Below are 72,089 nucleotides of genomic sequence, written 5' to 3'. Positions count from 1 at the left end.
AAGGCGCTTGGGGAAGGGGTATGCTACTGCTCGAACAGCCAGGTCTTGAGTTGTTTCCTGAAGGCGAGATGGTCCTGGGTCAGCCGAAGGTGGATGGGGAGGGAGTTCCATGTCTTGGCAGCCAGGTAAGAGAAGGATCTTCCTCCGGCGGTGGCTCTTCGGATGCGTGGTACGGCTGCGAGGGCGAGGCTGGTGGACCGTAGCTGGCGGGTGGGCGTGTAGAAGGTCAGGCGGTCGTTGAGGTACTTGGGGCCCAGGTCGTGGAGAGACTTGTGTGCGTGGGTGAGGAGCCGGAACGTGATCCTCTTGTCGACGGGGAGCCAGTGCAGGTTCCTCAGGTGGCTGGAGATGTGGCTGCGTCGGGGGACATCCAGGATGAGTCGGGCGGAGGCGTTCTGGATGCGCTGGAGTCTTTTCTGTAGCTTGGCTGTGGTTCCGGCGTAGAGGGCGTTTCCGTAGTCCAGTCGGCTGGTGGCGAGTGCTTGGGTGACAGTCTTCCTGGTCTCGGTCGGGATCCAGCGGAAGATCTTGCGAAGCATACGCAGGGTGTTGAAGCACGATGAGGAGACGGCGTTGACTTGTCTGGTCATCGAGAGGGAGGAGTCCAGGATGAAGCCCAGGTTACGTGCGTGGTCGGTTGGCTTGGGTGTGGTGCCCAGGGCTGGGGGCCACCAGGAGTCGTCCCAGGCGGAGGGCGAAGATCCCAGGATGAGGACTTCCGTCTTGTCCGAGTTCAGTTTCAGGCGGCTGTCCTTCATCCACTCGGCGGCGTCTTTCATCCCTTCGTGTAGGCAGGTTCTGGCGGTGTCGGGGTCTCTGGTGAGGGAGAGGATCAGCTGGGTGTCGTCGGCGTAAGAGATGATGTTGAGGTTGTGCTGGCGTGCGATGGCTGCAAGAGGTCTCATGTAGACGTTGAAGAGGGTGGGGCTGAGTGAGGATCCTTGCGGGACGCCGCAGATGACTTCGGTGGCCTCGGAGCGAAACGGGGGGAGGCGGACTCTTTGTGTTTTCGTTATTATCGTTGAAAGAGGTGTCTTCAGTGGGCAAAATATTTGGCGACTGGCTTGTATCAGAGTCTCTGAAAATAAGCACAGGTTTGGTGCCGCCAATGTTCATCAAACATTTCTCTGTAGCTAATTTCAAATCAACAGGATGTTCTGATTGATCAGAGACCATGAATTTAAGGTGCTCTTGACTTCATTTTGTTTTTGTAACAATCATGGGTAAGTCCGACAATTGCTTTTCCTCAGAGAGACGTTCTGTGCTTGGGTTCGTTGCTCTCCAAGCCAACAGTTTTGATGATCTCTCTTCAGACACTTTCAGAATTCCATCAGATATGTTAGCTAATGGACTATGAAGTGCAAAGTTCACAAATGTGGTTGATGATTGAAATTTGCTATGGACGTATTCACTCTTGCACCATACTCTGTCCTTTCACCCTGAGCTTGAAGTCCAAATGATTATTGTTAGACCTGACAGCCATAGGATGGGCTTCCCCCCAGCTTTTTCCCTTCCTCCTCCACTTTTTCTAAGATTGTTGTTGCTGATATTAGGACCCTGCCCCCTTTACCACTGCTAACTAGTGTTAAAGTGCTTGTGATGTCTCCCCTAAACACCTTAATATTGGCTTATTCCCATTTTGTATATTTAACGTACTTATAAGTTCCTACTAAAATGCACTACATGTGCCCAGGGCCTGTCCATTAAATGCTACTAGTGGGCCTGCAGCAATGATTGTGCCACCCACTTAACTTGTCCCTCTAACCATGTTACAAGGCTGCGTTGCAGAGACTGTGTGTGCAATTTACACTGCCATGTCAATAGGGTAAAATAAAACTTTTGTCAGGCCCAAACCTTGGACAAACCAGAGGCAGGGCAGGGTGCAATGAATTTAAAAGGAAGGGTATGTACTTTTAAGTTTTATACGTTCTGGTAGTGAAAAACTCTCAAAATCATTTTTCCCTACTGCAGGGCCTATCTCTCCCATTGGATAACATTGGGATTACCTTATTACATTTTATAAATGTAATTTCCAATTGGGAAGAGATGAACCCTTTCAGCCTGGTGTCTCTCAAATTGCTATTTAAAATCCAAACTGATGGTAAAATCGAATTTTAAATTGCAATTCTTAAAATGCCGCTTTAAGAAAGTTGCCATTTTTTTGCCTTAGCCGTTAGGTGCCCGCAGCCCATATTAGATCACATGACTGGGTGTAGTTGGCAGTTGGGCTTTGTGTATTCCACCTAGACAGTCACACACAATGGGAGCTTAGGTGTGACTGAGTGGGCCATCCTGGAAGAATGGGAGGGAGGAGCTGGACCCAGCCTCACTTACGCCTGAATAGGCTGTGTCCTATCCCACACAAAGGGCTGCAGAACCCCTGTAGTTAGTCTGGAGGTATGGCTGATAGGGCAGGGCATCTGTGCACTTCATATGCATGTCTTTGAAGTCCCCCCGACTTCAAAGGCACCACTGGGTACAAGTAGTGGACCTCAGACACCACCAAGTCAGTACAGTTCTGGACCTGTGGTCACTCTACAACAAAGAAGGACTGCTGTGCTGCTGAAGGACTGCCCCTATCCTGGACTGCTGCTCTGTTGGACTCTTGCCTTGCTGTGCTGACCTGCTGTCCTCCTGCCTGGATGAGAAGGAGTGACCTGCATCACCTGACCCAAGAACCAGAGTGTCTCCAAGGGCTAGTTGGCTGGCTTCCTGATCTGAAGCCTCATGGACATCACAGGCATCCAACCTCTGCACCTGAACTCTGCCATCTGTCAGTCTACCTTGTCAAGTGGTGCCACCCCAGTCCTGAACCCTCGGAAGTGGGCCTAAGGTACTTGATAGTGGAACCAATGCATCACCTCTGCTGAGCGCCGTATCCCCTAGCAGAACCAACGCATCTCAGCTGGGCGGAGCATCCCCAAGTAGAACTAACCCATCTCTGCTGGTGCGTGAATTGGACCTGTTGCAAAAGACTTGCATCACCACTGCCTCCAACATCTTGGGATCGATGCATCGCCTTAGGAAACACCACTGCACAACCCTTTTTCCTGCACAAGCTCCTCATATTCTTCGTTGATGGCAGCCACTATGCTGAAGTCAATGATCCGCTTTGCAGTTTCACCGTTCATGGGAACTGACGCAACTACTTCGGCTGCGCCTCTCATCCTTGACAAAAGACTTCACATCGCAAGCCCGGCATCCGGACCCTTCATGTTGAAGCATAAGGACCTCGTACCGCAGCCTCATTGCATCTTGGAACTGACACATCACCTCTGCTGCACAACGCATCTTTGACGTGGATCCACGCAATGCTCCACAACCAGCGTTTAACCTCTTCCATGCTCATGACGAGCTGAGCTCGTCATGAGGCACGGTTGAGCTGCACTCATGACGAGCTGAGCTCGTCATGACCGTTGGAACGTTCACACGCGGGGATAATTTCCCCGCTGTGCTGAACGTTCCAAAACAGGTGTGGCTGTGACGAGCTCTGCTCGTCACAAGCACAGCGGCGCCTCGCGCGGCCCCCCTTCCATCCGCACAGCGGGGGGAAAACACCTCGCAGCGAAGGGGTTAAGGTACTTTGTTCAGCGGACCTAACTAGGTCCCTGTAGCTGGCCCACGCTCCACTGTGGTGTGCCTGAACTTGTGACTTTGTACCAGTGCAGAGCAACCAAATAACGACTAATCGTTTAGTCTTGTTTTATTTATTATAACTTACTCTCGTTTTTCTAAACCCGCAGCTGGATCTTTTTGTATGTTGTTTTCACTGTTGTGCTGTTTGATGTGTTTAACAAATACCTTACACACTGTCATTAATTTTAGCCTCATTGCTTTGTGCCAAGCAACCAGAGGGTGAGCAAGGGTTCATTTAGATTTTCCCTGCCGCTTACCCTGACAAGGATTGTGGCTGCTACTTGACCAGGGCTCATACAGAGTCAACAAACAACCCAATATCTAACACTTAGCAAAATATGGATTACCCCAAAGATCCTCTTTTGCGAACACACAGCCTTCAATAGATCCGCTCTTCACACACTAAGAGCTGGCTAGAGATGAAGACATTATGCACCCAGTTGATAGAGTGAGACCGGTGCTAAATGAGCTGAGTACTGTGCCTTGTTCCATCTCATGCAAAATACATTGCCGAATGTGAACAAAGGCATTGCCAGGTGGAATCCTACAAGAGTATAGTTTTTAGGAAGCAAATCCCTCACCAGGATTCCTCTGATCTAGGTTTGGTACATGAGTGTACAAAAAAGAGAGGCTTTGGAGTATCAGGCCACCTGCATAGTAAAACATAAGTGAACCCAGTCTGTCACTGTCGCTCTCAAATATAATTAAGGTGTGATAAATGTATACTAAATGTATACTAATTGATCTTCCTCTGTCAATTATTTAATGTAAGCGTCTGTTTGTGGCCACCCAATACTTAAGGTCTTCATCTTCTTCTTATGCAGTAGGTTTGTAAAATGGGATTCTTAGTCTTTCACTTCTACATTTTTTAAATTAGAAGTTCTAATTAAATGCATTTTATTGTTTTTGTATCTCTTCAAGTGTGGGAATTACCATATATGTGTCACCCTTCTAACTTCAACTCAGCCTGTCTAGAAAATTAGACCTTTCCTGGGACTGACCAGTACATAGATGTAGTGAGTCAGTTAGTCAATCACAAGCCTGTCAGGAGCTGAGTGTAACTAAATGGTGTATACATTTAGTGGTGTTGTGTGTTGCATAGCCCTTAAAAACGTTTATACAGCGGAACAGCACAGCACAGATTCCCGAAACGTACATCAGAGTAGGGATCATACTACAGTTAGCTTGTGTAGCTCCTAAATGTGTGATATGTTTCATAAGGACATTTAAAAAATCTCTACTTGAATAGGTATGTGCCCACTCATGGTGAGAGCCACAATCCAAATGGTCATTCAAAAAGGTCTCATGAATGCTCCATTTAAAGTTATAAACTTCTAACTTTTCTAATGTATGCTTGTGTCACTAAACCGCATGAATGTGGATTGTCCCCAGTGTGGAATTTCAGTTGTTGCATGGTTAAGGTGTTTGTAAAATGTACAAATATATTATTCTTTTTTTCCAACATGGAAAATGTTCTCAAGAGAATGTGAGGGATAGAACATCCCCAACCATGATTCTACTAGAAGTATTCAAACAATTATTTGCATGGTAAGCCGAAATCCTGGCAGAAGCCTTTGTAGAGATATCAATCACTGCAGCATGGCCCTGTTCCTGGTGCAACCGCATAATTATTATAGTCTACAAAAAAGGCCTCAAAGACGATCCATAATCATAAAGGCCTATCAGTCCTGTCGATATTAATTGAAAATATAATCAAAAGTGTTGCCAAGTTCCACAGAGGAGTGACTGGCACGGGAAAATGTCATAAACCCTATACACGTAGGGCTTATCCATGCTGTATTTGTCTTCTTAGCCATCATCTACGTACAATATAGCAAACTACAGAAGATGCCGGTTTATGTTGTCTTTCTAGACTTCAGATCTGCTTTCGACCTCATACTAAGACAGAAACTGTGGGAAAACTTGCAAATATGAACCTGGCCCCAGCCCTACTTTTGCCATTATAAATGTTGTATGGTATGGTACGACAACACAAATCATGCTAAACAATAACTGGCTTTTAAGCAGACGGGTGGGGTTAAACATGGTTGCCTCATTGCCCCCCTACTGTCGTTGATCTAATCATTCTGTATGCTGATGACCTGATTCACTGCATGTGCACTTGGCAAGAGAAGGGGCAGAGAGAAGTCTGATTTTAAAGGGGGTGTCTTTAAAGGGTCTTCCCCCACCCACCAATTGAATTGACCCTGACACTCTGAGGTGGTAGGAACACTGAAGCTCCGCATCTCAACTAGTTAATATTAGAGGGTGTAGCGTTTTCCCTAACCAGGTTTATGAAGAAATGAAACAAGGGCAACAGTTGGGTGATGAAGGGAATCTTGGTGGAGTACTCATGCCATGTTTCTCTCATTCTCAGGCAGATGGGGCCTGGAAGGGAAGTGGAAGATGGGGAGGAAACCTTATTGTATAAGGTGAGCAAGGGAGATGCAGGCAACCCTGGAGGAGTACTTGTGACAGGTTTTGCGATTCTTCTGAAGCCAGAACCATATACCGAGGAACACTGAACAGAAGCTCCCTCACCAACGGAATGCATCATCCCTGGGACATAAAGTACACAAACGTCTTTGATAACTGAACATGGCCACTGTGAAAGACTAATAAGGAGTCTATACCAAACTTTGAGCTTAATTTAAAAGTTGGCGGGCAACCTGTTTCTCCACCAGGGCAATAGAATCAATAACTCCGTCGCTCTGACTGAGGTGCCACCAGCCTAATTGAAAAATGACCGCCAACCAGGTTGCAGGAACTGCTGTTGGGTGGTTTCCGTCAGTTCTTTTTTAAGTTTGGTCAACCTGACGGAGCCCTGCACCAAACTGTTTTTTTTTTTCAAAAAGAAATTCCAGAAGCAGACTTTTCTTCTTGAAAATAAAAAATCAAATGCTCCCCTCACCTTGGGAGTCCTCTCCTGTAGCGAAGGGAACATTTAGCTGTTTTCAGTGACCCTTAATGCCAGGGTTTTCCTGGCAGTGAAAATGGACCTCTAATTCCATCCATCTAAATCAGGTGGGCATAATCAGAGGTCTACCCCCAACAGCCCTTACTCCGCAGGGCCGTCACAGGGGTTTAATCATAGCAGAAATGGAGTAGTTTCCACTGTGATTAAACTTATGGGGCCTTATTTATGAAGGCCTTGCGCTACCGGTGCGTCACTTTTTCCCAGTTTAAAAGTGACGCACCGGCGGCGCAAGGCCTTCATAAATAAGGCCCATGGTCTGCCCGCATCTAAATCACAATCCTTACTATTTTAATGTTGTTCTCTTAAAGACTTTTCATATTACCAACCCATTATAAAGGTCACAGATTTTCAATTTTTACTGATTGAATACAGATAACGTTTACCTGTCTGTATTCATGTATAAATATGGATAAGCGTGTACAATGTATTTTTTTTGGAGCGATTATCAATGTGGTGTCATGACTGTGAAGCAACAGCTGTGGAGATTGGCAGGCATGGGGTTAAAAAGAAAAAAGGTTTTCCTCATGCAGCTCCATCAGTTGCAGATGTGTTGACGTGTTTGTACTAAAAAACTCCTGTTTTCGTATATGGGTAGTTATATCATAAAACGCACCAGGTATTCAATTAAGAGTGTATGTTTGTTGGTTCAAGGAAAAATACTATCATAAGCTTTAACAAAACATTACAACCCTAAAATAATTGTAAACAATACGAGATAAAGGAATGACATAATAAATTAATACACAGACAAATATTCGGAAATGTAAAAAAGAAAATACAATACAACTAGTTGCACTACTTATAAAACCCCTAAACAATGTGTACAAATAGAAAATACCAAAAAGCAATCACCCCGCAACACCTGATTTAATGTAGTCGTCATATTTAGAGGCAAGTACAGCAGCGAGTAGGTATAGCATGGCAATTTTGTCAGTTTCCCCAGAGTGAATTAAAAGTAATTTAATTAAAGAAAATGCTTTGTTTCCCTTGCTTGGTTATTGTGCTGCGCAGCAGAGAACAGGAGGAACGTTCACTTTGTAGTGCTGAAAAGAAGTCAAGGTGGAAATAGAAATAAGAATCCGCCTGCCTTCAACTTTTGAAACTGCTGAATAACTCATATTTGTGGTTGTCAGTCATTCTTTGGGGAAAATTACTCTATGTTCGTGAGAAAACACAATGTTCTGACTTCGCCCTCCCTCTCTCTGCTCTAGAACTTTTGCATTGTTCTTGTATTTCTCCTGTTCTGCTCTTCTGGTTCCCTGCCAGCCGATTTGCTCTCGACAGGTTGGACTGGGCACAGGAAGTCAGTCTCGTGACAAAGTAATTACTGGCCCTTAGCGACTTTGACAGGCTAGTAAGAGGTTAGCCCTTAGATGCATGCACCAAGCATGTGTTACATGTAACACATTCTGCAATGGTGGCACTACTCATGGACTACTCATGGATTAACTCATACAATGGTCAATAACATGTTGACCTGCTGCAAAGAGGCCGGGAAAAAGTGGAGGAGCCAAAGCTCCCATCCCGGCACTCCTTTTTAGGTCGAGGACCTAAAGGCTGCGCTTGCGCAGTCTTTGGTCGGAGATTTAATGTTTTTTAGTACGGGGCTTGAACCCGCCTCTCTCCTCCATCTCTCCTCCATTGGCTGGCTTCCTAAACGGAGGCCAGCCAATTGGAGGAGAGAGGCATCACTTCAATCAAGCCCCATCTCTTTCAGATTCGGGGGCGTGTTTTTGCGTTCTTTCCACCTGTGACATCATCCGTCACTCAGAACGCCAAAACACGCCCCCGAATCCAAAAATGTTCGTAGCTTGCGGCCGCTATTTTTTTTTTGTTGTTGTTGTCTTCGGTTGGCTCCTTTCCCGCACTGCCGTTCAGGCCCTCACTTTTGTGTACACTTGTATCACTCCGGGCTCTTATCTGACAACTGCCTCCCTCACACCCCCCTGGGACACACCTGTCATCAGCTCAGGCTCCCCACACCCTCACTCGGGTGTCCCTGTCACCCCTTCGCTCCTGTGCTCAGCTGACCCCTGCAGCCCCTTCGGCCCAGCTAGGATTCCCAACTATACCCAGCTGAGTCCTTCAGCGTCCTCTCTCCGGTGCTCAACTGTCTCGCGCACCCTTCACCCCACTGGCTCAGGATATTACACGGTCGCTGTCGATGGCTCTCACCTTCGGCTTCCATCGGGGAGCCCTGGTACTTAGGTGACATGCGGGCTAGCACTGCAGCCCGCGTGCGCGCCCTGACTCTGCTCGGTTGTTGGGGGTCCGATGCCTTGATGTGTCCGAGCCCAGGTTGTCAGCCCTGCACTCTGTGCGCCTGGGGATGGGCACTGCCGGGCTGTGCTCAAGGCTATGGCAGCTTCCACCGGCCATCCAGCTAGGATTCCCAACAATACCCAGCTGAGTCCTTTAGCGTCCTCTCTCCGGCGCTCAACTGTCTTGCGCACCCTTCACCCCACTGGCTCAGGATATTACGTGGTCGCTGTCGATGGCTCTCACCTTCGGCTTCCATCTGGGAGCCCTGGTGCTTAGGTGACATGGGGGCTGGCACTGAAGCCCGCGTGCGCGCCCTGACTCTGCTCGGTTGTTGGGGGCCCGATGCCTTGATGTGTCCGAGCCTGGGTTGTCAGCCCTGCACTCTGTGCGCCCGGGGATGGGCACTGCCGGGCTATGCTCAAGGCTATGGCAGCTTCCACCGGCCATACATGGTGGAAGGTTATTCATCCGATTAACAGTACTATTACCAAAGTACATATATGCCCATGCATTCCAGAATCTGGGAATAAGGCCTGTAAAAATTGATTCTGTAGAGAGCCGAAATCGGAAATGTACACATTGACTTGCACTAGGGAAGTCCCAGGGTAGAGAAAGTTGTAGAGGGAGAGCAATGGTTCCTGGAAGACCTAGGCATAGGGAACATTCGGCTTGCCAACGAGGGATTTTGGGCACTACTTGAGGCCCAGACAGCAGGACTTGACTGAGTTGAATGTTTATATTAGGGATTCAGAAAGCGCCAATAATTATTAGTAATCACAATGGCACAAAACAAAACATTCTAGGATTTGTTCAGTCAAGATCCTTTATTACTGAACACTAACACTACTGATGAATTAATTTAAAATCGGGGGGCTGAAATTGATATATTAATTCAAAATATTTTCGATTGTACCAATGCTTCAAATATAACACATGGGGCTGTATTATACATATGGTGCATTTTCCTTGATTGCTCTGGGTGCACCTTTTAAAACGTGCGCCTGGTGAAATCAAGTTAAAAGCAACATATTAAGGTGAATGCGCTGCCCCGGGGTAGCGGTGAACTCATGCTGCCCTGGGGGCAGCACATTCATGTTTTTTCACAGTGCAGGCAGCAACCAGCCTGTAGTTTGAAGGGGGGGATCGAGATCTCCATGCCGGTGGGTGCAGTGAGTGACTACAAGGTGATGTCTGGCCTTGCTTGGCTTGATAAATCTAGAGTAACGCATTACATTACTCTGCCCCAGGGAGGCGTTCCATGGTTGGAGCGTGGGTGTTTCCACACATCCACCCATGGATTTTGGTGCATTCTCAGATTTACAATTGCTGGTATGCCTGGGTATGCGTCAAAATGATACGCATGCCCAGGGGAGGCGTAACAAGAAAGAGGAAAATGCCTATAGAGATTGGTTTTTTGCAGGAAGGTGTACCTTCTTGCACAAAAACAATCTTGCTTACAATGAAGGCACCTGGTGCAAGGGTGCCTGAGTTGGCATTACGCAGCACACAAGACAGGAATGCGCCGTATGATGTTAAATACAGTGCATTCGCATCACGCAGCACAGCAAGGTGACTTGCTGCGCAGCGGGATTTCATTATAAATATGACCCCTGGTTCTTAGTTTAGTCCTTGTTAAATTAACGCATGTGGTTACGACATTCTGTACTAGCTTTGTTCCACGACGTTTTGCAACAGCTTTATTGCAACTAGTACCAACCCAAGGATGCTGATACAGTCTATCACAGAAGGTATATTACATATTTTTTAATGTCACTTGCTCCCAAAATGCTTAAAATATAACACAGTGCACAAAAGTGAGAAAATTAAATTTTGGGAAAGTTGCTGCTGGAAATCTAAAGGACAGACGTTATGTAAAGTACAGTGCATAAGATTTAACAGCACTCTGATTTGTCCATGAGGAGTCATTGCGTAGGTATATTAGGGGGGCGGAAGTAGAGAGCATACTGCAAATCTTCGTGGGCGTGTGAAGAAGGGATGTTGAGGGTTGGCATTTTATCGGCGGAAGCACCGAGTTCTCGTTTTGTGTGGTTACAAAATAAACCCATGACTCGGTTATAGAAGTGGTGGCTTTCAGGTTGCTTTTGATCTTCTTGATGGCAGCGATTCGTTGTTCTCTTTTGGCCTCTTTGCTTGGTTCTGTGATGCCTGCAGATGGTCCTCCTGGAGCTTTGCTTATATTACCAACCAGTGCTGCCCCAGAACAGGTCTTTTTCCTAATCAATGCATTACCAAAACAAACATACTCTGCACGACGTTTTCAAATATGTGAAATCAGCTAAGTACTTCAACAAACTGTCCAAAACAGGCACCTGGTGGCATTCTTTAGAGAAAATCACAATTCACGTTCAGTCATCTGTTGCACGGTTCCTCCTTTACTTTTTCATTGAAATTCCTCGTCTGGGTACTTTGTGTTTTTCAGTGCTGCAAGAAGAGGGCGGATAGTGTCATCATTTTAATATTTTAATTTGGACACAAAATCAGTTTCAACTAAACTTATAAGCAGCTCAGCAAAGCCATAAACTTGGGAATATTGTAGATCATTTATTCCAGGATTAAACGACAGTAAAAAAAATAAATGAAAGGCAAAAAAATACACATTGTCACCCTGTTATAGCCTTTTTGATGTCCGGGTTGCTTGCTGTTTCTGCGAAAGCTAGTACACCATTGGCAATACCTGGCTCATAGTTGTAGAGTCGCCGCTCTAGTTGTTCACGCTTCGTAAGGACGTAGCGTCAACGGCGGCCATCTTAGGATTGCGTTTTCCGATCGCGATCAGTCGGGCGCCTGAGCAGTGTGCTGACAACACGCTCGGCGCTCTGTGTGCCATATATTATAAATAAATACGCTATTTACAACCCTAAGGTCTCTGTCATATATATATGTAAGGAGCATCTTTACAATGGCGACGAGGTGTACCAGAGAAACGACGAGGACCCACCAGGAAGACGAATATTGAACCCTGGCCATCCCCTACAGTGCTAACACGGTCCAGAGTGGCCCACACGACGAGCTGCACCACTGGAAAAGAGGAGAGCACGCAGGGAAGCACACAGAGCGTGGCAGAAGCAGTTGTAACCCCTGCAGCCACATTGGACCGCAAACTGAGGTACAAAGGGCATCAAGGAGACCTACCACGTGCTAGACGGGTGGCAGGGCAGCTCAGGAACCACACCCTGTAGAGATACCCGGCTGGACAGTAGCACTGGCGGACCCGGGAGTCACAGATAGTGGTGAGAAGAGAGACACCCTACCCTGCCCAGACGATAGTGAGGACAACAGCGCACCAGGAAGCCCCAAAACCCAGAGTGTTGCGCCGCAAAGGCGGGAAACCATTTGCGCCCAATCATCCTCGGCGACAGCGCCGGTCCCGTTTCTACCAAAGCCTGGAGAGCCCCTAATGAAGTGCGAGGACTGGAAGGAATATATCACAAATTACATTGAAGTCCTGGAGGATGAGAATGAAGAGGCCTTCACAAGCGTCAGAAAAAGAAGAATCTTACTACACAACTTGGGCCCGCAGGGACTCAGAGTGTTCAAAAACCTGGTACCCAAGCAGAGGCAAACGTGTGATGATGATGTATATGCGCACGCCCTAGAAGAGCTTGATGAACATTATCGACCGGCAGTTTGTGTATCGATAGACCGATATAACTTCCAACAGCGGAAACAAGAGCAGGGCGAATCCATCGATGAGTATGTGGTGGCATTAAAAAAGTTGGCGTCCACGTGTCAGTTTGGCGGACTCCATGATGATTTCATCAAGGATCAAATAGTGATGCACACAACAATGAAATCAGTACAGGACAAGCTATGGTCGTGCGGCGAGATCACGTTGAAAGAGGCGATTGCAATGGTGAAGAAGGCAGAATTAGCATGACGATGTGCGGACGCAGCTAAAAGAAAAATGGTGGCAAAGCCCATGATCAACAGAATAGAGGATGAAGAGCCAAAAGGCGGGAACAGGTACACGGGTTCGACCAACAAAGGACCCAACAAGTGGCAGGGAAAGCCGGGACCGCCAGGGAGACAGATGAAAGGAAGTAAGTCTTCATGCTACCGGTGCGGCAGCTGGGCTTACGAGGCGAACGACAAAAGGTGCCCGGCCTTCCGGGCCAAGTGCATGTTCTGTGGAGTGATGGGACATTATGAAAAGGTTTGTCGGAAGGAAATAGCCCACCACACGGTGAAATTCGTGGACACGGACCAGGAAGAGGGGAATGGACGAAGTCAAGTGGAAGAGGATGAAGTACTCTGCATCGAGGAACAAGTCTTGAGTGTAGGCACCAGGAGAACAAACAAACCCGTGCTGGACATGCTAATAGGTGGCGTGATGATAAGCATCATGGCGGACTCAGGTTCACCGTATACCTTAGTACAAAGGGCAATGTGGACAGAGAAATTCATGCCCCATTTAGGCCCACATCTGGAACCACCAGACATTAGACCGGTCACGTACTTGGGAGATCGCATCCCCATAGCAGGTTATCGACCACTCACATTTGAATTCAGAGGACGCAGTGCGGACTGCAAACTATATGTGACGGAGAAAGGCCCATCGGTATTAGGCTGGATGGATCAGGGAGATTTAGGCATCAATCTGGATCCTGGTGGAGCAGTACAGGTACTATTGACGGAAACTGAGACGTGGCCGGACATGGAGAAATGGAAAAGAGACTTCCCCAAGGTATTCGGTGGAAGAGTTGGGAAATTGGAGAAGTTTGCGCACAAAATCATCCTCAAGATGAATGCCACACCAGTGTCACATAAAGTAAGGAATGTACCAATAGCAGTGAGGGAGGCGGTGCAGCAAGAGCTGCACGATTTGGAAAGAAATGGCATTATTGAACCCATTACATGTGCGGAGTGGCTGGCCCCCCTGGTGGTGGTGATGAAACCAAACGGCAAGGTCCGGCTATGTGTGGACCTGCTCGAACTTAACAAAAACATTGTAGTGGAGAAGGTCCCGCTGCCCCCTATTGAGGAAATGCTGGCAAAGACCAAAGGAAAGAAATGGTACTCCACCATCGACTTGACGTCGGCGTACCATCAGATAGCGGTACACCCTGAGAGCAGGAGGCTGACATGGTTCATCACCCCCTTCGGCTGTTACCAATTCTGCAGGATGCCCTTTGGCTTAGCATCGGCAGCGGCGGTCTTTCAAAAGCTTATGCATCGTCTCTTCAAGGACATGGAAGGGGTCCAATACTTCCAGGATGACATTTTGGTCATGGGAGGTGATCAACGGGACCACGATGCCAAGTTGGCCAAGGTGTTGAGAGTGCTGGAAGACAAGGGACTGACAGCTGAATGGGAGAAATGCCACCTAGGCATGGCATCAGTCACATACCTGGGGCACGAAATTGGTGAACTAGGGATCACACCGAAGAAGGAGAACGTAAGGGCAATATGCGACGCTCCACCGTCTGCTAGCAAAGAGGAAGCAAGGTCCTTCCTAGGCATGGCTGAGTATTATAGCAAATTCATACAGCATTTTGCTTCCAAGACACACCACATGCGGCTGTTGACTAGGGAGAAAACGACGTTTGCATGGACGGACGAAACTCAGAGGGAGTTCGAAAGCGTCAAGAAGGATGTCACCCAAGCTATACCCCTCCAAGGGTACGACCCGCAGGGCGGACGGTGGTAACAACAGATGCCAGTGACAAAGGACTCGGCGCAGTCCTTATGCAAGATAGAGGTGGAGGAACAATGGAGACCCTCAGTTTTGCGTCCAGGACCCTGACGGACACTTAAAAGAAGTTCAGTGTTATTGAAAAAGAGATGCTGGCAGTGGTTTGGGCCATGAGAAGATTCCGCCAGTTCCTGTGGGGCACAAGATTCCAGCTCAGAACAGACCACAAGCCATTGGTGCGGGTCCTCACGTCCAGTGGGCATGCGAGTGCCACCCCGAGGATAGCGAAAATGACTCTAAAATTACTGGAGTATCGCTATGACGTAGAATACATCCCGAGCAGCAGAAACAAAGTTGCTGACTATTTGAGCAGGGCTGCAGCTATGGAGTTAGCGGAAGAAGAGAAGGAAGAAGGAGAAGAAATGGTGGCATTGATGGAAGACCTTGAGAAGGTGATAAGCAACCAAGAATGGAATGCGGCATATCAGGCAGACAAGAACCTCCAAGAAGTGAAAGGGTACATCACTGGAGGATGGCCAGAAAAGAGACGTCTGAGTGGGGACAGGAGGAAGTACTTTGAAGTGAGAGAGGAGCTCTCGCTCGGCGACAAGGGAGTCTTTATGTACCGAGGGGACAAAGTAGTACCTCCAGAAGGACTCGTCCCTAGACTGTTAACTATACTGCACGAAGGCCATTTAGGAATTGGAAAAATCAAACTGAGAGCCAAACAAGGTTACTGGTGGCCAGGCATGGACACACAAACAGAACGATATGTAAGAGAGTGTAACCAATGCCAACAAGCTGATAAGACTATGACACCATTGAGGCCGTCCATAGCAAAATTCGACACACCGAGGAATCCATGGGAAGAACTCTCCATTGACATATTGGGACCAATCCTGGATGAGCAAGGGACCCCGAAATATCTATGTGTCCTGGTGGACAAATACTCTAGGTGGCCAGAAGTGCATGTCAACGAAGAGATGGACACAGACACCATACTAAAGTTCCTCACCACCATTTTCCTCAGGGAAGGCATCCCCAAATCTATTCTAAGTGACAACGGCCCACAATTCACCTCAGACAAATGGCTAAAATACATGGAAAGGAATGGAATCTGCTCCAAACACACGGCCATATACCACCTGGCAGGAAATGGACAAGTTGAACGTTTTAATAGGGTCCTGATGGGCTCCATTCAAGCAGCCATCATGATGGGGAAGGATTGGGAGAAGGAACTGTTTCACATGATCTGGGCGTATCGCATCACCCCCCCTGGAACAGAGTACAGTCCTTTCCAGATTCTCAGAGGAAGAGACCCATTTACCAAGGACAACTTGGCGTGGAAAGAGAAAACGGTGACCAGCAAGTGGTCTCCAGCGGTAGTGCAAGCGAATTTAGAAAGGGCGCAGAGAATATATTCAGAGCACTACAATAAGAGAAGGAATGTAAAGGACACGCAGTTGGAAGAAGGAGAATGGGTGAGAGTCAAACTGGCCACACTGCAATGTATAGGAGACAGTAAATACAGCAGGCCGCTCCAAGTCAAAGAGGTTTTCGGTCGAGCTGCTAGGTTGAGTGATGGGAATGTGTGGTCCCAGGATCGCATGGCTCGATGCAACAAGATAGTACGATGGACCCCAGGGGGACAAGAACCTGAAATATTGGACCAGTGCACATCGGGAAATGAAACAGACAATCAGGAAGGAGAAAGGGAAGGCACAGAACCAAGAGCGGAACAAGAAGGCGGAGGAACTCCATGTGCAGGCATGACAAGACGAGAAGGGAAAGAGCCAGCGGACCAGGGAGAGACTGGTTGTCCACAAAGGCAAGGAGGCGGAGGCCCTAACCAAGGGGGAGAAGGAGGCAACTTCCACCCCGGTAAGGTGCACCAGAGGGGGGCGATTGGTGGTGAGACCCTCCAGATTCCGGGACTATGATATGGGTGATGAACCCTGAACCCGTTTTAGACTAAGTTACTTGGTTGGACAAAAAAGGGGAGATATGTAGAGTCGCCGCTCTAGTTGTTCACGCTACGTAAGGACGTAGCGTGAACGGCGGCCATCTTAGGATGATGTTTTCCGAGCGCGATCAGTCGGGCGCCTGAGCAGTGTGCTGACAACACGCTCGGCACTCTGTGTGCCATATATTATAAATAAATACGCTATTTACAACCCTAAGATCTGTGTCATATATATATGTAAGGAGCATCTTTACAATAGTAACAACGTCTCGCAAGAACTGAACCTCATTTTTAGAGATTATGGGTCAGATGTACGTAAAAAATGTAAGTTTCACAAACACCTAAACCTGGAGTTTGCAACCGCAAAAACGTTTTTACAAATGTACTAAACCCATGTTAAGAGTCAATAAATTATCCAGACTCCTAAGGTGGGTTTAGAAATGCATAAACAATCACTATTTGGAAGGTGCATGTTGAAGGCGGCAGTCACAAATAGTGATTCCTCGCCATATGTATCAAGGCGTTAGTACCAAAACAGCTCGTGAACCTCTGAAATGTTACCAAGCCCCCAAATTCAGGTTATAACCAAAAGGAAAGGGACCCCTTTTAGGGCCAGAGGTACAAAGCTTTTTTTAGCTCATCGACCTGAATTTTTTTTTTTTAAGTACAAAGCACTATTTGCGATTCTGTAAGCTATTTCTGAATAGCAAATAGATTTTGCGAGTTGCTATTAGGAAGGGGCGTGTAAAAGGCGTCCCTTACTAATAACGAGTTACAGGGGCATGTATTAATGTTTTGGGACTGGAATGCGGTTGCAGAACATTCATACTTTACCGACTCCGTGAAGCAGGTGGTAACCCATTCGCAAATGTGAAGGGATCCCCAAGGGACCCCTTCCGCTTTGTGAATGTGGGCGCCAATGTTCAGTGGTACCAGGGATCACTGCCTACTCTTACAAAATAAAAAGGACACCTTTCTTTTTTAAATGCATCCCATTTTTCATTAAGGAGAAAGGGCTGTATGTAAAAAAAACTGCTTTATTTAAAAAGTCTGCTGACCCAAGCAGGCCACCATCCCTGTGAGTGCCGGCCATTCCCAATGGGGCGCAAAAATGAAACTTGCCTCCTAAATATTATTAAAGCAGGTCCCTTGCGACTCATTCCAAATTCCAAACAGTGTAAAGCACACTGTTGTACATAGCTGTTTGCGATTTCCTAATAGCAAATCACAACAACTCGCTATTATGAAATTGCAAACGGGAGTCAATGCACATTTGGGCTTTAGATCCTTTCTCTTTTGTGAATGTTGAAAAGCGTTTGAGGGGAGCAGGTTGTGGTCCAGGGGACCACTGCCAACTCTCAAAGAAAGAAAACTTTTCTAAAGCATCCTCATTTCTTTATTTAAAAAAAAATCACAGACAGAGGGGTCTGCTGACCCTTGGTGGTCACCGGCCCTGTGATAGCCACAAATCAGAATGAGCAATCTGAAACCCATTACCAGGGCCACAGGAATTATGTAATTCTGAGGCTGTGGTGTATTTTTCAAAATGATAGATTTGCTGCATAAACCACATAATCCCTCATCTGCTGCATAATTGATTTCTAATTCAAATGGGTCAAAAGTGACTAAAATTGGAGCGACCTATGTTTCTGCACATTGGAAGGCCTTATGTAAAGGTTTTCTGGTAATTTTTTTAATATCTTATTGCTGTATTTGGATGTTAAGCTAGTACTAATGAGGTGAAACCTTTCCCCAGTGTTAATGTGAAAAATGCCAACATTATGAAGCAATGCTATCACACAATATGCCTCACTAGGCTGCATAATTTGCCTTTTCTTGATGCATAATTTAGTCAAACCTGCCTCATAATTTGGCCCTAGCCGCCTTCATAATTTCAGTAGCCATGCCTATTACTCATGATTAATAAGAGTGGTCGGAGTGCATTCCACTCTGAATCAGATTTGTGAAAATGATCTAGTGCTATATAGGTGGGTTGCACAATTCTCCACAATTGTGGCCAGTCTCTTAGTACATCTGCCCTAGCTTCTTAGTTCATTCTCCTGACAAATCAATGATGGCTAAATACTAACTGCACAAGAGAACCAGACTACTCCGACCTTCATCTCTTTTCAGAGCAAACTCTTGAGGTAAAGCCTTAAAACAGTAATAGACATCATTACCACCAGATTGATCCATTAGAAGTTTGTTATGAGATCTTTCGAGAAGATCATTTACATATTAAAAACAAACCTTATTCAAAAACACAGCCACAAATGATTCTTGCTTATGAAAAATATAAATCAAGTATTTGCTTCATTCATTTCTCTAACAATGTCCGTCAATATAATCAGTTCCAGATAATGCCAGGAACCGGTCCTGGGAAGCTTGATTCCGGTCCAGGGAAGACATGGCTTGGCAGTTCGGGCTGGACTGTTCCCATGAGGCACAGGGTCAGACTGATTTGCATATGGCCATGTCTGAACTGGGGTGGCGGAGTGAGCTAAAGAACGGTGATGGATTAAACCCAGATCAGTTGACTGGGGGTGAGTGTTTGTATTGTCAACGCTCCGTCCATCAAAACCTTTGGTTTTCCTTTGTTCGCCCTAAGTTGGCAGGGTATGCTCAGACGTGAGTCCCTTGCTCACTTTGCCACTGGAGTCAAGCAAGCCTGGCTAAAGATGGCTGTAATGCCAGAAACCGGTCCTGGGAAGCTTGATTCCGGTCCAGGGAAGACATGGCTTGGCAGTTCGGGCTGGACTGTTCCCATGAGGCACAGGGTCAGACTGATTTGCATATGGCCATGTCTGAACTGGGGTGGCGGAGTGAGCTAAAGAACAGTGATGGATTAAACCCAGATCAGTTGACTGGGGGTGAGTGTTTGTATTGTCAACGCTACGTCCATCACCACCTTTGGTTTTCCTTTGTTCGCCCTAAGTTGGCAGGGTATGCTCAGACGTGAGTCCCTTGCTCACTTTGCCACTGGAGTCAAGCAAGCCCGGCTGAAGACGGCTGTAATGCCAGAAATCGGTCCTGGGAAGATTGATTCCGGTCCAGGGAAGACATGGCTTGGCAGTTCGGGCTGGACTGTTCCCATGAGGCACAGGGTCAGACTGATTTGCATATGGCCATGTCTGAACTGGGGTGGCGGAGTGAGCTAAAGAACGGTGATGGATTAAACCCAGATCAGTTGACTGGGGGTGAGTGTTTGTATTGTCAACGCTCCGTCCATCACCACCTTTGGTTTTTCTTCATAATTTGGCCCTAGCCGCCTTCATAATTTCAGTAGCCATGCCTATTACTCATGATTAATAAGAGTGGTCGGAGTGCATTCCACTCTGAATCAGATTTGTGCAAATGATCTAGTGCTATATAGGTGGGTTGCACAATTCTACACAATTGTGGCCAGTCTCTTAGTACATCTGCCCTAGCTTCTTAGTTCATTCTCCTGACAAATCAATGATGGCTAACTACTAACTGCACAAGAGAGCCAGACTACCACGACCTTCATCTCTTTTCAGAGCAAACTCTTGAGGTAAAGCCTTAAAACAGTAATAGACATCATTACCACCAGATTGATCCATTAGAAGTTTGTTATGAGATCTTTCGAGAAGATCATTTACATATTAAAAACAAACCTTATTCAAAAACACAGCCACAAATGATTCTTGCTTATGAAAAATATAAATCAAGTATTTGCTTCATTCATTTCTCTAACAATGTCCGTCAATATAATCAGTTCCAGATAACTCATGGTTATGTCTTTCAGCTTTGAACACACAAAAAATACATGGCCATGTCTTATATACCATTTGACTACAGAATTAATGTAATCATTTGTTGCATAGCCAACTGGCTCACTTCTCTCTCCACTACAAATAAGCAACAAGCCCATTCTGAAATTCGGAAACGTGTTATAAACGCTCCACAATGTAACCCTCTATACATTTGCTGGTGGTGCTCTGTTTCATTTCTAATAATGTGCTATTGACAACCTAGCAGCCAAAAGCATGTGTGTCAAGAGTTTGCCCATCTGTGTCATGAGTAGGCAGGGTCCTCCATCTTCGGTATAACCCATTAAGAGGATCAAAGGATCAAGTGATGAGAGAATGGCTGTTATTCAGTTATAGGAGCATTTTCCAGAAAGTGTGGCATGGAGGGCATTGTCACCACATTGCACTTGTCCCTTCAGCTTGGCAGCCTCTCCATCATTGTTTTGGGCTTCCAAACATATATCCCAGTCTTAACCAAACCACTGTACCTCGGCACTCTTCAAATATCTAACAAATGTCATAAAGTGTGACACAATTATAATTCACAAATAATGTGATTACTCACAGGAAACCAATCTGTACCAATAGACTGCTGCACAATATCATTTAATGTCAAATAATAACATTTTACATAAATGTACACAACCAATAACCAAAGTGTAAACCAAAACACACAAATACAATTCTTCACAAAGATGTTGTTATCATTAGTAAGGTAAGTCCACGGAGGTCAAGATCATTCCTCCTCTCTTTTGTCAATGATGGAAACAGCCGAAACGTGTTTCGTTAGAAAGTAATTTCTTCAAGGCTTTTCATGTAATTTGATGTAGGTCCATATAAATTTGGATTTATCCGAAATGCTAATAATCTATTCTTTGGAAAATTAAAGGACCTTTAAAAATCGTGTTATTCTTTGGCCAATCATGTCAAGTAGCCCCAGATACAGAGAAATTTAGACGAGGGAAGTGTCCAATGTTAGGCTTCCCAACAGTATAGCCAAGCGCCTGTAAATGTCCCCAAAGTAAGGAAAGTTCCCCAATGGCGGAGTTCAGTTAAGGATCGGGTTCATCTAGCATAGATGCGTGCTATTTAATATATTATTCTCCCACTTGGGTTTATCCCGAATATGATAAAAAAGGTGCAGTTGCGTTAGTGTAGTATTCTTGTACGCTATGGGCCTCCCAGTAAACGGCGTGTCCGCCGAATTCCAGCGTCGTATCTCCAAATGGGTGGAGAGATATATCCCAGTCTGGCTGGGGTGAGGTACAATCTTAGCAAGATTTTATATGAGTTTTCTATATGGTGGGAATATAGTGAAGATTTTGCAGCTCTTCACTAAATGAGCACCCATGTATCTTCAGGTATCTCTGTGTTGAATTCTGTTTTCTATTTGGTCATATATATAGGTTTGTGGTTTGTGAATTGACCTTGAAGAATCCTGTGGCGTTTAGAAATCCCTTACTTCCCTTGCTGATGTGTAAATGCTGCTTCCCTGTTCGTTTTCTCCCTAACTTCCTTCTCTGCGTGCTTCCCTTTCCGCCCAAGGTAGAAGGTGGATTAATCAATAATTTGGGTTTCCAGTTTTCAGTTGAAACTGAATTTAACCCCTTCCAGGCTGATGACGAGCTCAGCTCGTCATGAGCGTAACCTGCCGTGCGCTCATGACGAGCTGAGCTCCTCATGTAACGCGGTATTTTTAAAATTACCGCGCACAGCGGGAAAAGCGCCGCAGCGATGCGGTTAACTGATAAAATACTAAGGAAGAATATATTTGTTTTTTCATAGAAACTAGAAAACACTGACTTTAGCTTCCCTTCTATTGGCTGGGTGCACTCTGGGCCTGTATAAATGCAGACCCTACTGCTAAGCACTATTTTATGATTGATGCTCCCAATATGACCCACTTGGGCCATGCTAAGCCATTTAATATGCTGTTGTGGTCATTTGCAAGGTCCCCGGACCCCAGGACCTACTCCCACTCCTGTTCTTGGAGCATGGCTTACATCATATGGCTTCAGCCCACTGTTCAACTCATGTTGCTGGAAATGGTCCGCATGTTTGCATCTGAACTCTCAACAGTGTCTCTGTCCAGAGTAGTCAGTAGCGTTATATTTATTGGGGGTGAGGGTATTGCCCCCTGCCCCCAAGCCCCATATTATTAGTCATTTTAACAATTGCATTGTTTATCAGCTTCAGCACTGCGCGGCATGGCCAAGGCAAAGTTTGCCGTTTTGCAGGAATACAGTCAGGTGAGGGTGGGCAGAGTCAAATGTTGGTAGGGTGGAGCTTGCTTTAATTGTTGAATGTAACACTCACAGCTGGGCCTCCTTAGTGTAAAGTTTGCATGTCAGGTTGGATGGATGCCTTGCTCTAACCAGCCCGACATGCGCACTTGAACCCTCACCTATGTGCAATGCTAGGAGCCTGGGGGGGGGCTTGGGGGAGGGTGTTCCATCACAAGCCCGCAAGGCTCCAAAGGAGTGTTGGCAGCCTCGACCGAGCCAATCATTGCGCTGCTCTCATGGTGTTTACAGCCAGGGCGCAGCATCCAGATTGGCTCAGGAGTCGCGGGTGGGCCTGAAAGGCTGAGCTGGTGAACGCCCATGCACGCCTGGAGGCAATCAAGAGTGCTCTCTCCTCAGATGGGTTGGACGACATTGAGTATTAGTTTTTTTTATGTTAAAAACATCTGACTGTTCTGTGTGGGATTGATAAATCAGTATGTGAACGGTTGTCTGTCCGTCGATCACTTTGCAACTGCAAGAATGAACCCCAGCCATTATTATGCGACGTACGGTCAGTTCATTTTGGGGCCAGGCCTGGATTGACTGCACTACTGTACTGTGTGCCACAGAGGTGCTCTTGGACTTTTTATAACACAAAGAGAGGTTGATAAAGTGGGATCGGTTTAAGTTACCAATAGGATTGTTTAACATTTACTTTAACATGAAAATAGCTCATACTTTTTCTATAGGGAGGGATGAAGCTTTACTTTAATTTGAAGCTGTCTGATTTCTTACACGGGTAGGGGCCATGCTTCACATTTTTCAATAAGGATGGATACAGTTAAACTTTACCGCGAGTCACGTCAAGCTTTGTGTATAAGTAAAGTGGGGCAGCTGTTACTAAGAAATGGCGGGCAAGCTCTGAAGGAACATTACGAGAGGCGATGCCATCAGCAGCGGCCGGCACAGTTAAGTGCGGTGGGGCGGGGCAGGATGCAGCAGGGGGAAGCCAACAGACGACGGAATAGGTGTTATTTATTTATTTAATGATACCTATTCCGTCGTCTGTCGACAGAGTGACACTAACTTGCAAAAATGTTGCATGGACCATATCACTATATATATTGCATGTCCTTGGTAGAACATTTTTATTCAACAAATCTTTGACATTTGACAGAAGAGCAGATCAACAGAAAGTTGTATTAAATGCCAATGGCGATTGGGGGATACATACATTATGAGAGCTATCATTATAACCAACTAATATATTCAATACGTTTTTGAAGTTCGGTGCATGCGACAAAGGGGTCAATTACCACTCACACCTCACAGAAGATAGCAGAATTGCTATTTCCTTACAAACTACAAAGAGCCAAGCTCAGCATCGTCGTAACAGTGACAATTCCTAGACATTCAAAAGTATTGGCTAATTAATTCCAATTAAGGCAGATTATGAAAAAGTTCAGGGTTTCCAAGGTTTGCAGTTTTGAAACAGCAACTTCTTTTATTGTTCTCAATACTTTTTATCAATTGATTATTGTTTGTGGTACAAAAACGTTTGGCTGAGCATTGTCTTTTGGTCAGGGCCGGACTGGGAACCAAAACCAGCCCTGGCAAAGTGCTTGGTGCTCTTTGCCAGGGCCGGTATGCTGCAAAAACGCCCCTGTAACAAAATCGGCCCCCAGGGGCCCAAAACCGGCCCTACCCGTGCGGCGCGCCGGGGGATTGCCCGGTGCCCGCTACTGCCAGTCCGGCAGGTGCATTAAATAGGCTCCATTAAGCTTGTTTCTGCTTCAATCAAATCTTAATGATGTTCACACATTTCTTCATTCATGCATATCCTTGACATGGGTGGAACTGAACTGCTGGAAAGAGGGATTTGAGCACTGGGAAATTAGGGAGCTGAGGAATAATGAAAAGTTACTTTAAAGAGTACCTTCAATGAAATGGTACAAAGAACGGTGTTAGAATCAGGAAAGAAAAAGGAAAGGAAGGAAAATAAAACGCAATTCATTATAAGCACTCAAAAAACACAATCTCTTTGATTATTTATGGAGCAAAAAGAATAAACACTGATAACTGATTTCTTAAAAATTTTAAAACATTGGAAAACACTGAAAAAGCCCCACCAGAATTCACAACAAATAGAAACTGAAAACAGGAAAGCCTATCAATAATTTCCTCTTGGGCATAAGTCAAAGGTTTCTATGCATGTTTCTCTATTAAGTAACTCTTTGGCAAAATGTACTTCTCCTAATCTGAGGGTAGGCGTCAAGATTTCTCCAGGTTTTGAACATGGGATCTCTCATGTCCAATGTTAAGTCAGGGTTTGCTACTATGGGAGTCAGTGGGAAAGTTTTACAAATGAATCACACTCATTTATTGTATCCTAATACTCCAGTGGTGTGATTACTGACGAATGTCGTCTTTGTCGGTTGCCGATATCTGACTTGAATCCAGAGTATATGTTGTAGAAGAATGTGTTTTCTGCCTTGTTCAACCTCATGTGGGGGTGGCAGTACCATTCTAACGCTAGACTTAGCTTGACTTCTCTGATATAGTTTCACACTAGGAGCATACCACTGTCTCCCTTGGCTAGCGAACTGTATAAATTCTTCTTAGTGACTGGTGATTTGCCCTCCAAAACATAATCCGGATGCTTCTATTGTGTCAAATTGAAGGTTGTTTCTGAAATGTATAGAGGGACTGTTTGAAGGATGTACAGGAGACAAGGGATACAATGCATCAGGATACAATCCATGGGGTTTCTAGTCTATACAGAGCTTTAACAGTGTGTCTAAAATGTGGGGGAGCATTTATCACATAGAGTAAGGACATTGTATTAGGGAGGAATATTCCCAAATAATTGATAGGATCGCCAATAAAATTCACGCCTTTTTTCCTGAGTAAGGTTTCTGTAGTTTCTAAGTAGTCAAAGACTCCCATACCTCGTGATGTGGATACATTGATGCTGAAGCTACAGGCCTCAGAGTACCGCTGGATTTCTTAATGAGATGGGGTGTGAGTAGTTTCGTTTTTGTTAGGAAGCAAAAGATTTCATCTGCAAACACTGCAAGTTTCTTAGTAATATCTGCTAGTTGTTTTGTATACTTCTTTTCTACAGATTACTGTCTAGTCTCAAATTCGGTTTAAATATTGTTACTTCTAAGATTGAGACTATAAACTTAATTTTTTCTTCGTGACACACACAACTTCAATCAACGTAACTACTTTTAAGGCTCCTTAATCAATAGAGGCTACGTCATGCATTATGTACAAGTATGTAGAGTCACAGTCCCGAACTTTTAGTTTTAAAACTTCACTTAACTTGGTCCAGTTTTCTCCATCTGCGTTCTTTTGCTCCTAATCAAGTTTGTAAGTATTGTATTTGTTCCTTCAAGAACAGCAATACCTGCTTTCCATTTTTTATATGCCACGTTGTATCATTTTATCATGCTTAAATTAACTTCTTTCTTGTTCCAGGATTTCAGGACACCACCAATTTGAGTCATCCATTATCCCCAAAGTAACTATTGGTGCCCACTTTCTTTTTAAACTGTGTACCTTTCTATTACACCTTTTATTCTGATGATATATCCACAGTTTCAAGCTATCAATTAAAATATGTCATTCCCTTTCATTCCAAATTATCATATGCTGTTTCATGGTAGTAGAAGGACTGGCCTCCAGAGGATATTCCTCTTGCATAATCCCATATTCAAATGAACTACAATTGTGAGTTATGATTTGAAAAAAATATTGATTAAACAAGATGGGTGGCATTGTTATTTAAGAAGTCAAAAGTAGCAGCTCATTTAAACTAAACGTGTAAAGTACAGTCAGCCAAGGCTCTTGTTTTCTCCTATTTAAAATGCATAAATTCATCAAGCCACTTGAGCAGTTCTGCCCCTCTTAATTACATTAGACCTGGAAATTTCAGCATTGGTACCCCACACATTATTAAGTTTTGCATTTTTTATATAGAGGTTTGCATTTTCTGGGATTTTCTGCTTTAAAAGTACAGACTACAGCTACTACAGCTACATGATTTTTTAGTTATAACTTTTGTAAATTGCACATTATATAAATTACCACCTCACATATGCTAACCAATAAGAAAATGTATTCCCTTAGAAGTACCATCATTTCCTATAGAGTTGATTATCTCAGCTTGTACACATGAATGACTACCGTGAACTTCCACTGGACTAAGTTGGTGGGGTGTGCGGCCAATGGCTCTGAAGGTGTACCAGGACTGTGCCTCTTCTCACCCATGAGTGCACAAGCACTGACCCTCACCCTCTAATGGTTGGGTCAGCTTCAGCGGCGTGTGAGAGCTCGATGGAGTCAGGGACAAGAGCGGGCACCAGAAAAAGAAACAGTATCAGAAGGAGCTCACTTTATTATCTGCGACAGAGGGGTGATGGGACATGTGCAGGTGGCAAATAGAAAGGGCAAGGGGTGCTCTGCCGGTGCCTTGCGGGCACAACCACTGCCCAGATCGCTCTAACTACTTGGTCTTGTGAAGCAACGTGTGAGAGTTTGCTCTAGGCAGCATTAAATGCAGGAAGTAAAAGCATATACCATTGATAGTGGTAGACCACTTCGTAAAGTGTAGGTTGATGAGGCCAAAGCGAATGGTAGCAATCAAGACACTCTCTGTCAATTCTCATGTCCTGGTTAGAACAGGCACAGTCCCTGTCCCTCTCATAGTCTGCCCTTGTTCAGTAATGTGTGAGAATTTCTTGTAGCCAGCGGTAACAGGAAGCCGGTACGCAGTCGTTAGCATTCAGTATTTATATAATTGGGTATATCGCTGGGACTTTACATGAGCCTACTTTTAGGAATGCTAATACAGTTGTGTGCTAGACTGGACAAATATTTAACCTATTCACTCACTTACAAGGAAACAGAATTGCTAGACAGATATGGCAAATAATATGAAAGAAAACTAAAACAGAAAAAATGAACAGTGAGTGTACTAATCTGTGCAAAATAATTTCTTAATCATAATGTGAGACACACAATGCATAGAAATCAAATTTAATAAAGAACATTTAAATAGATGTAGGCTTGTTTATTGGGTTTTCTCACCGGTAGGGTCCCGCTGTTGTTTTCTATCCCCGCCTGAGCCATCAGATCAGTAACATCGATCTGCAGATCCTCGATGCTGGTGCCCATTTCTTCCAGTATCAAGTTAAGGGGCATACAAGCGAATCATACACAGTCCTTCCAGTCTGCGGAGATACTCAATTACACAGGAATACAAAAAGGGCAGTCTCAAAAAAGCAGCTGCTTCTTGTTTACACAGCTTTAGATATATATTTTGTGAAAGAGCACAAAATATTATAAAACCATTACCCTAAATCTCTTATCCCACCAAATCTTTTTTTAATCTATGTAGGTTCTTGGTTTCTTTTAACACCCCATGAATGAAGGAAGGCATATTAGAATTTGCTATATACAGTGTTTGTATTTGTTTGTACCTCATCTGTTTATTTGATAGTGTTTCAACAAGAACCGCTGTACATTGAATTGTAATATAGCAGAATTGTTCTGTGTTTTGGAATACCTCTTAGAGCTAGTCCATCAGATAGCCTATGATTTTGTGTAAGGATGTAGATCCCTGGAGATCCGTGCGAAGAGAACGCCAGTGAAAAGAAGCCAAGAGAATTATAAGAACTGAGACAAAGACAGTGTGATTTTGAGGTACGAAGAGAGCTGATGGGCGAAGACATCATTTTAGATAGTTTGTACAAAAGTGGATAGGAGTAATTTATGAACTAGGGTGAGGAAGTAGTACAGGGCTCTATGTTTTACTGTTAAGTCAGACACCATGGTGCTCGGATAATCACCTCCTGACTTGTTGACTATCTTCATTATCCATCCTCTCCTCTGTGATCCGCAGATGTAAATGGAGCCTCTCTGGGTCCACTGCCCAACCACAGTCTAGAGATTTACCGGGCCGTCAGTGAGTCAACTCCGCAATCAATAATCTCCTTCTACTTAAAGGGTGCCTCGTCCTGATATACGCCTCACACTGATCTCAGTGAAGACCAAATTCATCCTCAAACATGCCAAGGTATTGCAAGGGACTGCTGACAGGAATCAGGAAGGATTCTAACCCAAATTGTCTGATAACGTTGTTTGACCTTCCATTATCGAAAGATGCCTCGTCTTTAAAAACTCCGTCACCAAGAAAACTCAGATTGTTCCTTACCAGTTCATCCTACAACCCTGAATTAAGCCTGTCCTCACTGAAACAGATGCAGGATCGATGTGTTTTTTTCTGAATAATTAAGATTTATGATCATACGACTTTCCTAAGAGATCTGACTTGTAAATAAATTCAGGTTGCAAATGCCCTGATATGGCTAGAACAGGGTATATTGTAAATAAACTCCAGATTATGGTACCCAGGCTGCTGTGTTCCAATTGCTTTAGAGCCAGAAGGACTTATACATTGGGTATCCTGGTCCCCAATAAACAGGTGGAGGTGCCAGTGATCAACAAAGGTGTTCAACAAATGCTTTGTTTCTCCATCTACACTTAGCACACTGAAGCAAGTATATGTGGGCAGTCCTATGCAAGAAATCTCCAAATTCAGACAGGTACACGAAATCTGCATGGGTCTTCATAAAAATGTATGTGAAAGGAACGGTATCATAAAGGGGGTACAGCAAGTGCACTGGCCCATCTACCTGGGCGAAGGCAACTGGCATGGTGCGGCTGATTGGAGGAGTGCAGAAGGGAATGGGATGGCCTGTGAGTCGTCATCCCCAGATGTAAGGCAGAGGGTTGTGAGTATGGAAGGCAAGAAAGCCATTTATATGCAAATGGTAGCACAGGGGCCAGTTGGTAAATTTGCTTATATGATGAGGGTACTTGAGCAAGTATAAGCTCATGAAGATAGGCGAAACAGGATGAATGGTAGGGAAATGAGGTGCTGGGGGAAAAGAAGGCAAATCTCAGGCTGTGTGACACAAGGAGGCCATTTTGGAGCTAGGAGATTATTATTCAAACAATGAGAATATTGGGGAAGGTAATATTGGAGAGGAGAGAGGATATGGAGTTATGGCCAGGGCTGTTGACTTTGGAACTGGGGAACAGGTTTCGAGTCTTAGCGTCCGCTCAACATCCTGTGATTCTGAGCAAATCACTCAATCTGTCTTAAAAAAAATGAATAAGACCTGGTGTTCAAGGAAAGCGCTCCTATACCACCGGGTTGAGTTTGCGCTATATAAATCTGCAAAACAAAAAAAAAAGATGTGTCTCTACACAATTTTACAATGACACAGAAACAGGTTCGTGAACAGGGGGAATGGCCCATTCTCAAGAAGAGAGAATCTAACTGGATAAAAGGCGTGGAAGTAGATTCTGTGATCCAGCAGGGGCAAGGCTGTTGATGACAGCCTGGAGAGGGCCAGTAATAATGCAAGGGAAGGAGAAGTGTCAGTGATTTGGGTGTATTGAATTCCCGAAGGTGAAGCGCCTACACTCGGTTCTGTATTACAGTATGCACTGTGATAAGGGTAAATTGGTGCTGTTTGGTAACTCCTCCTGAGTGAGAGGATAATGAAATCAATGCTGCAGCGTTATACCAAACGTGGACAACGTCCCCAAACGCACTCAGAACAAATGTTCTTTAAAAAACTTGCTTGATCCTTTAGTTGCAAGTTCATATGAATAAACTTTTATTGAATTTCTTTCTGGCTTATTTAATTGTCCATGATGTTATCTTCACATCATTAATTATCCCATATTTCGATTCCTTGCCCAATGCATTTCGGGCCCTTAGCCCGTCTTCAGGGGTTTCAAAGTCTAACAAGAAAGATATACACAACTTTAGAATGCAACTACAACATACATATATGCATTTAGAAGCCATTAAGGAACACCTGTTTGTCATGCTGGTTAGTGTGGTGAACCTTATTTCCCAGATGGTGAACACATGTGACGTAAGTCGCTGAAGTGAGCAGGTGAAAAATTATTTCAAAATCAACGCAGAACGGTGAGACTGAAAAAATAAATCCGAGTGTTCAAAGAAAGGAGTGTCGATTCAAGACGCAAATCAAAAAATGTGGAAGGGTTACCATGCAAGTCGCGAAGTGAATATAGGTAAGAATGGGTTTGTGGTACCTTAGACTGGTTGAATAATTTCCTCAACACCGTCCACCCGAAAGGACTAAATGATCGGATGGACTTTAATTGTTTTCTATGATCATGCATATTGATTTCTATTATTATATCAGTAATAGATGCTATTTTTGAGTCAGATGTTATGATAATACATGTGTTGATACATTACCATTCATCCCAGAACTTCAGCATTTACTACCATCATTTTGGCATGTACAGTGATTGTTTAATTTTTCTTTCCAGTTCACTTGTTTTTATGAGATTTACATGTGCCTCACATGTTATGACACTAGACTCCCGGAAGTACACGGAGGACATTGAACACGCTGGAGGAGCGTATACGCCACACACTCGGGGTAAGGCGCATTCCCCTCGGTTTCTTATCCCATGGCTTATTGCAAGCCTGGCAGATTTATTTACATTAGATTTTACCTTTTGGCAGATCGTGAGACTGGCGTTGTATCACCCGGGACCGTTACGATTTTCACCCATATTCGTAAGTGCATTATTCTATAGAGTGGGTTTTCACCCTTGATACAGGTGATGTTCACATCACATTAATGATTTCTATTTGTATACTTTTGTAGATATAACGATTTTGGTACGCCTTCTGAAAATTTCCTTCGCGTTTAGTATCGCGATTTTTGAATACACCTCATCAATCAGTCTAAGGTACCACAAACCCATTCTAACCTATATTCACTTTGCGACTTGCATGGTAAACCTTCCACATTTTTTGATTTGTGTCTTGAACCAACACTCCTTTCTTTGAACACTCTTTCTTAATTTATGCCACTATTTGCTATGAAAGATTTAGTGAGGAGAGGGTGACCCTATCGAAGTATATGGACGAGACCAGGACGGCGCAGATCAGTTTCGATGGTGGGGGGACTCTGTCTGGGTTAAGGTAACAAGGTTCAGAGTGAGCGAAGATGAGTCAGTGGTGTGGAGGATTGGACAGCAATTTGTGGCAATAGTGGCTGGCTCCCGCAAATCTGACTGTGGCAATACACACAGCTAGAGATTTGTCTGTGCTGCAAGCATCACATTTTGGCCTCCTTCTTGCATGAGGAGCGGAAATATTTTACTTTCCTATAGGAAGGTAGAAGTTTATTTGTAAAGTGAATTATCACCCTTGTGTCTTTTGGTGCTGAAAACAGTTTATTGTTACCTTAGTCGATGATGCTCATTTTGTCCATCTCAGAAGAATGAAAGCCTGAGTGGATCCAGTGAGATTTAAACCTGTTATCAAGAGATCAAAAACAAATTCCTGGAGTGGCTGAATTAGTTCACTGATCCACATGACCCAGCTTAATGAAAAAGGTGTTTGTTGAAAAAATGGAAAATCAGCTGATGACCCACCAGGGTTCTTTCTGATAGCACCTTCTTTCCCACAATGTTTTAGGTGTTTGGGTGATCCATAGGGCACACACGTTTCACAAACTTACAAATACATTACAAGCAGGAATGAAAGCATACACTCAGACCATTTGCAGGAGAGATTCTGCATGAACATATAAAATATTAGGGGGTCACGAACAAACTCAAAGTAATCTGCAGTGTGGGGTGATCACTATGGATTAGCTCACTCTCTTGCCGTTTTAAATTCAAGTGCATTTTGAAACAACCTTACTACAAAACATTCACCTACAAACAATGTTTCTCTTTGTTTATCTTCTGCAGTCCTACTAGTGCTCTCAGAAATTGTTTACATCCGACTAGGAAACTCCAGTTGACCAGTTAATAATGGTTTACATCCGGTCCATTTCCGATTTAGGAATTTTTCGACAATGGACTACTTATGTTCAGCGGAATAAAGACAGGGAAATTCTACTGGTTAAGTGAAAATAGTAACTGACAGCACTGAACATCTTTCAGCACCAATAGGGAGATGCATTATGCATCTGTAGAATTTAAGACTCACTCATCGCCATTGAGACTTCGGTATCTGGTGGGCAGATTTAGAATAACTGGCGCATCCCTGCATATCAGATGGGATGCGCCAGTTATTTTGCGTCACGGCAGACACCTCTGCGCCACCATGAATGCGCAGCATTTACAATGCGGTGCACCATGGGGTAAGAATAGACAGATGCGTGACGCATCTGCTGCCGTAAAGGTGAAGCATTGCTGGAGTTGCGTCGCAAGTGCGACGCAGCTCCAGCATGGCTTGGGGTGCCCCTATGCCTAACATGCTGTGTCTATCCTTACGTCTGCTTCAAGCAGGTGCAGGGTTTTGACACAGCATGGCCGTAAAAGTGACTGAGTAAAATCTTGTAGATTTCACTCAGCCACTTTTAGGAGGCGTTCCTGCGCCAGAACACCCCCATCCCCCCCTGCGCCAGAACGCCCACGTGGCACAGGGCTTTACAATGTGACGCATCTTCCTAGATGTGTCACATGGTAAATACCCCGCAGCATGGCGCTGGCTTTACGCCACCGCTGCGTCACAAAAGTGACGCAAAGGCGGCGCAAACGAGGCGTACGCGGCTTGTAAATCTGCCCCCTGGAGGTTAGACCACTCACTCTTACCAGGCTGCATGTCTCACCTGACGGATAGATACCGCCAGCAGGTATTTACTGTAGTCCATGTGTCAGATAACTGACAGCATAAACAACTTTAGGAAGCTACTTAAGGATAATTTATGCACCATGTTTATTCAGGACCACAGCATGGGACTGTTCGAATAAGGTTTGGTGTTAATGTATTCCTTTTACAGTTAGTTTGATCAGTTTTCATCGCGTATTTGATGTCACTGCATGAGCTGTCACTGATGTCAAAGCAAGTGACGTCACTTCATATGACATCATCAAACCTTAGCAAGCAATTTTGAAAACATTAGAAGTCCAGTCCATAACTGCCTCTAGAATTCATTTGTTATGGATCAAACTGCTTAATGAAATCACCAATGGCAGAGGTTCCCCACACACACCTAGTACGATTGGTCTGTAAAGCCAGGCCAGTTAATATGCACTTAGAAGGATATTTCTCAGGATCAGCTGGTCCGTCAGTGTTTCAAACCTCTCCTGGAGTTTCTGTAACAGACCGTCTGCCTGTGGAATAAAATAAATGCACATTTGTCAAAAACCAGTTTGTGTGGTTGCTTATGCATGCTTCTTGGGAACTACAACAGATGTTTGACAGATGAGCAAAATATGCTAGTAAGGCAGATGAACTCTAAAAACATAGGCTACTCTCATGGCACAAAAACAACACAAACATATTGTGATGTAGCATATAAAATAGCAACATTCGAGACACGAGCAAAGGAGGGGGTGGACAAGGAAAAAGGATGGATTCCTCAAACAAAATATGTTCTGGGCCCTGAAAACGCAGCCGTCTGTAGCGCTGGTGGCACCTGGTGCAACAATCTTTTTTTGTGCCCCCCATTCCTCCCATGACCTCCTCTTCATATTCCCTCACTACTGCCTGGCAAAAGTGCCCCTCTTACACATACCTTTCATTTGTTTTAAAGCACTGGTAAACGCTGGCCTCACTAATCCACTCAGCAACCCACATAAAATACAGATCTGTTGTTTGCAGAAGGCATATTAACCCTCCGCTCTACTTTATGGCGCATCAAAGCTGCCTCTTGACAAATCTCCGATCTCTAACTCTAGCAGGAACATGAATCACAAGAGTTATCTTGACATTTGTATTGCTGCCTGAAAGCTGGACGCACAAGGAGGCTCATTTATGAAAAGTGACGCATCGCTGCGTGAAAACAGCGATGCGTCACTTTTCATTACACCCACCTTGCGACACTAATGATGCGTCATATTTACAGTATGACGCATCATTGTGCAAGGAGTTGCAGATACGTCAGTATTTCTGACGTATCTGTATGGCGCAAAAATGACGCATTGCTGGAGTGTGTCACAAAAATGACGCAACTCCAGCAATGTGTCCTTTCACATGGGGCAAGCCCCATGTGAAAGGGCCTGCGTCAGTCTTACGCCTGCTGCGAGGCAGGCGTAAGAAATTGACGCATTTGCGTCCTAGAAGTGGTGCAGTGAAATCTTATAGATTTCACTGCGTCACTTCTATTACCCTTTCTTGCGTCAGAACGCCCCCCTTGCATACATTATACCTGGCGCAGGTATAATGTAACGCAGGGGTTTAAAAAGTGACGCATCTACCTAGATGCGTCACTTTGTAAATATGGTGCAACAAGGCACATTTTTTACGCTGCTGGTGCGTCACAAAAAGTGACGCACCGGCGGTGTAAAACTGACGCATGGCCTCATAAATGAGGCCCAAGAAACTCTGCAGCAGGTGCTTCTAAATCGTAAGTTATTGCTAAACACAGCACCCCCTTGAGGTCGGTGCATCCCCTCCAGGTCAGCACCACGTGCTGCTGCAACGATTGCATCACCCTAAAGCCGGCCCTGTACCAGAAAATCCCACCACCAACAGTGTAATTACTTATTCAGACGGGTAGCTTGTTACTTTTAATGGCAGTGTGACTTGGTCTTATTGACAGTATATGCAACAGTTTTTTAGGTTTTGCCTTGCAAAGCGCTAGCGCTTTGATTATGATTATGTTTCGCCTGCACAGCACTTGCGTTGTGCTTGTGAAATCTCTTGTATTTAATATATCTTAAAAGGGGGCTCTTATCACTTCCTGTAGACAAATTACTGTGTCCATCCACTGTTGTGTGGAACTTTATTTTTGTTTGCTTTCACTGGCTGCTCGCATTGAAACAGCTGTGTAACATTCCTGATCTTTTCATCGTGACGCCACCTAGGAGTATTCATTAGACTTCACTCTACATTTTATGTGAGCTTAAGTTCTTGAACTCGATTTTATGACTATGCTACGAGCCTGTGTGAAGTTCTCACCACTCTCTCCCCATATTGGAAGAACTAGACAACTCAGCCATCTACTGGTTATTTGTTTGTGGAATATAAACATTGCTCTTGCATACATTTTCTCTTCCATGCAGTCAGCTCTTGAGCTGGAGGAGTCCACTCCACGGAAGTCATCTGTGTCAATCCCAGCACCTCAAAGGTACTCAATGTCCTAATGGGCTAGACACACCAGAATCTGTAATCCCAGTACAGTATTATCAATCTATCTATCTATCTATCTATCTATCTATCTATCTATCTATCTATCTATCTATCTATCTATCTATCTATCTATCTATCTATCTATCTATCTATCTATCTGTCTGTCTGTCTGTCTGTCTGTCTGTCTGTCTGTCTGTCTGTCTATCTTATCTATCTATCTATCTATCTATCTATCTATCTATCTATCTATCTATCTGTCTGACTGCCTTGCCCGCCTGTCTCTCTCTATCTACCAGCGTATCTAACTCTCTTCACCTTTCTTCATCTATCGTTTAACTATCGATCTGCACCCCTATGGCTCTCAGTGGTGCAGCGCTCTCGCTCTCTTTGCTTGTGCCTGCACACCCCTGCATCCCTTTCCTTCTCTGCCTGCCGTGCATACACACAGTCTTTGAAAGATGGACTGTACTTGGCTGCATTTCCAGCCCCAGCGCCTCCTGAACTGTGCACCCCTATTCTGCAGCAACCTTGCCAAGCTCGCAAAGGCATGGCCATGCCGGTTGCTATCTGAGACCACCCGAGACAATCAGGGCCGGACTGACTACTGGGCGTTTTCGAATTCTGCTGAGCTGGGGGCTGATTTCACTGCGGTGGGGGCTTGATTTATTTCATGGAGACCTGCGTGTACTTAGAAATAATTATAGCAAAACGAATTTCGTCCAGTACACGCAGGTCCCCTTCAACAAAATCAGCCCCCAGCTCAGCAGCATTCCATAACGCCCGGTAGCCAGTCCGGCCCTGGAGACAATGTAGCGGGACCCGGGTATGCCCGATAGCCACAAGGGAGATTCTAAAGGGAACAGCCCCAGCAGGTACCATTGTCTGCAACAAAACCGCCTCAGAGTGTCCCTGGCTTTCCAGAAGTGAGCAGCAGTGAGACAAAATCAGGGGCGTAACATAGGCCACCGCAGCCCCTGCAGTGCGGGGGGCCTCCCAGCTCCAGGGGCCCTCTCGGGCCCCCCCTCACTCAGTCTCACAAGATCCTCAAGTCTGTGTGCGCAGGCGCACCATTTAATTCATGATTGAAGTTCAATCATGAATTAAATGGTGCGCACGGAGGCGGCCTCCCCATTATTTAAATGGAGTGGTGCAGTTTTGGTACAGAGGCCTCTAATTGTTTGGTAATGGTGGTGCGCATGCGCACGCCCGGGCCCCGGCAGGGTGGGTCCACAAGGAACTTTCACCTCTTGGCGCGCGCGGGATGGTGAATTCAACTGTGGAAGAAGAGTCAGACTAAAAGTGAAATGAAGCAACAGCGGACCTGGGGGCCCTGGCCTGGAATTGCTGCCGATTCACAGGTAAGACAGATAGAAGAAAACTTAGTAGAGGATTGCCTGTTCCTTCACAAAAATGACAAACTCTTCCGATATGAGAACCACTTTAACTTATTCCAAGAGCGAGTGGGTGAGTCTGATTGTCTGCTGGCTAACTCATATATGTCTCAGAGGGTTTGTGTCTGACTTTCCTATTTTGCCTCTGATGTCCGCTGCCTGGTGATGCTCCAGCTGCCAAGTGTTATTGTCTGTCTGCTCTCTCGTCTCGCAGCAACCCCCCTTTTACTCTCTGAGTCTTGCTTCTGGCTCTGAAGGAGCAGCAGGTGAAAGTAAGAGCAGCAGAGAGGCCATTAGAGGGCCGATAGGTCAGCTGAGAGAGAGAGGCCATTTGACAAGGTACAGGGAGCAGGTCAGCAATGAGAGGCCAGCTAATAGGAAGAAGCAACAGCGAAGCAAATGGGAACCAAGAGGCCAGCCATAGTTGCCAAGGTTTCAGATTGCTATATGTGACATTTTCATAATTCCAATGCAATTATGAGTGACATTTTCAACGACTAGGAGTGACACTTTCTTGCAATCAAAACTAAGCAATTTAGACAACGGAAACATAAATATCAGAAATGATACCCACTGGAGCAACGAGAAACTCCAAGAAGATTTTAAAACTTCAGCAAAGCATCAGGAATGGAAGAGCACTTAGATGAGAATGTGCAAGGCACTCTGGGCCAGATTCATCAAGCCGAAAACGGCTCGCAAAGGGCCAGATTCTGAGAAGCTGGCCCTTTGCGAGCGCTAATTTTGCATTTAGGATTCATCATCCCAAATGCAAAAATCACATTTGTAGAAATCGCAAATTTGCGAATAATTGCATTTAAGGAATCTCAATTAGAGATTCCTTAAATGCAATTCATGAACCATTTACAAATTGTGAATGCGCAATGTGGGGCCGCTATTTACCGCGAAGCCTGACTTCGTGGTAAATAGCGAAAACTTAGAAAAATGCACTCTAGTGCATTTTTCTAAGTTGTATGTTACACACACACATGTCCTTTGGACATGTGTGTGCGCAACACCAGTGTACATGAGCATTTTAGGGGTGCTACAGGGTGTCCTTTGGACACCCTGGCACCCTTGAAATCGCTTCCTTATTTGCCATTCGCTAATTGCTAATCGCAAATAAGGAATGACTCCCCATTCATTCCTAGGGGCCTTTAGGCCCCTAGGAATGAATGGGAAAGCCATTCCTTATTTGCGATTAGCAATTAGCGAATCGCAAATAAGGAGGCAGTAGAAAACGCTATAATTATTGCGATTTCTACATGAATCCAGTTTTGCGAGTCTTTAATAGCGATTCCTTAATAATCGCTATTAAGGACTCGCAAAATGGGACTTTGATGAATCTGGGGGTAAGCTTCTAAGGACGTCATGACACTGACTGACCCCTGGCATCTCCAGCCCTCCCTGAGTTCTGAGGCGCTCCCTAAGTGGAGAGAGAGAGAGAGTGGAGAGAGAGTAGAGAAAGTAGAGAGAGAGGGTGGAGAGAGAGTGGAGAGAGAGAGGAGAGAGAGTGGAGAGAGATTGGAGAGAGAGTAGAGAGAGAGAAGGGAGAGTAGAGAGAGAGAGTGGGGAGAGAGTGGAAAGAGAGTAAAGAGAGCGAGAGGCAGTGGAGAGACAGTGGAGAGAGAGACAGTGGAGAGAGAGACAGTGGAGAGAGAGACAGTGGAGAGAGAGAGACAGTGGAGAGAGACAGTGGAGAGAGTGTGGAGAGAGACTGGAGAGAGAGTAGAGAGAGTGAGAGAGTGGAGAGACAGTGGAGAGAGAGACAGTGGAGAGAGAGACAGTGGAGAGAGAGACAGTGGAGGGAGAGAGTGGAGAGAGAGACAGTGGAGGGAGAGACAGTGGAGGGAGAGAGTGGAGAGAGAGACAGTGGAGATAGAGTGGACAGTGTTGAGAGAGAGAATGGAGAGATAGAGATAGAGTGGAGAGAGAGTAGAGACTGACTCAGAGTCTGAATACTGACTGACGGAGAGACTGACTGGCTGAGAAACTGAGAGAGAGAGAGAGACTGACTGACTGACTGAGAGAGACTGACTGACTGACAGAAAGAGAGAGATAGAGAGACTGACAGAGAGAGAGAGAGACCTAATGACTGACAGAGAGAGAGAGAGACTGACTGACTGAGAGAGACTGACTCACTGAGAGAGAGAGAGAGAGAGAGAGACTGTGATGGAATTGAGGTCAAAGTGTGTATGAAGCTATGCAATGCCTCTTAAGATTGCTATTGTCTACTAATACAAAATGTATTATCAAAATTTGCTCTTTGTAGTTACATCTGCTTTTTAAATACTGCATTGTCGCACTGTCTAATGTTTTAAAACAGAAACGAGAAGGAGCAGTGGATGCACTTTTGTTAAAACAGAACGATGAGTGGGCCCGATGTATATCATGACAGGAGTCTGCATCAGGAAACCCACCTAAAATTGGGCAAACTTCCCCGGCCTACTGATGGCAGGGACCCTGTAATGAATGGACCACCACCTATGATAGCCTGCTGGCAGACTAAGCCCAACCTTTAACTCCACCATCCAGTGTTAATTATAACTGCTGTAAAGGTGACAGTGGCGTAACAATCCCCCCGCATCCCCTGCAGTATGGCGGGTCGCTGGCCTGAGAGCTCCAGACTGGCACAGAGGATGGGAGGGGGGCCCCCTCCATGTAGTTTGCAGGGGAGCCCCCTCAAGTTTCGTTACGCCACTGGACAAAATCAATGGCACACTCCTGAGATTACAGAGTAACACAGAGGAAGGAGGCTCCTTGCATTGCTGTTAGTCAGAAGCCCTGAAAACCTTTCCAAACCAAACTTTAGAAGAGCAGGGAAGAGCAGGGCGAGTTTACACAATTCCACCTCGGGTTACCAAGTCTGATCAAAATAAACTATAAAAGCGGGTGTTAAGTGCCGAGGACCTGACAAGCTGCATGGGTTTGAAGTTGGGGTCTGTTTGACTATTGAAGAGATAAATGATTACACTGTTCATCCAGCGTTGAATATTCTCCCTTAGTACCACAGACAGGAATGCCGCAGTCTGTCCTTGCGCCCAAATATTACATTTATTACAGAACGCACGAAGGTGTAAGCCCCCCACAATAACCGACGCTCAGGCCTAATACATAAAGCACGCACTGGAATCTATATCAAAATGCTCCACAATATTAACCTGCACCTACTTGGAATAACAGGTTTCAAGTGAAAGTGCCTCTCAAACATTTACCACTATGAACTGTACCCAAGTTCGCTACTCCCTTTTGATCCTTCCATCTTACTATCCGACGATCATAGCGGCAACCAGCACTTTAAATTGCAGTTATGCACTGCTGAAATCTATAAAGCGTTACAAAAAAGTTCACTGTGTGCTAACTAGTACTGTCCCAATTCTCAGTCTCCCAATTCTTCATCCATTTCCCGTAACTAACGGGGCTTCGTGGTACACACTTGATTGAGAAGTTCTGGTGTGCAAACTTGTTTTTTGTCAGCTGCTTACTTACCCAAACTATCACATGCTCATTCCTCAAGATTTAATTTACTCCTCCAACTCTCTGAGCATTGCCTTCTTTAACACTACCATCAATATCATCAAAATGAGCCACAATCTCTGCATCTGGGAATCCTTAACCTCATCACTGCGGCGCGAATTCCGCCGCAGTGCTAAACATTCCGATCGCGGGCGTGGTCATGACAGCCCTCGGCCGTCATCAGCACACGGCCACCGTGACTCATGACGGCCGGGAGCCGTCATGAGCATGGAAGAGGTTAAGCATTTGCTGTCAAGTTGATTCAAGTGGCCTCTGCAGTGACATGCTCACACCACTGATGCACTTGTCTCCCTAATGTGACAAATCATAGTGATGGAATATCGCTCCATCCCCTGGAGCCAACACATCATCTCTTTCTATGCAAACCTCCCTGCAAGCGCCATCCCTTCTCCATCGGTCATCTATGCATTACTTACTAAAGCATTTAACAATGTGCCTTTCTCTTGTTGAACACAGTAAATTGTATGGCAGCCTGCTCATTGTCTGTTATTTCCATTAGGCTATTGTAATTGTAAGTCATAGCACTTTAACGAAGTTTCAATAACTTATATTGCACAACTGCTCACCAAGCTACAACTTATAACAAAAGAAAAGCTTATTATTAATCAACAGGCGAAACCTGAAGGGGCAGATTTACAAGCCCCTTGCAAAACTTTTACGCCGCTGTTGCGTCACTTTTGTGATGCAGCGGGGGCATAAACAATGCGCCACTATGCAGCATATTTACAACTTGACGCATCTAGTGAGATTGAAGACTTTTATATTTTCATAATGCCAGTGCGCAGATCAGTCCTCTCAGCCTCCTCTCCAGAGTCCTGATGACAGGAGGAGGAGGAGCAGGGGTGTAGCTTGGTCAGTAAGACGAGGGGTGTGAGCTTCAGATTTTCTGACAATTAGGCTGGCATATCATGTGGCATATCATGTTAATCAATATATGAGCAGCATTGTGCATGGGGGTTTAACCCCTTCCATGCGTCGGACGGGCGGCGGCCGTCCGACGTCACGGTGGGCTTGTGCGGAGGACGGCCGGGGGCCGTCCGAACCACGCCCACGCCATAAATCACCCGCACCGTGGTGACATTTTCACTGCGGTCAAGGGGTTAAAGGCTAGTGGAAATGGAAAGGAGTGTGGATTTTGAAGAGTACTTAAAAACACAGTCTTTCATTAAATAACCATATTTCAAACCTACAAAACAGAGACAAGAGGGGTTGTGTGTTTGCCTGAGTATTTAAAAATTCCAGGTGAACCCCGACCAACACCTTACCACACCTGTACCCAACAATTTCTTAAATAATTAATTTATTAGGGGGTATAACACCCCAAACACCCCTTCCTGAATCTATGCTCCTGAGGAGGTTGGGGCTGAGATGGCTAGGGCACAATCTAGCTACAGAGTGCTGTTAAAACACAACACCCTGTACGTGGATTTCTGGATTGCACAAGTCTTAGGGGCATAGTTCACATACGGTGCCCTCACACAAGCACAACCAATTTTATTTAGCAGATATAATGCACATGTCTCAGGAAGCACAGTACATCTGCTAAAATGTTACTGTCAGGGTGTTCATCAGTGCATCCCTAAGGCCAATCATCGGCCACACTGTGCAGCAGGGGCAGTATCCCCATCTCTGTCCCTGCTTCTTATAGAGCTGTGGTTCCAGCCCTATCAAGAAGCTTGGTGAGGAATGGAGGTGGGTCTTTTCCTTTTAGAACCTGCCCTTGCAGCTCTATCTGGCTCCTTCTTGGGAATAATGGCTTGCTGGTTCCAATGTCTAGCGCCAGATTCCTGCTCTCCTGCTTCCATGAAGCCTCCAACTTGCCAGCAAACAAAGCAATGTTTTTCTCTTTTCATGTGTGCATATATTTGTGAGTGTATCTGTGAGTGATTAAGAGTGAATGGGATTTAGTGAAAGTGTGTGTTAGATAGTGTTTGTGAGTGCCAATGAGAGTGAAAATGGGCGAGCATCTGAGTTTGTGAGTGTGTATGAATAAATGAAAGTGAGTATGTGGGATGAGTGAATGAGTGTGAGTGTGTTATGAGGAATGATTGATTAGAGATTGTGAGAGTTGGACATGAGTTAGGGGTGTATCTATTAATGGTGCAGCAGGTGCAGTTGCACAGGTGTCCAGAGTCACTAAGTGTGAAAGGGTGATGGGGTGTTAGTATGTTTGTAAGTGAGAATGAGAACCAATGAGTATAAGTATGTTTGTGTATAAGGAACAGTGAGTGGAATTGAGTATGAGTGAGATTGAGTAAATGACTTCATGTGAGTTAGAGTGAGCAAGTGGGAAGAGGGTAAGGGCCGGATGTACGCTGATTTTTAGCATGTGCAAATGGGTCTAAGACACGTTTGCGCACGCAAAAACCATGAGCCCATGTACAAACAGTATTTTGCTAGTCGCAAATAAATTGCATCTTGCAAAATACTGTTTTGCGACTCAGTACTTGGAAGGGGAATTCCCTTACAAATAGCGACTCCTTAGCCATGTACTAATGTACCCCTTCCCCTTTGCAAACGCATGCAAAATTATTTTGTACAGGCAGGTAGTGGTCCTAGGGGCCACTCCCTGCCCTTAAAATACGAAAACGTTTCATTTTTTTACAAAATGCATCCCATTTTCCTTTAAGGAAAACGGGCTTCGGTTGTATGATTGAACAACTACTGCTTAAACCACAAAGTACTTAACCACGAAGGCTAAACAACGAGCAATGCCAAAAAACTACATTGTTAAAAACGAGTTCCTAAACCACGAAAATTATTAGTTTATACAAACTAGATTCAAGTGACATACAGTTCTACGTGGTTTAGTTCTGTGCACTTTTTAGGAACCCAGTTTTGTGAATATCTATTGACATGCATGCTTGAATATAGTCCTGCATTTCAATACTCCAACATCAATGTTGTGAAAACGGTTATATTCCACTCTATGAGAATGAATTATTGAAGTTTGGAATTGTAAGTCACATGCGCCATCTAGTGGCATGTTGACTGTTTTTGAGCTACAGTGTATCTAACAGGAAAAAAGGTTTATCAACATTTTACTGAAAGTTGACATCATAGTTGAAGAATCGAGGACGTTGTTATTTTTTTTAATAAAAACAGTGTGCCTGTCAAATAAAATCTGAGGACCAAGTACGTAAGAGTAATGGGTTGAAAAAGACAGTTACTGAGTAAAATATCAATGACTTTCTTATGAAGCAAAACAACCAAATTGAACAAAGTGGCTTTGGGTTATTAAGCGCTTTAATCAGCATGACATGTAATCGCTTTTCTACACACAAAAATTATGTAAGTTGTGGAATAATGAAGAACAAAAGCGTTTTTTTTAATGATAACGTTTCTCTGTGCGATGGCTACTACAGTTTCTCCTGCCTTGTCGATCGGATTCCATACTTTGCTGTGTAGTATGGCTTGTTTTAGTCTGCATTAAATTGTGCAGGTGTGTTTTGCCCCCGGTTTCAGTGGATTATACATGGCAGATAATTAAGTGGTGCTAGTTGGTGAAAGCAAATTCCAAGGGTCGATGAGGGGTGGTGGGTCGGAGAGGAGTGACGTGCCACACATTGTGCCAGGGGGTGAAGACTACTCATTGGCAGGCCTTGGCAGGCATCTGCACTGCTGAAAGAATGATTTCAAGGGTCGATGAGGGGGGGGGGGGGGGTGGAGAGGAGTGATGTGCCACGCGTTGTGCAGTCTTCGTTGTTCAAGAAAAGTCGTGGTTTAGGATAGTCGTTGATCGGGCTTCGTTGTTCAGATAAGTCGTAATAAAACTTCATTGTTAAGGATGTTTCACGGCCACCATACCTGGGAGGGCCAGTCATTCCAAATGGGGTTGCAAAATGTGAGTGGCTCATTATTATTAATGAGCCTCGCAGTTTTGCGACCCCATTGTGAATCGCAAACAGTGTCCAAGACACTGTTGTACATGCCAAATAGAGAGTCTCAAAAGCGACGCAATGTGCGAGTCGCTATTTTGCAGGTCATACATCTGGCCCCAAAAGTGCAAGGGAGTGAGTATGAGTCAGACAAATGTTGAAAAAAATGGGTTGAATCCCGGGCATGTATCAAGCCCACTTTCACAGATCATCAACCGTCACTTGGGCATGGATCCCTTTTTCCTTGATTAGATCACTGCCTATGGCTCTTTACTAAGCCACTTCCTGCAGTGCATTAAACCCCTGATGCTCATCAGACCTGACAACTCACATGATGCCACCTTGTGCCACACAACATCGGCCACCCAGTGAGGATCCGATATCATACAGCAGAAGGAAAAACAGCTGGACATCACTGAACATGTGAATTTTCAGCTAGTTTTGGAGGCCCTGAGTAGCCAACGTCAATCAAGGACTGTAAAAACACCACAGGACATCAGCGACATGTTCTCCGAGTCCACCACATTACTTATTTTACAGCTGAGTTCTCAAATAAGGAAACAAATCACGTCCTGGTAAGCTGCAGTGAACATAAGGGTCTTGAGACCAGATATTATGCTCTCTGTGAGCCCTGTGGGTTCAGGATGGAAACAGGCCACGATTAGGAAGGTTGTGACTCCGGCTGTTGTATTTGATTAAATCGTTGCTGTGTGTGGGAGCAGGCCCAGCAGCCAGAAAACATCAGAATTATTCTTAAAGCATCAAAGCTATCATTACAGTGTCTCGCCGCCAAGACCCGGAACACTCTCCCCACCAACCTACGGCAGACCCAAGATCTACTGGCCTTCAGAAGACTTCTCAAGACCTGGCTCTTCGATCAATAGCAGCAATCCCCCTCCCCCATCCCCCCACCCCCAGCGCCTTGAGACCCTCATGGGTATGTAGCACGCTTAACAAATGTCCTGATTGATTGATTGATTTGGTTTAAAACTTCTCGTCGACGAAATCCTGACAAAACATGCAGCCACAAGTTCTGATTTCAGCATCCTACATGAGTTGCTGAGGATACTCTGGTATTTTAGGTTCCTCAGTGTAGCTTTAATAAATTGCATTTGCACTATTCATATTTAGATGACACGAAGTGCTTGGTTGCTTTAGCATTTCATTAAAAAAATATGCATTTGTATTTGACTAAAGCATCAGAATGTTATGAGGGATCCCTGATTCTCCCACATCTTACAAATAGTCATTGGCCTTGGATTGAATGGAAGCACCCTGAAGGGTTGCCCAGCCACACAAGGCATAATTTAGTCAGTAAGATTGGTGTAGGGGCAGCCTCAGATTGTCCTGCAATCAGGCTGGCATATAATGTTTCAATACATTATACGACAAGCAGGGTGCATGAGTGGGGCCTAAGGAGCACTGGAAAGGGTGATAAATACAGATTAAAAGAAGTATTAAGAGAGAAAACACAATATTCTAAAAAATAACCAATATTTTGAGGACATTCAAAACAGAGAGGAAGAGAGTGTGTGTGCGTTTTTGTCTCTTGTGAATGTGAACATCCCTGGTGAAATTCGACTGACATCTCACTATACCTGACTGAAAGCACCTGTCCCCAACTATTTATCTGAAAATTCATTTACTAGGGGGGTGTAACACCCCAAACACCCAGCGGAAGCTGCGCTCCTGCCACCCACCTCCCCAATGTGCCTCACTGCACAGGCCAGTGTATAATATGAGAGGCACAAGTTATATTTTTCTTCGAATCAGTGAAAATATATTCAGTATATTTAATGCTGTGACCTTTTCTGTGAGTATACTTTTGTCCACACGGTTTGTCACACCACGTATACAAAAGAAATATGCGTCTTTACTTAATGAAGAAAAGGTATGCCCTGATATTACACTTCAAAAATATGCCCTGACATTTGTCAGTGCATTGAATCAACTGACTTTGTTGCAGTGCAAAGGTCACCAAGCAAAACGTGTAATATATTCCACAAATTGTCTTCTTACCATGTTAAAAACTGAAATTTCTTGAGTCCACAATCAACAGTTAAAGAGTGGCTCTATTAAGACATGCGTGATGGATTTATTTTAATACATTTGCGAGGTTTATAAAGGGTTGCGTGTCTCCTATCATTTATTTCAGAAAGTCTTCTGAAAGAAGAAATCAATCTTGGACTCTTGAAAGGGTTGTTAGAGTCTGAGGTTATGGTCAAATCTCCAGCCCCTCCGTTTGCCACTGCCCTCCCAAGAAATGTATCTTTATATTTTTAAAATATGCAGCACATCGTAAAAAAGACCTTTTTTCAGAAAAAAACTTGCCACTCTTCCTCCCTTTTGAGGAACAGTCTAAGGGGCCGATTACGATGTCGTGAGGTACGCCTCCAACCGACAGTTGGATTCTCCTAGACCGTGTCAGAACCCATCCGCTCGACTGGGTCAGATTCCAATTTGCCTGACCGATTACGATGTTCGTGGTCGGAAGGGAAACCGTTCAGTCATTCCGACCGGCTCTCGGCATATCTGTGTTGGTAGAAGCCAAATCGTACAGATCTACAGACAGCGTTTCCGACCGAGCGATTACGATGTCGGATTCCAACAGCCTTTCCTAGTCAGACAGTCCGACATGAAAAGGCTGTTGAAACTGCCTTTGGGGACCCCTAGCAGGCCCCACTTCTTCCTGAGGCCTACGGTTGGGGGCCAAGGGGGGGACCCAAAACTATGTGGCAGGCACCATGGGGGGGGCCACGACAGGGTGAAAAGTTTTCCGCAAACACCCCTTTTCCCCAAAGGAGCCAGTGTTGTCAGTCGGAACACAGGCTCCCATAGACGTCAATGGGAGTCTGACTGAATGGTGTAGGGTCACATCGTAATTGATTGTGCGTAACCGCTGATGGCGAGTCCTTCAGAACTGATTCCGAGAAGGAATTGGGTGGAAAGTTTCCGAACAACATCGTAATGAGCCCCTAAGTTATGAACTGTCCTCTGCTATGTTATTTATTTTCCCTTCCTGTGCTCCAAGCAAACACGTCTCAAATAATTTTAAAAATCTGAAAAACTGACTCTCTTAATAGTTGCAGCATGTTTTACATATGGAGCCATTATTTATTATTACGGGGGTCAGACAGTGAAGAGAATAAATAATTCTCTTCATTCAGGACCACATGTACAAAAGGTTTTAGCAGTCACAAATGGAGAATCAGGCCATTTACGGCAACTAAATAGCCTTTGACATGTACTAACCCTATTTTGTGAGTCCGTAACCTATTACCGAATCGCAAAATAGGGTTTGCAAGTTGGTATTCGGAACGGGCTTTTTAAGGGCGTTCCTTCCTAATCGTGAGTCACAGTGTATGAAGGTTTTGCACCCGGAATGCGGTCGCAAAACATTCACAGTTTACCACTAACTTCAAGTTAGTGGTCCCCCAGGGACCTCTTCCACTTTGGGAATGGGGGCACAGACATTTTTTAAGAGCAGGCAGTGGTCCCACAGGCCATTGCTACTCGTAAAAATAAAAATAAAGCTTTAAATTTCCGTTTTTGAATTGCATTCCGCTTTCCTCTAAGGACAATGGGCTGAATTACAAAATAAAATAGCTTTATTGAAAAAGCAATCAAAGACATAGTGGTCTGTTTACCCCGGCAGGCTACCATCCCTGTGATTTTGGCCATTCCCAATAGGTCGTAAATTGCGATCTGTTTCATGAATATTGATGAGGCAGGTCCATTGGCGACCTACTGGGAATCGCAAACAGTATCAAACACACTGCTTTACATAGCATTTTGCGAGTTCCTAATAGCAAGTTGCAAAAAGTCGCAATTAGGATCTCCCAAAATGTAGCGATCATACATGTGGCCCTCAGTCCTGTATCTTTAACAATCACCAGCAATAAGCATTCTCGAATGTTCCATTGTTTGATGACAGCTGCTGGAGGTTTTGAGACAAACTGTGACATCATTCACTACACGGTCTTTTAAGTCAATGTACCCATGACTATAAAAGCTATGTGTTAAAAACAAACTTGAGAGCCTTTGCTAAATGCAAACATTTTAATACGTAAATCTACAATGATATGGTAATCTTAAAAAAAACACAGACAGATGATCACCAACCCCATGATTCCCTCTCCTCATTTAGAGGTGGGGAATTACAAGGTTCTCACCAGTTAAAACTTAGCTGGCTTTGCCAGTGGAAAGCTTGACCTCATATCCCGCCTGCCACTAGTCTACCAGAACATACTGATGGTCACTCACCACATTCTTATTTAGAGAAGGACATCCTTCACTGGATTTCTATGTCCATGAAAACCAAGAGAGATATTGCAGTCCCACACAAGAAAATCAATTAATGATCCTGACGTATAGGGAGAGGAATTCTTGTTAATGATATTGATTTTTTGCTTCTTAGAAAAACTTCACTGGATTTCTATGTCCTTGAAAACCAAGCGAGATATTGCTGCCCCACACAGAAAAATCAATCAATGATCCTGACGTATAGGGAGAGGAATTCTTGTTAATGATATTGATTTTTTGTTTCTTAGAAAAACTCCTGTTAGGAGTTTGTTTTAGAAAAACATATAGCATGCTACACACCGTTGGGGTGAGATCTTGGTATGGCAAATTATAGGATAAATTAAAAACATATATTTCACTCAAAAAAACATATTTTTATGTTAAATATTCATTCTATTAATTTACTTTAAATGTAGAACAGCACTATTAAAATAATTTGGAATTAAAACCTTTATTAATGGAAATATATTAAAACAAATTACAATTATTTTTCTGAAGTTGAACTTAAAAAATAAATTCCCACATAAAGAAAAACCTGTTTTAATGTGCACTAATAATTATTAAAAGTGGCGTACACATCATTAAAATTAATTTAATTATTTTAAAATATAATTTATTGTTACAATATTTTTTAACATAGTTAAAAACATATTTATTGTTTATTGTTACAATATTATATTATAATTTATGATATAATATTGTATATAAAATTATAATTAATTGTTACAATATTTTTATAATTATTTAACAAATACTATTTTACCATTTTCAAAATATTAATTTATATGTATTTTTACTTTTAAATATTTAAGATTAATTTAATTCAATTTAACTTTGTTTCCAAATGTGGATTTAGTTTAAGTCCCTACCACCATTATTTTCTGTTACAGGACCACCAGTGGTTGGTCAGATGTAGTGCTGGACTTACTACTGTTGCCGTTTTAGTAGTAATAACTTACACTCGGAGTTTGTGAATATCAAAAAGTAACAAACTTTCTCAAAAGTCTAAACTTACTCAAACGTGTGTAATACCTGTCTGAATCAGGCCCTATATAAACATTGATATAATATGATATGATCCATCCCAGCCATACTGTCTCTCCATATAAAAGGGTAATAGAGAAGTGACATCATGATAACACCTGAGTTCACACAATTGTTTTTCCTACTGAACTTCAAAGCTTACACTTTCCTGTTTCCTGCAGCTTCCCTAGAATAATGAACCTGGATCTAGCGGTAATGAAGGACATTATTATGAGTGGGCAATAAAGGAAATTTGAGCCTAAAGTGAAGGAGTCATCCTTGTGTTTCCTCCGCATGGAATCTCCAACACGATTGGGCATCGGAATGTTGTAACAATATCATCTCTGGCTGCCTGTCATGGCTGGACTTAGATAAGGGAATCTTTAGTATCCAAATGTACCCATCGAGTGGGGGGCACTATCTGGTGACCAAGGCTGCCCCTCCAGTGTTTTCCACCTTGACATTTATAAAGACTACTCTAATTCACTCCAACCTTCAGGTGAACATAGTGCCAAAACGATTGAAATATGTAATTGCTCCTAAATAAATTCACGTATTGAATGGATTGCTTAAAGCAATGGTAAAGCCAGAAAATGGGTACAGCAGAATAACCCAGTTTAGTTTATTACAGAGACATATCATATTAGCTACATCATAATTTGCTTAAGACAGGAAAGGTAGGTGCAAACCATTTGGATACAATGTGGTAGATCATTCCATCACTTTGCTGCAAGATGAGAGTGACCTCCGATTCCAGATATTTTCATTCAGGGGATGGCAACCAAGCATAGCGAAGTAGAACATAAAGTACAACTTGGATGGTAAGGCAGAATGAAACAGTGAATGGAAGTTAGTCCTAAGCCAGAGAAAACCTTAGGAACAATACACAGTGCCTTAAACAAAAAGTCTGGTTCTGTATCGGGAGACAGTGTAGACTACAGAGATTGTGAGAAATAGAATGATTAGCTGGGAAACCTGATTAAAGTTTGGCCGAGCTATTGTGTATAAGCTGTTGTATGCTTTGAAAGTTATTAGGAAGTCCAAGATATTGTGAGGTACAATAATCCATGTGGGGTTGATGAAGCAAAGCTTCGCATATTTTGCGGCTTGCCGAAGTCAAGAACCTCGTTTATGTGTAATAAGGTAACAAAACGTATGTTTTACTAACATTTATTTTTGTTTAGGCAAAGTTCCTGAAGCTTGCCTATGTGTATTTCTAATGAATTTAATCCGTGTCCTTTAATATGGCCGCCGCTTGTATTTTAGTTACTGCGCATGCGTCAGCCACACTCACGTGTCCTGACGCGTCTGCAGAAGTGGAGGGAAAGTTATGCGCATGCGTAATTCATAGCTGTGCTTATCATGTGGTACTGCTCGTGCCACTGCTCTTGTGACTGTGTCAATGTAGCTAACATTTAATGCAATAGTTTTATTTCTTGATGATGAGTCAAAAGTACAAACCCTATGATGTATTTTCATAATGACATTATTATGTATTAATCTGTTTTCGCTTACTTTTCATGTACCGCGGGGAATGGGGGTCCAAACTGATTGGGAGCCATATTGACGGTCTCTTCTGCGCATGACCAGGGAGCATTGAAAGGTGGCCACTTTGGACAGTGGAACTCAGCCAGCTGGCAGCCACAGTCAAGATGCGCCTGGGAAAGCCACCTCTGCGCTACGAGAACGGCGAATGTTGCTCCTCATGTGTTACAATGTTAATTTTCACTCGTATTTCTGCACAGTTCTCATGAGAACCCCAAACCTGCTAGGCGGTACCCAAGTATGCTAATGAAGGCTTAAAATCTTGTATTGTGATTGGTGTGTTACCCAAATCCTACCTTAGGACCAATCGAAATTGAGGGATTCTGACACTTTGCAACATTGGGGGGTGGTACACTGTCCCCAAACTGTATATCTACCCTGGGTTCACCTAGTGAACCGTCCGACTTGTCTGGTTTAGCTGACCTGTCACTGACCCAACGCACTCAATAGGTGACTGAAGATACAGAGCGCTGCGAAGCACTCTGTCCGAATTTGACCATAGACTAAGGTTCTACTGAGCCTTAAAGTGCTGGGCAAGCACTTAGCTGGGAGTTCGCTGACCCAATCGGGGTCTTGATCGATAGCTGCAGAGCGGGTGGAGCGCAGGCGTTGCTTCCGAACTGTGGGTTCCGGTCCTGTCCTGAAGAGGGTCCTGTCCTGAGGGTTTGCTGTCCTGTCCTGAGGGTCCTGTCCTGATTCCTATTCCGAGGGTATCCTGTCCTGTCCTGGGTGACCATTCTGTACCTGCTGTCCTTTGAGGGGTATCCTTCCTTGAGGGTTTCCTGTCCTTAACTGACCCGTGGCCAGGGTTTGGTTTCCACACCTTTATAGGTAAATATTGCTCTGAAAACTCTTTAAATCTTGCACCTTCTAAATTTCTGACTTTTGCTTTAATAAAGTTCATCATTGCATATGTTATATTTTCCATGCCTTTCCGCAACTATTGAAAGTTAATTACATATTCTTCCGTGAGGTTTTGTTCCTATGTCTTCTCACTGGTTAGAAATTATATTTTACATTGCAGTCTGTAATTTTATGATATGGTCTAGAACTTCATTGCCTAGATTGTTCAAAGGCCCATTCACCTTAAGTGAAGCGTGCTACTCTTTATAGGCCCTCCCATAGTTATTCATGCATAAAATGTCCATGCTTAAACATTTCTGAGATTTTATAATATTTCCCATCTGCATTTCATATTACATTTGAATGATTACCCTGTCATTATTTCTTTATGCCTATATGATTTACGTTATCTTGGTTATTGATTGCCTTATTTTACTGTACCTCATGCAAGAAAATATTGAATTTAGATAAACATTTTAAAACTTCCAGTTGTCCGTGGTCATTTAAACAGTATTTGAATGTTATTGGTTGGGTTTGTATTTTGCTGCCTTTCTTTTTACAGCTAGCTCCCTGATTCATTGTGGTCATTAGGTACCCGCATCGGTGGATGGTAAGTCGGGTGCACTAAAAATTATTAGCAGGGAACACACACACACAACTTGGTAGAGCTCGTGAAGTCACCTGATCGATGTATATGGTGATTTGAAAAGTATATGGGCCCTGAAGCCGGAAACGGCGAAAACTATTGGTCGGGTGGCCTCGCGCGCTCTATCAGTTTTCTGGTAGCTAGAGGATGGTTAGGGACTAGTTGAGAGTAAGGCAGGGATTAGTTGGACTAGTTGAGTCGGAAGCTGCTATTATATTGATGCTGCTAGAAGAGCGGCTGTTCTAAGAGACCTGATCATTCTCTTGTGAATACGCTGCTGAAACTCATGAATTTTTGCATTGTTTTTATTCTTGTTCTTATATTGCTATATGTACTAATCCATGCATTTGTAAACCGTATCGTTTCGTGTTGTCCGAACTCCCCGGGGAATTGAAAGGGCAAGTGGTGAATAGAATCCATTGTCCTGAGGTCACAGGTTCGAGGAAAGTTAGGTGCAGGTTAGGATAACCGGGAAGCACTAACTAGGGTTTTCTGAATACATGTGTGAATAAATGACAGTAACGGGGTTCATTGGCAAAATTCCCATAGTGGCGTAACCTAGTAAGGGTCACATCGGAAGAGTAGCAGGTTCCTCGGAGCTAGCGTGAAAGCAGAGGGGTCCGCTGAGAAACCTTAAACTCGGAATATATCCCGGAAAGAAGTGGATGAGTTTAGGGGAATAACAGGTTCACCGATGCTAGAGTGAAGGGTAGGCGGAAGAGATCTGCCCGCAGCGAGTGAAAAGTAAATGGAAGTAGTTTACTTGCAGTAAAACAATTCTTTCTCTGTCTAGACACTTGAGCACTGTGGCGAATGTGTATTTGTTGTAAAATAACCAAGCACTGAGCACTTTAAAAGAAAGAAAGTTTCCGTTACCTTGTGAAGGGAGGGAGTTAGTCGCGAAGCGCCTCTGACGTCACTCTGTGCCGCGCTGGGATTGGTAGAAGCAGCGGGCGGGTAGCGGAGCTGGAATTGTAAAGGAGGGGTGAGCGCCGGAGCGTGGGAACTGTCTCACGAAGGGGCCGCGCACCCATTGGCGGAGCTTATTTAGTGTCGCACACCCATTGGTTGCACGAATTTCTGAAGCGCGTTCTGATTGGAGGTAGTTTGTAAACAAAGTTTAGCGCAGAAGTTGTATGTGGCACTCGCAGACTACAGGAACTCGACCTGATCCAAGGCACCTAGGGTTTGAAAGGGATCAGTGGAAGACTAATAGATACGATATTATGTACGGAACAAAGAGAAAAATGTCACTTATAAGTAAGGTGAAAAATTATTTTAAAACGGACAAACCAATTAAATCTAGGGAAGGTGTTCTTGTCCCACCACCTAATACTCCTGCCTCATTCATGATGTTTGACCGAGGGTACAATACCTGTGTGTGGCTGGAGAATTGGGTGAAATACACAAAAGATGACGGAGTATTGGCTTTTCCGTTAGATGGTACTTTCAATGGTAGGATCCTATTTAATTTAAGGACTCGGATGAACGAATTGCATCCCAGACCGAGACTAACGCAGTATGAGGCATTAGAGGAATGGGAGATTGAGGCTTTTGAAAGAGAAAGACCCCGAATGGACAAGGGTTTGACCAAGTGGTACCCCAGGCAGAAACAGGAGTCCAGGGATAAAAGGATGAAACAGTGGAGGCAGAGCATGATTGTTGAGGGTCTGTTTCCCATGATGCCGGCATGTCATAACATTGGAGCGGGTGAGAAAAGTACTGAAAAATGTAAGCATTGGGGGGCCCTGGGGGAATCAGATGATGAACTAATAGATGACATCTGTACCAGAAGTCCGCCACCTTACAATGAGGGAACCCGACCTTCCAGTGTAGGAGATGTTCCCCGACGCCACTTCCTAAAGGAAGAAGACAGGTCCCTGGGACTGGGAGGGGGTGGTCAAGTATTGCCCTATCCTGAAAAACCCGAACCGACGGAAACAAGGGATATATATCCCAAAGTGCCCGCGAGCCAGGAAGAAAAATACTCACGTACGAAAATCTTTTTTCCCAGACCCTTGTATGAAAGCGAAGAAAAACCATCGAATTCAGGACTGCCTTTTGTTCAACCTCCATATGGGGAAGAGCGCAGGTCCTTTAATACTGGAACTTTATTCCCGAAACCAAATTATGGGGGAGGACCAAGTGAAACGCATCCTACTGCCCCGAGTTTTACTCCTCCATTGACCCCACAGATATTACATGACACAACTTTAAGAAGGGTACTAGTGGAAAAGGAGCAAGAGGCTCTAGCTAGACAAAGGACAGAAATAATTCAGAAAATTTCCCAGTTAAATACCAGTCCTGAGGCATTGACTATTCCAGTAACTATTGGACCGGTGGTCCCGTTATACGGAAATGGTCAGGGAAATCCGATTACTCCAGTTATGACCCCAGGCATGGCAACCCCGAGACAGGAACTGATCATCATAGATGATCAGTCCAGTGAGTGCGAGTCTGAAGTTGCGTTCTTGGAATTGCCAAACAAACAGACTGGAAAGGGAATACAGCAGAGGCATAACCCTTTTAATACAAAAGAAATTAAATTAGAGACAGCAACAGGTACTAGGAATGTCTCTCTGGTAACTCCGGATGAAATTGAGAGTTGGAGTCGTGAATTAGAGAAGCAGACTCCGCAAACAAAACCTTTAGACCTCTACAAGCTGAGGGTCGAAATAGAAGAATTAATGGCAGGAAATGTGGGGTTGGATCGATTGAATACCTACTCTGAAGAAGAATTGTCGTTCATATGTAAAAGCTTTACAAGGAACACCAGAGTGCTCCACGAAAAACTGACCGAAACAGCAGTTAGTATGGGGGTAGATATCTCAAAATCCAAGCCCTTACAGAAACCGTACAGAGCAGACTTCTCAGACAAAGATATAGAACACCTGAATGTGGCAGGGAAGAAATTGCAGATTAAAGAATTAATGGGGGTACTGCAGAAATGGGGAGATGTGGAAAGATGGAGAAGCAGGTGGGCGAAAAAGAGAGAAGAGGTTCGCTCCCGACAAGTGACTCCTGAATTTGCTTTAAGGGAGGTAGAAAAACCTGAGCAGTTATGCCCCATGCGCGAAGTGCCAGGAGGGAAATATGTGCACGTCTGGTCTAGGCAGGATATTGTGTCCTTCACGAACGATTTTCCAAAATTACGAGAGAAACCAGTTGACTGGTACAGGCAGGTGGAAAGGTTCGTGAAGGTACAGAAATGTCTGTGGAAAGACCTGGATGGGTTTTTCGACATTGTGGTTCCAGTAGATTTATGGACCCAGTGTAAAATAAACATAGACTGGCCGAGTGAGGAGTACCCAAGAAATAAAGAAACAGGGGAGCCATCAAAGGATGTCATGCGAAAATATGAGCAGGTAATTCAGCACTTGAAAGAAAAGGTGCCCGCAAAGGAAACTGATTGGACAAAAATAGATAGAACAACACAGGAAAGGGACGAGACAGTGCACTCCTTCTGTGAGAGGTTATTGCAGGTATTTAAAACATACAGTGGTATTGATAACATCGACCTGAAGGATATGACGCACTTTATTTACAGGTTTGTAAATGGTTTAAGACCTGAAATTTGTCAGTGGATAAAAGATAATAAAATCTGTTGGCATACTAAGAAAATGGATGAGGTCCTGCGGTACGCTAAGTACTGCGAGGACGAGATGGCAGAAAAGAAAAAGGCCCTTAAGGAAAAGGTGATGTGGGCTCAGGTGAAGCTCGCAGAACAGCAAGAAAAACAATTGAGTAACATGGTTAAGAATGCTGAGAACAAAAGTCCTGGGGGAGGGGGTGGAGGAAAGCCCCGGCCCAAATTTAGCAGGGAAGAGGCTATGAAGAAATTTCCCTGCCATCAGTGCGGCGAAATTGGACACTGGCGAAACGAGTGTCCCCAATTAGTAGATATTAATGAAAAAACTCCTGATTTAACTCCACAGACGCAGAAAGAAAGACCAAGAAAGACTCAACCCCAGGTAAAAACAGTTCAGGTGCCTCGAGCACCCAAGCAGGTATACAGGGGAAGACAGGCAGAAGATGAAGAGATAGAGGTTTGGGAAAGCGGGAAGAACAGAAATACAGCAACTTCGCAGTATCTGCTGAATGATACCTTCCTTTGTAATGATCAGGACTGACGGGGCCTGAGAGGGGAGGACGAGGAGTGCGTACTTGGCGCTTCCTTGCCGGTAGACCAGTCTGGACCATATATTGAAGGAAAGGTTGACGGAAATGATGTCACCTTTCTGTTGGACACTGGCGCTACCCGTTCTACTGTAAGAACAGTGGACGTTCCAAACCTACCCCTCTCGGGAGAAAATATCCAAGTAGTGGGTGTATCTAATCAATTGATTAGTACTCCTGTTACCGAACCAATGGAGATTTCAATTGGAAATTTTAAACAGATGCATAGATTTGTCGTCTGTGACACCAGTCCAGTGAATCTACTGGGTCGTGATTTGCTGTGCAAAATGAACTGTACCATCTTTTGCACACCAAAAGGTGTTGAGATACAGACCCCAGATGAAGATGGCATTTATAAATTATTGTTACTTAGACCTGACTCAGAAATTAAAAGATTGACCCTGCAGGACTTGCCCCAAGAACTCCAGGAAGCCGTAAAGCCAGAGGTGTGGGATTTCACTGGAAAAGATGTGGGTTTGATGAAAGATGTGGACCCCATACAGATAGCCATCAAGGACAATGCAGTATATCCTAACACTAGGCCCTACCGAATGAATGCTGAAGTGAAAGCAGGTGTCACTCTAGAAATACAAAAATTGTTAGAAGGAGACATCATACAGGAAGTGATGAGCAGCCCATGCAACTCACCGATTATGGGCATCAAAAAGCCTAGTGGCAAGTATAGGGTAGTGCAGGACCTGAGAAAGGTTAACAAAATTGTAGTTCCTTGCTGCCCTATTGTCCCAAACCCTGCAGTGATATTGTACCAGATTCCTTGGGATGCTGAATGGTTCACTGTGATTGATTTATGTCATGCATTCTTTTCGATACCCCTGCACCCCGACAGCAAATTTCTTTTCTCATTTGCCTTCGAAGGTCACGTGTATTGTTGGAACCGGGTCCCTCAAGGGTATACAGAGAGCCCCTCTATCTTTAATCAGATCTTGAAAAAATGTCTAGAGACTTTGACCTTACCTGGGAACTCTGTGTTAGTGCAGTACATAGACGACCTTCTACTGGCGTCTAAAAGTCACAGGGACTGTGTAGTTGACACCATTGCCCTCCTAAATCATCTGTGTGAGAAAGGGCATAAAGTGGCCCCTGACAAACTACAGTTCTGTGCGAAATCAGTGAAATATCTAGGACACCAGATAGAAAAGGGTGTCAGAAAAGTCACATCAGAAAGAGTGAGAATAATTCAAAAGATGCAGTTGCCCCGTACTCAAAAAGATGTCAGAATGTTCCTGGGTGTATTAGGGTACTGCAGGCAGTGGATTCTGGGATTTGCAGCCTTAGCCAGGCCCTTGATAAAAATGACCACGAGAGGAATGCCAGATGTTGTAGAGTGGGACGATGAAAGTCTAATGGCTTTCACAAGACTGAAAAACTGTCTGTGTACGGCCCCTGCGTTGGGAATGCCAGATTATTCCAAAGAGTTTGCCCTATTCTGTGACACTCGCGATAATTGCGCATTGTCAGTCCTGACTCAAGAACATGGCACGACCAGAAGGCCTGTGGCCTATTTCTCTGCCACTTTGGACCCAGTAGCTGCTGGGTTACCAGGCTGTCTGAAAGCAGTAGCTGCTACCTGTGCAAGTTTGGAACAGAGTGAGTCCATTGTCATGGGACATCCTGTGACCGTGTATGTTTCACATGGAGTGGTAATTCTATTGACCAGAACTAAAACACAGTATCTCACCCCTAGTCGGCTGACTAAATACGAGAGGATTCTTGTGGGTGCAGCAAATGTAAGCATTGTTAGGTGCGGTATTCTGAACCCTGCCACCTTACTCCCCGACCCCTTGGAAATAGAAGGTGGGGATGATGATGAACATGATTGTATTGACCTGACAGAGTTCAGTACTAAACCACGCCCAGACATAAAAGAAACGCCATTGCCTGAACATGATAAAGAACTATTTGTGGATGGTTCCTGTCTAAGACATGAACTAGGAGGCTTGAGTGCTGCTTACGCAGTAGTCTCTTTCACAAAAATTGAAGAAGCAGGTTACTTATATAACATCAAGTCTGCACAAGTAGCCGAATTGATAGCTATGATAAAAGCTTGCAAAATTGGGAAGGACTTACGCATAACAGTGTATACTGACAGTCAGTACTGTTATGGAGTTGTGCATGACTTTGGCCAATTGTGGCTGCAGAGAGAATTCATGACTTCCTCAGGTACTCCCATTCGGAATGCAAAGGTTGTTCATGACCTTTTAGAGGCCATCCAGTTGCCCAAAGAACTGGCAGTGGTAAAATGTGCTGCTCATCAAAGGAGCATGGACAAAGTATCACTGGGAAACGATTATGCTGATCGAGTGGCCCAATGGTGTGCCAAAGATCGGTATATTGTAAATCCAAAACGAGGGGGGCCAGGAACCAGCTGCCAGCTTCAGGTGTTTGAAGAAGTGCCTACGTGGGAGGAAGTGAGAGAGTGGCAGGAATCGGCTCCTTGGCAAGAAAGAGAGAAATGGAAGGAGGATGGGTGTAGACCGAGACGTGTGGATGGTGTGATTTTGGGCCCAACTGGTATGCCTGTGTTACCCCGACACTTGCTTGGCACAATGGCAAGATTAATACATGAAGGATCACACATTGGTAGGGATGCCATGATTCTGGTATTTCAACAGACTTGGTACAGTAAGAAATTCAGGAAGGTAGCAGAGTCCCTCTGCCAGAGGTGCCTGTCATGTCAGCAGATGAACCCAGGCAAGAGGACAATGGTTGAACTGAGCAAAATTGGGAGATCAGGGGGTCCCTTCGTAAGGATACAGATTGATTTCATCACCATGCCCCGTTGTGAAGGGAAGCGATATGTCCTTGTCATTGTTTGCATATTTTCAAAATGGGTAGAAGCTTACCCTACTTCCCAAAGTGACGCACTGACAGTAGCGAAGTGTTTACTAAAAGAACTGATACCTAGATTCGGGGTGCCATTCATTATTGAATCAGATAAGGGTGGACATTTCCAGAATGACATACTGGCTGAACTCTGTAAGGCCTTTGGAATAAGGCAGAAACTTCATTGTGCATACCACCCAGAGGCTTCTGGAATAGTGGAACAAGTAAATGGAACTATCAAAAACAGACTAGCAAAGCTGACAGATGCTACTGGCATGACCTGGGTGAAGGCCCTGCCCCTGGTCCTGATGGGACTGAGAAGTGTTCCTGACCGCAAGACAGGCCTAAGTCCCCATGAAATCATTATGGGAAGAGTGATGAGACAAGCATGGGTGCCAGGAAGCAAACTGTTGAGTATTACTGATGATTTAGTGCTTGAATACTGCAGAAGATTGGGTGACCAAGTGCGTTCTATCTCTCGCCAGATTGGAGACGACGGCATCCTCAATCCAACGACTCCTCTCCACAGCTTGGTTCCAGGAGACTGGGTCAAAATAAAGAAGCACACTCGATCTAATTGTCTGGCACCAAGGTGGGGAAAGAAACGCCAAGTAATCCTGGTAACAACAACTGCAGTGAAGGTCGCAGGTGTTCCCCAGTGGATCCACGCTGGACACACTCAGAAGGTATTACCAGACAAAGAATTTGCAGAAGAAGGGCAACCAGCAGAGGACCCTGCAGGAGCCGGTCCAGAAGCAGCTGACAACGAGCAGCCCAGCACCAGTCAGGTTGCAGGAACAGCAGACGTTGGCCCAGGAGTAGTTGACTACGAACTGCCAAGAAACCAGCCTGCGGAAGAGGTCCAGGAAACTGAGCCAGGAGTAGCTGAAGACGAGCTGCCAAGCATATGGCCAGAAGAATGGATACCGATGATTGATCTGACCGAAGATCCTATCAGAACAAGAGAACGACTTAGTGAAGGTAGAGAGTGGACTAGTCAGGAAAAGCAAGGCACAGGCGAAGAACCTCAGCCGCTTGAGATTCACATCAAAACTGAGGAAGGAGAAGGTCAGACAGGGACAGAGCAGGTGTTCGATACACCACCGCTAACACCTGATGCAGATAAGGGAGAGACTAGAAATAGAGTGATAGTTCGAGCAGAAGAAAATCAAGAGATCGAAGTGCTTGAACAGGATCAGAGAGGGTTAAAAGAACGGGTTCAGGAAACAGAAACAGAAACAGAGACAATCGAAAGCCAAAAACTAAATATTCCTGAACAAGGCCAGATTAGCAACCAGGCAGAAGAAGTTGATGCTAGCCCTGGAACTAGCGAGATAGGGGAAGTAGGAGAAGAAAGTGGAGAAGAATTACCACAAGATAAAGAGAACAAGAGAATAAGAAAAGAAAGTGAAGTCCAAGTACCGACTAAGAGACTAAAGAAAAGAAACAACCTTGAGCCTAGGTTTGTAAAAAGATTGAGACTAAGGATAAAGACAGTGGAAGAAAAACGTGCAGAAGCAAGAAGAAGTGCTCGGATAGCAGAGCAAGAAGAAGACTCTTCCAAAAGAAGGAGTGAACGAATAAAAAGACAAAACAAAAAGTACAAGTCTCCTGAATGGACACTGGTTTTGGAAGAACTTGAAGATCTTGATATAACTGACGTGAGCGACGGAGAACCCGTCCCAGAGTACTCAGCTGAAGAAGAAGACGAACCACCGTGAATTTGCACAAAGTAAGCTAATTGTGTAAAGCCAAAAAGAGGGGTTCGAGAGACTCCTTCTGAGCCAAAATGTCTGATTCAACAGTGAATGGTAGACCTAGTTGCAGCCGTTTTAAGACGTGTTGCAAGGTGTGTATATGTAGTGTAGTAGTACTGGTAGTTATCTGGATAGGATTAACAATTTTCATTCCCTTTGCTGTAAGTAAAGATACTAACATTGTCCCTACTGAAGTTGTAAATACTGACAATGAGGAGCTAACAACACAGAGTGTAGCACGACATGAAAGAGCTTTGAGACAAACAAAACAGAACTTAGAAGCATCAGATGAGGGAGGACTACATTATCATGGAGTTAAGAACAAGACACACTTAAATGTTTTCGCAAACTTATTAATACACTATGTAGAGACTATGGAAATTGAAGATTGCTATGTCTGCATGAAGCTACCTACTTCTGTGGCTGAAGGCGTGACATACCATCACCTGCCATTGACATATGGAATCTCCTGTAGCATTTTAGCTAGTTTATTTTACAAAAGGGGACCGTTACAGTATTATTATTCTAACAATGACGTGATCTTTTCTGAACTTCCTATACGTGGGAACTTGAATCCTGTACATACCAAAACTGACACCATAAGATATATGGGAGACTACTTTCTGACTATAGGTAACATTGACATAGCAGACGCACACAGAGATAACTTGACTTGTTCTTTGCGAGAGCAGGAAAAGATGTTCCTGAACATGGCAGAGAAAAGGAGAATTAAAATTCAAAAGAAGGCTAATGACGAAAGTCAGAAAAAGCCAAAGTGGGCAGAGAACATGGAAGGCACCTCATCTGGTGGAGCGGGTCCTGCTCTGTTGCTGGATTTTGAAAAGAAAGGCAAGCTATGTCTTCACCGCGAGAAGACTAGCTATTATAATAATGTTTTCATTGGTTCCAGTGAATGCGAACATAATTACAAGGTAATTGGAGGTTGGGGTTTCAAAAATGGGTCAGAGCCTGTGTTTCCTGGAATTTATTATATTTGTGGGGACAAGGCTTATTTCAAATTGCCGGATCACTGGTATGGAAGCTGCTACTTTGGCATTGTCTTCCCGAAAATATACCATGTGAATGGGAAAGCTGGAAGCAATGAAGATACTAATGGCTTAGTGCGTAGTAAAAGAGAAAGTATAGGTGAAATTATGGGTAGTATTTTCAGTGCACTGATACCTGGAGTGGGAGTGGTTCTGAACACTCACAGAATTTGCAAATTGTCTACTATAGTAGATGTGCTGTCTACTGAAACAGCTCATGGATTTCTGCTGGTCAACACTGAAATGGTTGCGATCAGATCAATGGTTTTGCAGAATCGACTTGCTCTTGACACCTTATTAGCAAAAGAGGGCGGAGTCTGCCGGATGTTGAAGGCGCAACATTGTTGCACTTATATTCCGGATAAAAGTGTACAGATCAAAAGATATGTGAAAAACATTACTAATTTGGCAAAGGAACTCAAACCACTCGAGGTTGATAGTGCCTGGAAGAGACTGGTAGATGGTCTCTCAAATGTAGGTCATTGGCTTGCTAGCATAGGTAAAAGCTTATTATTCAAAATTCTGATGCCAATTGGTATTATAGGTCTTATTATACTTTCCATTTTCTTATGCTGTAAATGCCGCAAGCGCACCAAAAAGCACGAGGTAAATGCAAGAGGAGTGAAACGAAGTGTGGATGAGATTGAATTAGAGGAAGTGAATGATCAGATATACAAAAAGGTGAAGACTTCTCACCCTGCTAAAACTGAGAGAGAAAAGTTAGAACGGTTGCTGGAAGAAATAGAACTTTATAAAGTGTGAAAGAAAGTTGGCATCTGGTTCCATTATAATTTGTGATGATAGTAAATATCATCAAAGAGGGGATTGATGAAGCAAAGCTTCGCATATTTTGCGGCTTGCCGAAGTCAAGAACCTCGTTTATGTGTAATAAGGTAACAAAACGTATGTTTTACTAACATTTATTTTTGTTTAGGCAAAGTTCCCGAAGCTTGCCTATGTGTATTTCTAATGAATTTAATCCGTGTCCTTTAATATGGCCGCCGCTTGTATTTTAGTTACTGCGCATGCGTCAGCCACACTCACGTGTCCTGACGCGTCTGCAGAACTGGAGGGAAAGTTATGCGCATGCGTAATTCATAGCTGTGCTTATCATGTGGTACTGCTCGTGCCACTGCTCTTGTGACTGTGTCAATGTAGCTAACATTTAATGCAATAGTTTTATTTCTTGATGATGAGTCAAAAGTACAAACCCTATGATGTATTTTCATAATGACATTATTATGTATTAATCTGTTTTCGCTTACTTTTCATGTACCGCGGGGAATGGGGGTCCAAACTGATTGGGAGCCATATTGACGGTCTCTTCTGCGCATGACCAGGGAGCATTGAAAGGTGGCCACTTTGGACAGTGGAACTCAGCCAGCTGGCAGCCACAGTCAAGATGCGCCTGGGAAAGCCACCTCTGCGCTACGAGAACGGCGAATGTTGCTCCTCATGTGTTACAATGTTAATTTTCACTCGTATTTCTGCACAGTTCTCATGAGAACCCCAAACCTGCTAGGCGGTACCCAAGTATGCTAATGAAGGCTTAAAATCTTGTATTGTGATTGGTGTGTTACCCAAATCCTACCTTAGGACCAATCGAAATTGAGGGATTCTGACACTTTGCAACATTGGGGGGTGGTACACTGTCCCCAAACTGTATATCTACCCTGGGTTCACCTAGTGAACCGTCCGACTTGTCTGGTTTAGCTGACCTGTCACTGACCCAACGCACTCAATAGGTGACTGAAGATACAGAGCGCTGCGAAGCACTCTGTCCGAATTTGACCATAGACTAAGGTTCTACTGAGCCTTAAAGTGCTGGGCAAGCACTTAGCTGGGAGTTCGCTGACCCAATCGGGGTCTTGATCGATAGCTGCAGAGCGGGTGGAGCGCAGGCGTTGCTTCCGAACTGTGGGTTCCGGTCCTGTCCTGAAGAGGGTCCTGTCCTGAGGGTTTGCTGTCCTGTCCTGAGGGTCCTGTCCTGATTCCTATTCCGAGGGTATCCTGTCCTGTCCTGGGTGACCATTCTGTACCTGCTGTCCTTTGAGGGGTATCCTTCCTTGAGGGTTTCCTGTCCTTAACTGACCCGTGGCCAGGGTTTGGTTTCCACACCTTTATAGGTAAATATTGCTCTGAAAACTCTTTAAATCTTGCACCTTCTAAATTTCTGACTTTTGCTTTAATAAAGTTCATCATTGCATATGTTATATTTTCCATGCCTTTCCGCAACTATTGAAAGTTAATTACATATTCTTCCGTGAGGTTTTGTTCCTATGTCTTCTCACTGGTTAGAAATTATATTTTACATTGCAGTCTGTAATTTTATGATATGGTCTAGAACTTCATTGCCTAGATTGTTCAAAGGCCCATTCACCTTAAGTGAAGCGTGCTACTCTTTATAGGCCCTCCCATAGTTATTCATGCATAAAATGTCCATGCTTAAACATTTCTGAGATTTTATAATATTTCCCATCTGCATTTCATATTACATTTGAATGATTACCCTGTCATTATTTCTTTATGCCTATATGATTTACGTTATCTTGGTTATTGATTGCCTTATTTTACTGTACCTCATGCAAGAAAATATTGAATTTAGATAAACATTTTAAAACTTCCAGTTGTCCGTGGTCATTTAAACAGTATTTGAATGTTATTGGTTGGGTTTGTATTTTGCTGCCTTTCTTTTTACAGCTAGCTCCCTGATTCATTGTGGTCATTAGGTACCCGCATCGGTGGATGGTAAGTCGGGTGCACTGAAAATTATTAGCAGGGAACACACACACACAACTTGGTAGAGCTCGTGAAGTCACCTGATCGATGTATATGGTGATTTGAAAAGTATATGGGCCCTGAAGCCGGAAACGGCGAAAACTATTGGTCGGGTGGCCTCGCGCGCTCTATCAGGGTAGCACGACAGACTGCATTATAGATTTACAAATTTCCATGTGAAGCAAGGGCAAAGCTTTATGCATCAAGTATAGATGGTAAAAACAAGCAGAAATTATTCTGTTGATCTGAGGAGCAAGAGAGAGCAGTACCAGGAGTAACACCTACAATTTTACAGATACTTAGGGTGCCAATGGATGTCCCAGTTCTTGTGGCATTCAACTAGAAGACCACACGAGAAAGGCCCACCAAAGATTAGCACCACCATTTCTTTGTCACTAATCAACTTTATGGCATTATTAGCCATCCCTCTAGCTACCACGTACATGCATGATCAAAAGCTGTCAGCTTTACGCTTAAAATCATCTTTAAATAAGGAAATAATCAGAGGATCATCTGTATAAGATGCCAATAGGAATCCAAAGCTTCAAATAGGATCAGCAAGATGTGAAATATGCCAAAAAAAACATAGAGCTCAAAGAAAATACCTGAGGAACCCCGCACGACATGGCTTGTGAAGGGTAACTAAACAAAACAAGAAAAACCGGATACAGATGATAATATCAACACTAAAACGTATTCTTGAATTCCAGGAGTGCTCAAATGCTGTAGTAATGTGAGTGTGAGAAAAGGTGTCAAAACTGCACTCAAATCCAAAAGAATGAGTGCAGATTTACTGGCTGGATCTAAAGTTTCACAAAGAGATTCAGAAAATGATTGAAAGGCGAGTTCTGTATTATGAGAAGCTCTGATCCTAAACTGAGAGCAGCCTAACAATTCTGTAGAATCAATGAAAATGGACGTTTGTTGGTTAGCCTCTTTTCCAGCATTTTAGAAGGGAGTGGCAATAGCGAGACAGGTCAAAAATTGCTAAGGACAGTTGTATCAGCAGATGGTTTCTTACATAGAGGAGCTACTAAGGCATACTTCAAACTGGAGGGTACAGTACCCATATATCAAAGATAAGTGTAGGATGTGAGATGGGAAGGGATTTAAAGGCTAGTCTGATTTAGTCTGGGAAAGGAGGAGCTCAGTCCTATGTGCGGATAAAGAGGTAAACTCAGTGAGCAGCACTATAATAGGACTATTTTCCTATCCTAGGACTAGCTATGTTGGCTAGCATAAATTAAGTGGTACATTTACATATATCCTCCTTGGAGAAGGACAACTTATCGCACAATGACTGTGCTGGAGGGATATCAACTGTAAGATGCGGAAGTTGCAAACACCCAAGAAGATGTCACATCAGTAGTTTTTGGTTGAAGCAATACCTTCAGTCAAGAAAGTGATATGAGCAACTTTAACTATGTTTATGTTGTTTTAATGCTGCCACATAAGCAAGTTTGTCCACAGGACTGCATAAACAATGTCAGGCTCTTGCAAACCACTTACAGCTACTTGTGCATGAATCCAGCTCTGCAGAGAACTATAGGGTAAACAATGCAGAGTATCCAGGCTGTAGGTTTCTCCTAGGGTAGATTACATCTAACACTGCTGTAATTCAAACACTGCATCTAGCTACTGCTGCTTCAACATCCAACAAGTTTATAGAAGGAGTAAGACAGCTGAGAGAAGGGACACCCTTACATTGTCTTTGGTCGCATTCGGCCAACATCTTGTTACATGAATTGACCGTTTAGGCTTACGTATCAGATTTCAGTTAAAGAGTGTAACTACAACAGAAAAAATAATTGCAAAATGATCCATCCATCCCAAAAGAATGGGGGGTACCTACAATAATTGGGGGTAGAGATTAAAATAGGATCCAGAATATATCAAACCGTGTGTGATGCCTGCTTAACCTGTTGCATCTGGCCCAGGATAGGTGAAGTCTCAATACACCTTGCATGCAATTAAGTGGTAAAATGAAAAGAGATGGTAAACATAACTGATTCAGCAGCCTGAAAGAGATATGATTCCGACTGGAAATTGCAAAAACGCTCATGGAAAGTTCGAGAAGGTCAAAGTCACTTTTATTAGTGCCACCTTTACCAATCATGTTAGAGCCATGAGGAATGCCCATACAGATTACAGGGTCAGAAGTTTTGAGGAGCCAAGATTCTGTAACATTATCTTCAGATTTTTTAGATTAAGAACAAAGCCAATTCAGGGTTATGTTGTTGTTGTCAAGTGTTAGACCTGAAATCCTCGGTGTGGATTCCCCTGACTTTTTTGCTTTCTGGCCTCCTGTTGTGCTGACTTCGTTTTTGCTGGTTTTAGAATTCTGGACACCTTACCACTGCTGATCAGTGCTAAAGTGCAGGTGCTGTGTCCCTAAAATCATGGTAACATTGGCTTATCCACAACTGAATATTTAGTTTATGTATAAGTCTCTAGTAAAGTGCACTACATGTGCCCACGGCCTGTAAATTAAATGCTACCAATGGGCCAGCAGCACTGATTGTGCTACCCACTCCAGTAGCCCTTCAAACATGTGTCAGGCCTTCCATTGCAGAGCCTGTTTGTGCAGTTTCAAACTGCCATGTCAACCTGGCAAGATAATCTTTTTGTGTTGCATCTTTTCATCTTTTTGTGTTGCAAGATAATCCACTTTCCAGACCCAAACCTTCCATTTTCATACATATAATCCACCTCTTGTGTAGACCCTAGACTGCCCCAAGAGCAGGGTGCACTGTATTCAAAAGGTAGCACATGTACTTTTAAAGTTTTACATGTCCTGGCAATGAAAAACGCTTGCATTCATTTTTCAGGACGGCAAGGCCTAGCTTGCCCAGAGGTTAACATTGGAATTACTTTGTTCCACCTTATAAGTGTAATTTCCAATTGGGACAAGTAAATATTTTGAGTTTGGTCTCTCTGGACTCACAACTTAAAATCACAACTTACAGTGAAGTCAGATTTTGAATTGTAAGTCTGAAAATGCCACTTTTGGAAATTGTCATTTTCATACTTTAACCATGCTGTTCCTTTGCCTATCGCTGAATACACATATGGGGTGGTGGCAGCAGGGCTTTGTGCATTCCATCTAGACAGTCACAAACAGACAGAGCTAAGGTGTGACATTCACATCCTGATGGCCCATCACCGGGCTGATGGGTCACCTGGGCTAGGTGGTAGGGAGGAGTTGACACTTGTACCTGAATAGGGCTGTGCCTGTCCCCACATGAAGAGCTGCATACCCCCCTGTAGTGAGGCTGGAGCCAGGGCAAGAATGTAAGGGCCTTTGTGTACTTCAAAGGCCTCTTTGAAGTCCCTCCTAACTCAAAGGCACAACTAAGTATAAGTACAGGACCCCTGACACCACCAACTCAGTACTCTCTGGACCTTAGGACACTCTGCCAAGAATAAGGACTGCTGTTAATGCTGAAAGGACTGACCCTGTGCTGGACTCTGCAGCATTTGCTGGACTCCTACTCTGCTGTGCCTGCCCTGCTGACTCTTGCTTGGTAGTGGGAAGGACTGAACCTGAATCTCTACATCCCCAGAACCAAGTGACTCCAAGGGCTTGCTGGCTTGCCTCCTGTTCTCAAATGTCAAAGACATCAAAGACTTCTTTCAACTCTGCTTCAGCTGCTGTAGACTGCCAACTGTGAGTCCTGCCCTGTCAAGAAGTGCCAATCCAGTCCTGAGCCATAAAAGATGGTTCTGCAGCTGTTTTCTACAGAAATCCATGCATCACCTCCTTTGTGCACTGTCAGAACCCTCATATTTGCCTTTGACGCAGACTCAGTGCCGCTTTGGAGACTCCACAGTGTCAACAGCATGGCTCAAAGATGCAGCACCTTCATCATAAGGGGTTCGATGACAACAAAGGACACGGCTGCGAAGTTCGACAACGACACAGAGACTTCATTGTAAGGGGTTCGACGATGACGTGGGACCCGACTGCGTGACTTGGAACCGATGCTGCAACTTCTCGACATTGGCAAATCCTCTGGACAGGTACTGTTTTCAGCGCGCCCTGCGGGGCTTCAGTACCCAACCCATGCTCCATTGACTTTTCAGATTTGATCCGGCCCAGCACGACCAGATAGCCCCAGTTGGTACTTTATGACTCTAATCACTATCATTCAAAATGTTTTTTCTAAATTCATAACTATAGTTCTGCTAATTAGATTTTTGTCATTTTGGTCTGGTTTTGTTCATTAAGTGAAGCTCTATTTTGCTAATCAGGTGCGGATTATTTTTGTGTGGTGTTGTCACTGTTTTACTGTTTTAACTGTTGCACAAATACTTTACACATTGCGTCCAACGTTAAGCCTGAATGCTCTGTGCCAAGCTACGAGAGGATGAGCACAAGTTAATTTAGGGTGTGTATGAGACTTACCCTGACTAGAGTGGTGGTCGCTATTTGGACAGGGTGTATATCTCTGCCAACGAGAGACCCCGGTTTCTAACATCAAGTAGGTTTTAAGAAAATAACAATTAGTAGCAGCTGTCATTAGATTCTGACAGACTATATCACATACGTTTTCCAAAATATCTGATTGTAAGGAAGTGCTAGTGTCAACAGAGGAAAACACAGAACTGGGCAATTTTCCTTAAATAGGCAAACCAGAGGTATTTTGACAAGAATAGAAAAGGGGTGGTAAATGTGCCCCAGAAATGTTGGCCAACTTTTGTCTGATCTCTAACTCAGCTGCTGCTAAATCTCCAATCTGGCTTAACACCAGTATGGGAAACAGAATCAGCCCTGGCTGACATGAGAGAGGAGATTCTAGTCACCATTGTCAAAGACCAGCTCGCACCCTTGATCCACCTTGGACTTCTGGGAGCTTAACGCCTTCCGTGCTCCCGTCGGCCATTGGCCAACGGGAGCACTCCCTCTCTAGTGCTGTGAACGGCCAATGACCGATGCAGCCCCCTCCACTCATTAGAATGCCCGCACCACGACAGAATTGCCGCCGCGGTTAAGGTCTTAAGATACTGATGATCGTAAAGTTTTGCTGTCAAGACTGAGAGATTGGTATGGGACATCTGATACTAGCTCTAAATGGATCAGTGAATACCTCTGTGGGCGTACTCAACATGTGTGCATGGGCTGTTAAGGATACTCCATTTAGGTGTGTTGCCCAGGGCTGGCTATGCATTCTCACCACTCCTGTTCAATTACTAAACACAACACTTGTCTCAGCTACTAGATCTGCACACAATTGCTCCCAAATACATGCTGGAAAAACACAACTCTAGATCTGCTGTGAGAACTACCTGAAGTATCACTACAATATCTCCAAGTGCCTAGGCTACATACAATAATAGACAACAGAAAGCTTCCCTTGCAAGCTCACTTTGCAGGTTCTCTCATGGCAGATACATCTTTGTAGAGAATTCTCATCCCCTGCTGCTAGCAAAATTAACAGACAGTTATCTGTAATGGAAAGCCTGCTGACAGGACACTGCCACTCACCTGGAGACTTTGTTACTCCATTCACTAATCCATTTATTGGGACAAGAGTACCACGCCTCTTACATAAATAAAAACTACCAGCCATTGTGACATAAATAAAATTCATGGGATTCTGTAAACGGTAGTCACTAATTTCTTAACAATCTGGCCCTTGTGACGCACCAAATCGCCAATTATAAAGAAATCAGACATCAGAACTCAGCTATCACAAGGTGATTACAGTCAAGTTCTGATGCCACAATGCCTGTCGCCAGAGCCAGCAGCCGGGGTAAAAGGCCGGTCAGTTCACGGAGCACAATTAAAGCAGATGTTTAAAGCAACAAACAGAATGTTGCTTTTTTCTTCTGCTCTATTTTGATGCTTACAATGAGACATAGAGACAATATGTTTATTTTTTGCACTCTTTAAACAGAGAAAAGCTAGAATCTTTCTGCATGTTTCTACACGTTCTGAGCTACTGCAGCTGTAAAAAAATCAATAAATAACCTGAGTTGTATTGAACTGTTTCGAAGATCTGATTGAAACAAATATCTAACAGGTTTTTGATATGTTTGATGTTGCTCTAGAGGTTTTATTTTTAATCTTCGTTTGCAAACATGCTTGCTCTTTTATATAAAAGTGCTATGCACTAAGGTTTTAAGTGGTTTGTGGGGAAGGTGATGGAGTGGCCATGTATTATATGGGATAAAGTAAATGTGGTGCACATGAGAAGGATATTACAAGTCACCTCGAACTTCCATAACCTTATAAAGGAACTCTGCATTCCACTATGATGGTTATGGAACTTCTCTGTGACTTCCAGTATCCTCATAATGTAAGGCACGGGGTACTTTATCGTCTATAGTACCCAGTAGGTAGTTATAGTTAGGACCTAGCGTCCATAGGAAACACGCTTTGTGGTTTGCTTATAACTGTGGCGCCGTTTGACGAGTCTTCACAAAATTTCCCCCCCCAAAAATGACCTCCTGTTTCTAGTTGTACATGGAAAGTTTCGGGTAATCCATCAAGCAAGGGCAGAGAAAAAGGGGTGTCAAAAAATGAGTGCTTCCAATGCAGTTTCACATAGGGATTTTATACATGACTACAGCCCGAACTGCTGGACGGAGTTTGGCAGAGAAGTAGCTCTTGGTCTAGAAAGATTTGGTGTAAATCCGTTCAGTAGTATTTCAGATATTAATGGAAAAAGAAATAGTAATAGAAAG

Source organism: Lissotriton helveticus, chromosome 4_1 (assembly GCF_964261635.1).
Source record: "Lissotriton helveticus chromosome 4_1, aLisHel1.1, whole genome shotgun sequence".
Classification (NCBI taxonomy): Eukaryota; Metazoa; Chordata; class Amphibia; order Caudata; family Salamandridae; genus Lissotriton; species Lissotriton helveticus.
Note: the sequence above shows the minus strand (reverse complement) of the source record.